Raw genomic sequence first — 72,089 nt, 5'->3', positions numbered from 1 at the left:
TGCAGTCCATGCATGAGAAATAAGTGCAGAATATGTGTGGAAAAATTATATGCAGATTTGATAAAGAATATATACAGATTTGTAAGGAAGGTATGTGATCAAGGCAGATTTGTGAGAAGATCATAATCCATTGAAGGAGTAAAATACAAGAAGGAAGTTGAAGAAATTGTACTGTCCATCATCCGTTGAAGAAGCAACAAGCAAGGTGGAATCTAGTTCTGATTTGGAGGTTGGTGCCTCATAGAAAAGAGATTAGTCTCTTGCTGAGTTGGTGCTCAGTTGTGGGAGTTGGTGCTTCCAGTGGGTTGGTGCTCACAAACAAACTTAGGGATTGGAGCCTCTAGTAGGTTGGTGCCTACAAACATTGTAAAAGAACTATATAAAAGCATTAATTTGACGTGGTTTTCTCCCATTTGGGTTTCCACGTAAAACATTGTGTCATTGTGTTGTTATGTGCATGAGTGTTGAAATTTAGTGAATAATGCTATTGTGATCAATAAAGTTAAATTGGTAAAATTTGTTGCTATATGGATTCACACCCCCCCCCCCCTCTCGGTATAACCGTGTGCTCTTCACTTATTTTTCTTTTAATGATTCTCCAAGTCACATGAAGATGCAAGAGAAGAGCATACTAGGTTTTTGAGGAAAAATATTATCTATCGACTAGTTTAAAGTCTCTCAAAAAATCAAAAAATACAATGAGTTGTATCAGACAACACAGATCTAATACCATGTTAGATTCTGCAAGAAGTGAGAACCGAGCCAAGATCTGATGTTGGTCGTAGATCACAAGCAACTCCACTCAACAAATGATTGGAGATCAAAATAGCAAAATGAATAGAAATCTAAAATTAGAGAAAAATAGAAACAAGGAAAGAGAAATCGCAAAATACTCTCAATACTCTCACGGAGCTTTTACTGAACTTGTGAAGGTGAAAGATGTTGATTTATAGCTAGGTCGGATCCCTTGCTTGGGCCGACCTAGTTCACTTAATTGCTAAGTGGCCTTTGGCCTTAGCAATTCGGCTTTATATTTATCTGGCCCTATTTGGGTGTACAACTTATGTGTCATGTAAGTGTTATGGGGCATGACCTATTTAATATGTAAATTGTAAATGCAATTTGGCGCCAAGGCCGACCTAGGTGGCAAAGGAGTTTGAGGCATATAAATAAGAAGTAACTTGAAGTCACAAATAGAACCTGCACATCAATCAATATATCTCTCTGCTACATGATCAACGAATATCTCCTTGAAGTGGCAAACTTGTCTACATGATCAACAAATGTCTTCTTGAGGTAGGCGAGCCTGTCTACAAGTGAAGCGAATGAATTCTGGGTGAGCGAATTCCCCCTGGGTTTTAGCTGAAGCGAATTACACTTCTTTCTTGAGGCAAATTACATCTTATTCTTGTCGAATCTGTTGTCACCTACCAGCGAACTTCACTCAGGGTCTACACAAAATATTTTGAAGGATTCGGTCATATTCAGATCTGATCAGGACATCAGATAAGTGTGCTTATTTGATATTCAGATTTGTGCCCTAGCTGGGCTAAGTTGTAACCAATTTTCTACCCTTGTTAATATTAAGATTTGAGATATTGTAGCTGGGTTTTTCACCTCCAAGAGGGAGGTTTTCCCAGGGTATCATCGTGTTATGTGTTTACTTTACTTTGCATTCTTATTTTCTGCTAATTACTGGTAATCTGATCAATAAAAAAACTAACAAAAGAGAGTGTTGAATATATAGCAAAATAAGGGCATATACATCCAAGAGGTGCATTAACTGCTACTTCCCATAGAAGGTGGGAGGTTTTACCTACTTGGTAAATGCCAAAACATGTGGCATAACCTCCTTAGGTGAAGTAAAAAAAGGAGTTATGAAGGTGGCACATAAAGTGAAAAGAGGATGAAAAACCCAACTACCCCATAACCTACTTAGGTAATGACAAAATAGTGGTTATTAGAGGTGGCACAACAAGCAAAAAGAGAGTGTGTAGCTCAACTACCCATATGTGGGAGAGAGTGACATGTGTAGCTGATGCATTTTGCCATGTGCCCTCATATAAACCACCCTAATAACCTAAGCAAGCTTAAATAATGTGTAGGAAAAATTAAAACCCCCTAACATAAGGAAAATAAAAAACCTACACTAACAAAGGACTCAATGCTTGAATTTTCACAATTATATGAAAATTCAAACTTTTAGGTCATTTATACTTGCAATATGAACAAAGTTTCAATTAAACAACTTGTAGGCTTAAATTTTTACAATCATAACTGTAAAAATTCAAGTCTCCAAGTCATTTAAACTTTAAGCTTGCAATATGAACAAAATTTCAAATTCAAGTCTCCAAGTCATTTAAACTTTAAGCTTGCAATATGAACAAAATTTCATTAATCGGCTTGCTAGACTAAGCGGACATAGCTCTACAATTCTATGGGGGTGGATTAATGAACTAATTAATTAAGTAAATTCATATAATTTCCAAATCTAGCATTCTATTGATCTCTAAATCAAAACTTTCTACATAGAAGTCCATATATATTTAGAGGTTGAACTTGTTTTTTGACCTACAATATGTATTAAACTCTAATTGTGAACTATATATGTGGAAATCAGTAATATGTTCTACAAATTCAGTAATGTGTGTTGTTGAGGAATATTTATAAAAAAATATATGTATTTTCAAATGTTTGATAAATTTGCTGAGTTATTGCCAAGATTTTCCCTTAGTTTTTGTTGAGTCCAATTTTTCAACTATGAATGTAAGTGTGGATTTCCATCTTGATTGCCATGAACACAAAGAGATAATGATTTAATTTATGTGGTTGTAAATAGATTTTCTAAGATGGCACATTTTATTCCATGCAAGAAATTAAATGATGCCACCACTCATGTTGCCAATTTGTTCTTTATGGGTATAATAAGGCTCCATATATTACCAAAAAGAACAGTCTTACATAGAAAGAAAAAATTTGTGGGCCAGTTTTGTCACAACCCATTTCTATTGGACTAAAAGTAAATATGTTTCGTTAAATATTTAAAATTGTGTATTTTAAGTAAATATGTTTCGTTAAATATTTACAATTGTGTATTTTATTATTTTAATATTATGGAGGTCCTTATAACTTTTGGCATACATTGTAGAAAAAAGTAGATTTTGAAGCAATGTATAAACTTAGATTTTTAAGGCATGTATAGTTAAACTTGTGTGTATAATTTATACCTAAGTTGCCAATCCTAGTATGGGTGCGATGGTACAGCAATGTTTTCCCTTGGGTACACGTTCAAGTACAACAATATATTAAACAAGTTAAAATTATAAAATACAAAAAGAGTGATACTCAATTGCCAATAAACAAGATATTCAAATTCCTCATGATTTGCAAAAAGGTAAAGACTCATATATTCAAAATTCAGTGACTTGTCAAATGTCAATACACAATGAAAGTTACATTCAATATTCAATAGTCTTCATATTGCTCTTCATCAAGAGCATCAAATTCAATTGGTTCAGTTTCATTTAAACCACAATGAGTTACAATGCCACTTTCACTAACTATTTCACATGTAGGAGAAGTTGTCTCATCTAAAGAGATTTATGGCAATTTGTGCAACAATAACATCTAAGTCAACATACTCAAGAGTTAGATCCCAATTCCTTGTCACCACCTCATTGTAACCAAGTTTCTTACCCGACAAGAGATATCAATAACTAGTAGAGGTTTGGGAGTGGAGACCCCAATCGAGTTGAGGGCAATCCCCTTCCACCAAGCCCAAATTAAGGCCTTTGATATTAAGTTTTACAAGATAAACCCACATTTTCCTTGTGTGATCAACAACAAAAAGTTGAAAACACTTGAAACCATTGTGACTAGGTGCCATGGGACCACATAGATCGGTATGCACTAGCTACAAAGATTGGCTTGCACGATGCTCACTTGGATAGAAGGGTGCTCGATGTTGTTTTCCAACAATACAACTAGAACATATAGCACTCGACTCCTCAAGGGAGGGAAGCTCTTTTACCATTCTTTTCTTACCAAGTGTTAGCAAGTAACTAGTGCTCAAATGACCAAATCTATGATGCCAAAGCATAGCTAGATCACTATCCTTGGCTACCAAGGCTTGATTATTAGCAATTGTATCCAACCTAAACATTTTACCAATCTTAGTAGCACTAGCAACAATCTTTGCATTTTAAGAATTCTCTTTGATAAGACATACCTTTTTATCCTAATTTGTATCAAATTCAATCCTAAGGTTATGATCATGAAATTGATTAATAGAAAGAATATTTTTGGTAAGTCCTGGCATGTACAAAACTTCAGTGAGCTTGCATCGATGTATGCCAAACTTCAAAGAGATGTCACCAATACCTTTGATGTCATAGTGTGATAACCCCTAAGGTATCACATAATGTAAAAGTATTTACATAATGTCAATATATTTATAGATTAATTAAATAAGTTCCAAATGAATAAATGATTAAATTAATAAAATATATTTAATATATAATAAATGTCAATCAAATATTTAATACATTTAAATGTGACAAAAGTGAATTATTTAATATTTAATAATTCTTTTACAAAAACTAAACCGAATAAGCAAAAGCAAATAAGACTAAATAAAATAAAGCAAGTTAATTAAACGAAAGTATTTAATGCCCCCCCCCCCCCCCGATTACCTCCGCACAAGAGGTGTGACGGTAATCACAGCCTAGGCTGTGATTACCGCCACACCCCTCCATGCGGAAGGGCACCGTGAAGGGGTACAACCCCTCACGGGATACAAATAATAAGGGGGAAGGGAGAAGGCAAGGAAGGGAGGACCAACGTTGGAAAGGAAGGGAGAGACATTGGCTACGTACAAACAAGTACGTGTTATATGTTTTTTCACGTAATGTTATTAATATGTTAATATATGTAAATGGAATATAGGGGTTAGTATGCTATTACAATTTGCTTTATTTAAATAAGGAATATAAGTAATGTGTTAATATCAAGGAACGTAGGTAATTAGCATGTTAATGTTATTTACTTTATTAATGAATATAATATACAAATTAACACATTAGGGAATGAACATGTTAATACAGATTTGATTAAGGAAATTAATAACAATATGATGATAGTTAGGCATATTTAAAATATATGTTAACAAATACGTATTAATGAATAGTTAAGAATATATGTTAATAATGTGAATTACGAAATGGAAATAATAATAAAATTGTCAAATGCAATATAAATATGATTAAATAATGAAGGCCATAGGGGGGAAACTCCCTTAAGCCTAATGGAGGGATACGCGAATCCCTGGTTGGCAGTATATATATATATACTGATGATCTATATGCATATATGAATGACTTGGTTGACAAGTTCATCCAAAAAGAGACGGATCCGGCCGGTCCCCTCTAATGGACTTGGGTGATAAGGTACATCACCCAAGGCAAGGAATTGACTTATGGTTTGCCTTGGATGGCTTGGGTGTAAGAAATTACACTCAAGACAGGGATCGAATTAACCTTCGATTTCCTGGATGGCTTGGGTGTAAGAAATTACACCCAAGACAGGAATCAAATTAAAACCTTGGTTCTTGGATGGCTTGGATGTAAGAAATTACATCCAAGACAGAAATCGAATTCACCTTCGTTTTCCTGGATGGCTTGGAACCAAGAGGGGTTCCAAGAAGGCGAGCCTCACAGTCGCCTAAGGACATACTTTGTATGGAATTCGTATCCTTTTTATAGATAAGAATTGTGATTAGTGTTAATTAAGTAATCTTAAATTAATTTGCAAGTTGATTTAGTAACAAATTGATGTATATGTTGTATTCTAACAATTTGTTTTGCAGGACAGTGATCCCTAACTAGTAGGGACATTACACATAGGTGGTATCGTCTCCAAGAGTGACTATATTGTGATGGGCTTTCAATGTGAGAAACCACTCCTTCTATCCAATAATGTGCTTTGTAGCACCGGAGTCCACATACCATATTGAGGTAGACTGTGAACTATCTTCTAAAGTGTGGGCTGAAAAAACGTATTCCTCGTTTGGAGAATCTTCTGCCTCAACAACATTGTTTTTTTGTTTTTGTTTGTTCTTATGCTCCCATTGCATATTGCCACTTTAAAATGGCTTCTTTGGATGTGATTTGTTGGATGATCCTTTAGCCAAGGAGTTGTACCAACAATTTTTCACATCATGTCCAACTCTTTGGCATATTATACACTTCTTTTGAAATTTGGATGAACTGCCCTATTCGGATTGTCCACCAAATTGTGTCATAGGCTTCTTGCCTTTATGATGTGTAGTCATTGCATGATCATCCTCACCATGTTCCTGGCTTATAGACTCTTCTTTTTGAAGTAGATTCACCAGCTTCTCAAAAGTGGGTGTCTTTTTTGTCACATTCAAAGTTGTCACAAATACTTTATATCTGGAAGGTAGTGCCCATAGAACAATATGCACCAGAATTGCATCATCAATTCTTTTCCCAATGCTTGTAGGGAAGCCCCCAACTCAGCAATGCTTTTAATAAAGGATTCCAACTGTTCTCCATTCTTCATCTTCAGGCCATGTAACTGACTTTGCAAATTTAGGATTTGATTCTGATTCTTCGCCTCATACACCATCTTAAGCTTGTCCCATGCATCTTTGGCTATGGACGAGTGACAAATAAAGGGTTGAAGTTCATCACACACTGAACATAATGATCAATTTTTCCTTTCTATCAGCTTGATCAAATTTGTTTTGTTCATTAGTATCTGTCTTATGGTGTGATGTGGTACCGTTCACCACATCCCAAACTTCTTCAAACTCGAGTTGAGTTTTATGCTTGGTCTTCCATGCGAAATAATTATTCCTCCGCAATAGCTGAGAGTCTAGAAGAAGAAATTTTGGAGAACTACCTGCCATTGTGTTAGCAATTTATTTTATCCTATTTCTTGTCACTCAAATCAGCAAATTGTTGTAGAGGAGAGGATACTTTAGGAATAAAATTAACATCCTAAAAATATAGCTGAGTTGAACCAAAAAAATCCCTAAACCTTACAATAGCTCATCATAAAGCTTTCTTGGACTAGGCTTTAAATGATATTGACGGCTTTTTGACATGATTTCATGAGAAAATAATAAGACTGAAATTGTACCCACTTATATCACAAAAGATATTTTTTCATGTAGACAGTGAGGTCCTTACATAACTTCTATCATGCTCAATTAGTGCTAAATTTACCTCGTTGCGAGCAATGTTGCGAGTCCTTGGACCTGAAGTTGAAGTGTCTAGAACTCCACCTAGCTTTGCATCATGAATGGTACTAGTATACCACTTTGGTAAAGGTTTTGTGACATTTGTGGGTGTTGATTGACTATCATCGTTACCATCATTTTTCCCATCCATGTTGAATATAGGAGCACTATCTAAGTAGACGATGATGTGGGAGGAGAACTTGACTGACTCTTCTCATCAAAAATTACATCTCTACTAATGTATATCTTCTAAATGTTAGGATCCATAAGGTGATATGCCTTAAACTCATTACTATAACCAAGAAGAATACATTTCATTGATTTTTCATCAAGCTTCTTTCTTTTTTGTTTAGGAATGTGCATTTGGCAATGCATCCACATACACGAAGATGAGAGATAGATGGATTTACCCCTAACTAGGCTTCTTTTGGTGTGATGCCATCAAGTGCTTTGGTTGGTGCACGATTCAGAAGTTAAACTATTGTATGTACAGCTTCAGCCCAATATGCATGTTCTAAGTGAGAATCCTTCAACATGCTTCAGACTATCACCATGATGATGGGATTTCTCCACTTAGCAACTCCATTTTGCTGAGGTGTGTATGATGTAGTCAGTTGCCCCTGAATTTTGTTTTCCTTTAGGTAGGTGAAGAATTTTGTGCTAGTGTATTACCCCCCTCGATCTAAGCGAAGGACACAAATACAGTGATTTGTATCTTTCTCCATAGGAGTGCAAAACTCTTTGAAATAGGAAAAAGTTTCATCTTAATGCCGCAAGCAATATACAAATGATGGTGATTATCTACATCTGATCCATCTCCTCAAGTGAATGAAACTCTCTATAGACAAACGATTGGAGGTTTGATTTACCTGACATACACTAGACCAAATATTAATTTTTCTGTCAGTTATGAATTATCTTTCACAATTCATGCAAGAACCAAAGATATGTACAGCTTCAGCCCAATATGCATGTCCTAAGTGAGAATCCTTTAACATGCTTCAAACTATCCCCATGATGTTGTGATTTCTCCGCTTAGCAAATCCATTTTGCTGAGGTGTGTATGATGCAATCAATTGCCCCTGAATTTTGTTTTCCTTTAGGTAGGTGGAGAGTTTTGTGCTGAGTGCAAAACTCTTTGAAATAGAAAAAAGCTTCATCTTTATGCTGCAAGCAATATACAAATGATTGTGATTATCTACATATGATCCATCTCCTTAGGTGAATGCAACTCTCTATAGACAAATGATTGGAGGTTTGGTTTATGTAACATACACTAGACCAGATATCGGTTTTTCTATCAATTATCTTTCACAATTCATGCAAGAACCAAAGATATGTCACTGGAAAGCAGTCAAAAGGATCTTAAGGTATATACATGGTACACTGGTTCATGGTTTGGAATATCAAAAGAATGATCAAATTCTTCTTGACAGGATACACAAATGCAGACTATGCAAGTTCAACAATGATAGGAAATCCATATCTGGATTTGTTTTCTTCCTAGGTTCAGGACCTATTTCTTGGGGAAGTAAGAAGCAAGTCACAATCGCTCGTTCCTCAATAGAGGCAAAATATCATGCAACAAGTGCAGCAATTTGTGAAGCAATTTGGCTACGTCACATACTAGAAGGATTGGGGGTACCACAAAACCAGCCTACAATCCTCTATTGTGACAATCAAAGTGTTCTCAAGCTTGTTTGTAATCCACTGTTTCATGAACGGACCAAGCATATTGAAGTTGACTCGCTTCATACGATGACTCGCTTCATACGAGAACATGTTCAAATTGATATCTCTTCTATTAGGAAACATATATTTATACATGCAAATAGAATGAATCCCATGTAACAACTTGTAACCACGAGTTCAACTAATTTATAACAAAATAACAAATATGCCAAGTTTGTAAAAAAACACAAACACATAAAACAAACCATATGAGAGAAAATGATGGAATGCCCAACATTTGAAACCACACAAACCGTCATGATGCACACCTTCTTCACAATTTTATCACTTAAGGGAAAAATTAAGTATTTGGCACTTTTTTATTTATAAAAATGTTTGTAAAACTGATTTTTTTTTTTTCCTTCATGCATCCCTTGGGTCCCACTAGGTTCCCCAAGTTTGCTTAGGGTCCCCCCAATTTTTCCTAGGGTCCCTCGCTCAAGCACCCTAGGTGAACCCAATAATGAACTAGTCCAAGACCAAACCCATATGGGCATGAAGGGGTTTTGAGAGACCCAGATAACATAGATTTATATTATCAATCCCTGCCAACCCAAAAAAAAGTTGCCCCCAAACTGCTATCCCCAATGCATCCCTTATTGTCCTACCATCCCCATCCCTGAAATGCCATGGAATATAGAAAATTTGTGAAAATGGGGCTTGAAAATATCATTGATGATGATCATGAAAGTAGCAAGTGTATATTGAGGCCAAATGGTATTACCAACCACTTGTTGAGCCCAACTTTGTCTTGATCACGAGGCTACATGAGGACTTGATAAAGTACTCAAAACTGTTTGAACATGGATTGGCTAGTTATCCTAGGTCTTGGTGTCAACCAGGATGTTATCAACATTAGGTAATAACAAATTTGGAACAATGGTACTCTGAGTGGGCAACAAAGATCTTGGGGCAAGCCCAATCAAGTGTCAAATGGACCTCAAGAAATTGTATGCCACTCAAAGTCATCTTTAAACATGTCAATAAAGAGATTCTATTATCAAGGTTGGAAGCTTATCAATGTATTTCTCTTAGCTTCCATAATGTTATTAAGAGTCCAGCATTTATTGTTAGCCTAGTTGATATAACAGTCAAAATGTAAGTCATATGTACAGTTGTACTTATATTTAAAAATTATTGACATAAGAAAATGCATAACATTAAAACATATCATTATTCTTCATAGAAGTGAACTATAGGAGAGTGTGCATTTAACTAACCATGTAATTTTAGTTAGTTGACAGTCAGTTAGTCGTCTCTCACTTGAATGAAGAATAGCATGACAACCTTTCTCTCTTCATTTAGTGATTTTGTACCCTATTTATTTATTGTTAGCCTAGTTGATATAACAGTCATAAAGTAAAAGAATTTGGACATAAAAAATAAATGCACAATATTAAACCATTAGTTACATAACATTGTTCTTCATAGAAGTGAATAATAGGAGAGGGTGCATTTAACTAACCATGTAATTAAAGGTTAGTTGACAATCAGTTAGTGATCTCTCACTTGAATGAAGAATAGCATGAGAAACTTTCTCTCTTCATTTTGTGAGATTGTACCCTATATTAAATATTTTCTTGGCAAGGGGGTTACTAAGAATAGTCTTTACCATAGTTGAAAAACCCTGTGATTACTCACAGGACTCATAAGTAATTTGCAAGTTGAACTGTTTGCCACGTAACTCGCAGGAAAACTGAGCCACAATTACTTGCCAAAACTCACCATGATTTCATTCAGGTTTTTAAAACATAATTTAAGGATGCACCATGTGGGTAGGGTCTGCAAAAACTTCTGTTTGCTAACAAGTCTACATAATTTATGGATACACCATGCAGATTTAAGGTCTGTGGAAACTTCTATCTGAACTGTGTTTTCAGGTCACCAACTTCCTCAGTGGTGACTTCTTGTCCACTTAAAATCCAACTTTGGCAGAAGGGCAAAGGCTGGGTAAGGATAAGGGCTGCACAAGTTTTAGAGTCTTTTTCCAACTCAAGGGAGGAAACCCAAAATAAAAACCTTCAAATATTCAAATTAGAATCCAATATTTTTTAATGTCAAGTCTCCAAATCTTACTATGGATAGTAAACAAAGGATGTATAATACAGGTCCAGTATGGATGTCTTTCAATTCGGAAAGGATCATTAAATTCAAACGCTTTCTTTCTTATCTGGTTATCATTCTAATATCCATTGAACTCTAATTCTGATCTATATATGAAAGAAATCAGTAATACATTCCATAACTTCAGTAATTTGTGTGTTTTTGAAGAATATTTTCAAAAATTCATGTCTACAATATGTATTGAACTCTAATTTCAATTTATATATGAAGGAAATCTGTAATATGTTCTACAAATTTAGTAATATGTGTGTTTTTTAAGAATATTTTTCATAATTTATGTATTTTAAAATATTCAATTAACTTGCCATGTTTGTCCAAGATTTCGCCAAGTTCTCAGTTTTAAAAAAATCAGGTCAGCCATGTAATTGTTGAGTCCAACATTTTTAACTACAGCCTTTACAACCTTGTTATACTAAAACATCACAGGGTTATGCTTTGGCAAGGAAATTTGCAATATTGTTTGTCTAATGCCTGTAGCACAAGAAGTTCTTTTGTCTGGATCCCTTATGCCTCCCCCCACAACAGCCCTCCAGTATTGTTTATTGAAACCACATGAAAGTTTAATTTATAGAATATCAGGGATGGTGGGGTGCAAGTGGGTAACAGAATTTATAAGAAAATGGGGAATGGAATATTCCAGGCTGAGGCCAGGCAACAGTCAAACATACCAGTAGAGTTGAGCATACTTGACATGTGACCATTGGAAAGGCCTTGTTTAAACTATATGCTTCAAAAAAAAAGGATATCCTTAGCTTTTCTACAAAGGATTTTTTATTCTTTCTTATAATGTCAAGGTAAATTGAATTTGCCACAAATCAACCTAAGCTGTGTACTGTAGAAATCATATCCAACGACCCAAAGACTTGATGGCTTCTGAATTCATATGAGTCTTCACAACAATGTCATAAACAAGTGGAAGGCATATTTCATGGACTAACAATTATAAAATGTGTATATTCTAGTTTAGTGCACATTTATAAACTATTCATTAAAAAAAATGGCTGGGACAATATAGGGAAAAGCTTAAAGTATATGCAGAAAAAGACCGAAAGTCAACCTCCTGAATCCCTTCCATAAAACTTCTAGAGTATTACAATTAAAAGAAATAAATTACAAGTTGCATTCCTCAAAATGTTGGAAAAGGCAAATAAAGGATTCGTGCAAACAACCTACAGTTTCTCAGGATGTATCTATACAAAATCCTTTGGCAACATACAGTGCTAACAATATTTCTTTCAAGGAAAATAAATCCTTTGAAAGTGGCCAAAGAGAATCCTGAGGATTTTTTCAGTACAAGTTCCAGATGTACATGCCTATAATTACAATCTAAGTTTTTTACATGTTACATTCTTCTGAACAGCAGTTGAGAAGGGCTAAACAAAATATCAAAACAAAGCCAAAAGTTTCTCGGGAAAGACAGGCGAAAGAATATTGGTGGAATCATCTTGTATTTGAAATTTCTCACAATAGAACTTCAAATTTTCATCATAAAGCACTATTTCCTTTTTGAGGAAAAGGTAGAGTTTCACCTCTCATCCTCATGAAGAACAACAGCAACTACCTTCTTGCTCCGCACCTAGAAGTAACAACCAAAGAATTTGTATGCTTATGGTTAAAACTTGATATTTAACTAAATTTTCCACTCCAGAACTTCTAGAATGCAGTTTATCATAGGCTGCACTGTAAACATTGACCGATGCACATGACCAAACAATATAAGGTAAAAATATCACAAGGGGGACCTTTCCAGTAAAGGAAACCAGACAATAATTAGACATGATCAATACATCAATCCCATAACACATGGCATGCAGCAGGGAAAAGAGTCAAGCGCTGGTACTAGATTGGTTTGAAGGAGAAACTTATTAACACTTTGAACAGATATCTGGGCAAGCAGTTGAGCACTAGTGTTAGATTGCACTGGGGAGATGCTCAATACTCTGTTGAACATTCCTTTTACATAAGTCTCATACATATAGCCACAGCACAAGGATTGGGAATCTGTTCTAACATCAGCAGTAATCTGTTCTAAAATCAGCAATAGCAGTCTCACTTCTTATGCCATGATGTTTATGAAAAAAACATGCTCTTGTAAATTATTAAGCACTCAGTGATGAACTAATCCTACCAAACCTATAATTTCACCCAAGAAACCTATTAAAAAACATATCTAAACCTTAGATTCCCCATGACAACTTCATTGATCTAATGTGATAGAAGAACCCCAGATATGAAGAAAAACCTCAACAAAAGAAAAATCAATTGAAATGATGAAATTTGAATTACCTCAGAATTCGGTCCATCAACTTCCACACAATCACTGTCATCATCATCTATCCTGTTTTTTGGTGCAGGGGATGAAACCCATGGCTGAAAAGATTTAGGCCAACTAGCATGCTGCAATAATTAAACAGTTAGAACATTCACATTTTAAAGTTCCATTCAAAAAATAGCAATGTGAAATAATCTAAAATTTATCCAAATCTGTGAATCCTAAGCTATTCTCAAAATTGAAACAAAACAAATAGTTTAATCGATTTCTTTGCATTTAGGAAAAAAGTTTTACACGCCATGCCTCTTCATAGACCCATTTTCTAGCCTAGCTTGAAGAATGTGAATAATTGAACTTTATTGAAAAAATTCACTTTGACATCTTGTGTGTACTTGACTTGCACTCAATCAGGATAATACAGCCACTTTCATTGTTGTGCATCTAACTATTGATTAGCCCATTGCCTTTAATCATTCTAGGGAGAAAAGATACCCTGAAGACAGAGAGTGCTCAAGAACTAATTATTTTAATAAACAGCACAGCTGCAAAAAAAAATTGAATGGAAGCAACAATGCAAGGTGTTTTATGGACTGAATTACATGGAGATAATATTCACCTTCCAGCTCTCCTTTAGTGGTTCTCTTCCAGCTTTCCTAATGTCGACTAATCTTGCATATTCAACCATTGTGGGAGTATATCCTGTTCATTAACAATTTGTAAGACCAATACCTAAGACTCAAGAGGTTCAGCCTTACATTTGTTGACAACGGTGCCTTTCTTGACAAAGATCCTAGAAACTCCTATCATTATGGCCACATTTATGTGATCAAGTGGGCAATGGCAGAAATGTGTTGCTAGACAACACAGCCAGAAGTCCTGCAGGTTGGTTTGTCAAAATATGGAATTATGGTTCAGTACTGACCCCAATTTACAAATGACAGTGTGCTTTCTGCATACATCAAATCATTAATCAATTGATGAATGAAATAGTCATACCTACTTATTCTCTTTCAAGTACTTATTATCTCAGCAGAAAAAGCTAATGGAAGGAAGCTACAAACAAAGCGTTAATGCACACTATTCATGTCTCATAAAACAGAATAAAAATTGGGAAGAAAAGACTTTCAGGCACTCTATGAAGCTAGTCTGAAAACTAATTTAACAACTCCATCACAGACACACATGGTTACTATTAGGCCTTTTTGTCAGCTCTGCTAATTATGCCAACTCTGCTAATTAGTCACCCTGAGTGTAGCATTCAATTGAGCGAGCTTTGAACTTTCAAGGGTTTTTACATTTAGTATAATGGAACAAAATTTCAATAAACATTTCGTTTTCTTCATGATGCAAAGAATGTGTTTAAATGATCTCAAAACTAGCATTCATCCTCCACCTAACCATTATTTATATGAAGTTATGAACAATTGGGTGATGGCAGAAACATGTTACCAGACAACAAAGCCAGAAGTATTGCTGGTTTCTCTGTAAAATATTCAATTATGGTTCAGTACTGACTCAGACTTACAAATAAAGATGTGATCTCTACATACGTCAATTCATTCGACAATTGATGAATGAACTAGTCACCACTATTTATTCTCTTTCCAGTAACTATTATCTCAGTAGCAAGAGTGCCCGCTATTCATGAGTAATAAGACAGAATAAAACTTGGGAAGAAAAAAAATTCAGGTACTCTGTGAGGCTAGCCTGAAACCTAATTGAACAACTCTAATGCAGTAGCTTTAAGATTTGCTTTAGGGTAAGCCATAAACTGCAGCACTAAGGTAGAAGAGAAACTTGACGTGAAACCACAAAAGGCCAAGGAGAAGAATTCAAACCTGACGAAGCAAATCAAAAAGTGTCTAACACCAGTCACTTTTCAAAATAAGATGAAATGGTCGAAGATCTTTGGTATGGAAAATCTTAATTCTATGTGGGAAAAGAAACCACTTCCCTTATCCACACAACTCCATTATGTATTATATTAAGGCCGAAGCCTATTCTATTTAAATGGCTTTTAAAGCAAGTAGAATAGGGCCTTGAGAATTAAATTTTTGTGTGCATTCCTTGTTTGCAGGTTAGAATAGAACCTTGAGAAAAAAAAAATTGTGTGCATTCTTTTATTTAATCAAGGTTATGTCTCATGTGCATTCTTTTAGCATCTTAATGCTTTGCTCCTTTTCATCCATTCAAAATAATATCTTGCGTGGAGTGTCCATCTTCAGCTAGCATCCATTTTCCTTTTTGGAGGAAAACTGGGTCTAGTGATTGTTCTTCTGAAATGATACTAAAAATCCTTGAAGTTTTTATTTGCAGGTTTATGGAGCTTCCTGGAAACAAATGACCTGAAATTCTAATTTGGATAAAGAGGAGATCCTTGGGAAGGAGTCATGGCCTCTCCTTGTAAAAGTTCCTAGGGGCCAATCAGAACAATGAACTTAATGGCCAAGAATTTAGAATTTGGAATTTTTTCATTTGGAGAAGAGATTATTACAACTATAAGGATGTCTGACAAAATCATCTGGAGGATGTTGAACAAGCCTTAATATGAATTAAGGATATTTTATATCATTCAAGGAATCTCTCCTTAATCAGAACAATGAACTTAATGACCCTGTCCCATACATCCAGCAATGCTTAGAGGACCATTATTAGTTGGAACAAAAAAAAAAAAAAGAATATGCACCAAGAAGGGAAATGATCTCAAGTGCAAATTCCTAGGCGACAAATGACCTGAAATTCTAATTTGGATAAAGAGGAGATCCTTGGGAAGGAGTCATGGCCTCTCCTTGTAAAAATTCCTAGGGGCCAATCAGAACAATGAACTTAATGAACAAGAATTTAGAAATTGGAATTGTTTCATTTGGAGAAGAGTTTATTATAACTATAAGGATGTTTGACAAAATCATCCGGAGGATGTTGGATAAGCCTTAATGTGAATCAAGGATATTTTATATCATTCAAAAAATCTCTCCTTAATCAGAAAATGAACTTAATGACCCTGTACCATACATCCAGCAATGCTTAGAGGAGAATTATTAGTTAGGAACAAAAAGAAGAAAAGAATATGTACCAAGAAGGGAAATGATCTCAGGTGCCAATTTTATGTAAGATAAAGAAGAAGGTATTTTTTTAGGGGTCACCCCCAAGCAAGACATCAATTAAGCATATGAGACATAACCTTCATTTAAGAGATGTCATGGCAACACTACTTACACTTGATAAGTGCATTCCCTATACTATGTTACTTTCCACGAAGAGAAAATTAGATTTCCTAGTTGACTTTCATAGAAAGGAGATTCATTGAACTTTTCCTTTCTGGCAAATGAAAAAAATTCCATGGAAGGTAAAGCACTCAATACAACCATGCAAGCGTCATGGAATTTAGTGAACATTATTTCACAGGTAAAAAACTAGTACCTTTTTAGTGAACTTCATTTGATCAGGTAAAGAACTAAAATCATACCTTCAGCCAAAAGAAGAATCCCCGCAGCAAAGTTAATTTATCTTCAGGAGAAGTAGCTGAAACCAGCCTGTCAGACAAATCTGTTTGACATTTTACAACATGCGACTTAATCAGAAAAGGTTTGAAAGTCTTATATCTTTCCCAAGACAAACAAACAAATTTTGACCACACTATCAATTCTCTAGTTCACTTCAACAAACAACTCTTGTTCAGTTCAGATAATTACTACTATTTCACTCATGTCATATGGTCTGTAAAAGAGAAAACAATGTCATGGTTTAGATGAAAAGTGAAAGATATTTAATGCATTGGAGAAATTTTGAAATTTTGACAGATATAAGGGCAGATACTCTGGTCCTCAGCCAATCAAGCAAGCATTTCTGAATAGGTTCCTTCCAGTAAAACAGAAAACTTATCTAGACGCCACAATAAAGCTACCAAACTACTTGTTAGGGGTATTTGTTCCTTGTAATTATGCCTGCCAATTTTGATTTTAATTACCAGCTACGTCAAAGAAATCAGCAAATCGTTTTTTCAATTTACAATGTGTGATTATAACTGGATACAGGAAACAAAGGCCACATTCCACCTAGTCACTTTCCACCAAAGCTAAAAAATCCTATCCAATCCAATTGGGCATTCCCTCTCCAATAAAGACTTCATAGAATTGCATTCCCACATGTGTAACAAAGTAGGATACAGTGATACACAGATTACATCTCTTGTCAAATTTATATAACAATATCATGAATGTTTCAGGGGCATATGGCTCACCTTCTGTAGCTTCCAAAAATAAATAATGGGTATGCTTAGTCAGCTAGAAAATTCTTAAATGTGATAAAAATATGTGTAGTTTGTCAAGGTTTCTCATGCATATATCCATGTACATTGATAGCATCCCAACAGAAAGAATCTCTACTAGGAAAAGGATGAAAATAAACTTTTTATTTAGAACATGTGCTCAATCAAAAATTGATCAGAATAATTCTTTTGATATAGCATAACTAAGGAAGAACAAGGATAGGCAGTATTGTCAAGTTGCTGTAGAATAGTGCTGAGGCATAAAATGACTGCAGCATTCAAATTATGCCCCAAATGTCATAATAATCCTAGAATGTCATTGCCATAGAGACAATAAAAATCAGACACGTGATCATTTTAAAAATAAGATGTACCTGGATGGTAATCCAGATATGAAAATCCTTCATCTTGTGTTTCAACAGAAATAGTCCGTTGGCGTGTATGTCGAAATCGTACAATAGGCTTTCGATTGTTTATAGAAGTCCACAAATCATGTAACTCTTGTGTATTGTAAGGTTTCTGGAGAGCAGCCTCAAGATTCTCCTTAAAGTCATCAGATTGAGTGAAGAAAGGGATTTCACTGCATTCAATATTTCCAACCGTGGTCACCTGCATGAAAACAAGGTAACTATTCCATATGAAGCAGGTTTTACATGTTATAGGCCACAAACTCTCTCCAAAGAGATAAATTTCCCATTGAAATAAGAAACAAATCAACACTTGGTGACCTGTTCAAACAGTGTGCATTATGAATCATTGTGAACATAAAATTGGAACAAGGGAAAAATACTATCCAAGTGAATGCAACTACATATTTCCTCACATCAGAAGGGCTACTTGATTCAGGTGAAGGTACTTCTGTTTTGACTTTTTGTTGACTGTAATCCTGTAAGTAAGATTGTCTTTTATCAACAGGGAGCTCGGATGACTGCAAATGAACAAGTGCATTATTTATTTCTTCACCGCAGAATAATCTTCTCCTTTTTCTGTTTTTATTTTCACTACCCATACATTTACAGTTTTCTTTCCCTTCCAAACTGCAGTTTTGCTTTTCATTGTTGACATAATTCCTGCAAATTGAACTAGGATCTTCATATTTGACTGAAGTTGTACAGCCATCTTGGACAACTTTCAGGTCAAGGACATATGATAGGCCATCTAATCTCACATTGTCTGTAAAGAATTTGTAGTCCTCATCCTCCAATTCATATTCAACTTTGATTCTAGTACCACATACTTTTGTTTGAATGTTTTCAGAATCAGTACGAAATATTAATGGAACCTCAAAGTCTTTACACTTGGCCCAAACCGAATCTTCGGCATCTCTGCTAAATGCATTATGTAAAGGTTGAGCCTCTACTTTCACCAAGTTTCCAGAGCCTAACATAGAAGAATCTGCATTCGCCATGTTTACAGAACCTAAAAGAGAAGAATCCATAAACATTGCAGACTCGGTTTCTACTTTCACTGTGTTTGCACAGCCTAACAAAGACGAATCTATATTAAGCTGAGCTTCTACTTTGGCCATGTTTCCTGAATCTATATTCACAGCAGGTGATGAGTGCAGAAGTGAGCCATTTCCTTCTTGCTTTGACAAATCTTTTGTTTCCAACTGATGCGGAATAGGGTCCTGATGTTGAAGCGCTATCTTAGAAGTAATGCCTGAAGTTTGAGTAAATAGTGGCGTTGAGACTACTGCCTCAGGTGCAGCATCCGAGAATATAGAATGAATTGGAGTATTGTTCTGGAAAGAATTAATCATAACAGAATCAGCAGTAATTGAATCCAAATTGTCCTTATGACAGGATGCTCTGCTATCATTTGGTAGCTTTATTGACTTCTGTTCTATGATGTAGCCTTCAGGTAAATAACTTTTAGGTAGCTGCTTCACTTGCTCTTCACTTAGAGAACCCCGCATACGCTACAAGAAGAGAAAAACAGAGCATCGTACTAAATTAGATGTCTCGAGGCCCACAACTTAAGCAATTGTAATTGAAACAATAGTGACAAAAGGAATAAATGCTCCTTGAAAGAGATCAGAATATTGGAGAAATACATCAATTGAAAAACAATATTGCAAATGTTTAAAAATACCTCATTAGTGGTTAACGTATGCTTATGAACAGTATATCTCAATGGTGACCTCTGGGAATGCAATTCAAAATCTTCAGGTTTTGTCCAAAAATATTCAGCACTTCTGCACCAACCACGCCCTAGTTTACGATGGGAGATTTCACGAGGAGATTCATGAGTTGTTTTAAAGATGAGAAAATCATGTACATTTGTGAATCCAGCATTCCTAGCCAGATGCAATATCGGTCCTATAACTTCAAGGCCTTGTTCCTTACGGCAATGACTACAGTTGCAGCTGTACAAGACAGAGAGGAAAAAGTCAAAGTCAGAGTCAAAGACTCCCAATCCCATTGATTCTACTATAGAAACAGATTTCATGGTAGAGGTACTTTGGCTATATCACAAGTATGTAGAATTGTCAAACTATCAACGATGATTTAAACAAACAAAACAATAAAACTGCAGTTCCTCAAACTACTGCTTTGTGTTCAGAAGAAATTATTTTAGAAATCCAGTTATCATTGGTCTTGTTAGTATCTGCAGGCCCCTGTATGCTACCGTGCTTCCCACCATCATTACAACAGTGTACAATAAATTCTGTACAGTGAAACATAAATAGAAGAGGAAAGGATTGACTGAATATGTATTATACGATGGGGGGACTGGGTAATACATTAAGTACAAACAATTGAAGAATATTGGAATATTAGAATAATTCCTGAAAATGTTTAGTAATGGACAAACCAAATGCAGCAATCATCTATCTTAAAACTAATGCTCAATTGTTAATGCATTTAATTGCTCCACGAACAAAACTCTAGAGGAATCATCCCTAAAATAGTGTCTCAATAAAAACAAGGCAAAACTATTGATATATAGAAAACTATCACCAAAAATAACTCATGTTACTTATCTCTTCAAAAATCATTGAAAAGAGTATCTCTGATATCCAATCAATTGTTGTCAATGCTAAAACATTTTATACATTGATTGAACGTAGATGGAAAAAATGAAAGGACGGAGTCATGCAGCTATCAGACTAATTTATTCTCCCCCTATCAAGTTGAACTATTGATGTCAATAAAACATTTTTTTGGCATGCAAAAAACATGGAGTTGGATGCATTTTGGGTACATCCATGCAAAAAAACATAAAAAAACTCATAAATATATACAATTTGCAGGAACAGGAATTAGGTTTAGAATACCACATGGCATGCATGTAATAAACAAAACCATCATAAAAATTTAAAATACTACTTCAATGTCAATTCGTCAACCAACCATGCAACAGCTTCTGCAGAAACGTTGAATTGCACAGCACCACAGACTTGCATAGCAACAGTGATTTGCATGGCAACTGCTTGTGCAATAACTGTGGCTTGCACGACGATAACAGCACAGCAACAACTTGTTTTTGTGTTCCAATGTGTTTAGAATTCAATTTTAGAGTTAGGGTAATTTTTTGATTGAATAGTCAAAATAGAAAAAAAAAATTGGGTTCGCCCTGGGTCCTAAAAATCAGAGTTGGATTCATTCAGGTATATTCAAATTAGAAAAAAATAAAATAAATTAAAGAAGGTATTGGGCATTGGGTTTTGCCTGGGTTTTGCAAAATGGATCCAAGTTTGCCTGGGTACACTCTTGTGCATTGCAATGGAATCTGAGGTTCCATGGGAGATGATGGCTCTTCTTTGCTAACTATGAGAATAAACAAATAGAAAAGAAGAGGAAAGCCAAGGCAGTTGTAATCATTTCAATTTTTATTAATTTCAATTTTATATTTTCAAACAATTTTGTTTTATTTAGTTGACAAGATCTTTCATTAGGGTTCAACACTTAATGGACACAGGAAAAAACCAGTAGATTATCTATACGAGACCATCCAACAAGAAAATCTAAACCCATTTGGCACATAATTGCTTGAAGATGGAACAACCAACTCTGCAACATATATATGCATCAGCCTATTACTTGAACTCCAATTTTTTCTTCACCTATTCCTTAAGGTTAAACGAGGAGGTTATACATGGCCCTAACACATACATAGAAGATGACACTTAATGAAAACCTTAGAGAGACAATTCTTGATGAGTTACTGATTTACAAGGGTGCTAAGTGGAGGTCATTTTCTTCCCACGGTTCAAACCATGCAGAAATGTAGGTTTCGTGTAGATCAGCCCCCAACCAAGGTGGTGCTAGCCTTTATTTTGAGCATGGTATCAAAGTTAGTTGTGTAAGTTTCTTTGGAGGAAAAGACCTCAACCAAATGTAGCATGAGGGGAAATATGTCCACAATGTCTAGAAGCAAAATATGTTAACAATGTCTTGTGAGGAAATATGTTAACAATGCCAATCTACTTCTAGAAACTGTTTGTATAATCCCTTTATATGGAGCATGGATGTGGCAAGCTGCCACTAGCTCATCCAATTTTCTATAATTGTACCCTTTTGACAATCATTCAAATTTTAAGGGCATTTTTTAAAACAAATCATGTGCCCTAGGTGTCATCTCTAGCGCAAAATATTTCACCTAAAGAACCTCCAAAGATTGATGGTATGAAAGGACAAAGGGAAGAGGTTACTACATGTATAAAAGTAATTGTAAGGAAAAGAAAATGCCTTCACATCAGATTAACTTTCATACACTCGATAAATTGGTTGAGGATCTAGTTGTAAAGAAATCAAAACAACAATCTAGAATAACAAAATTGCAAAAGGGAGTTTGATTATTGAAACAGCTATGCCACCAAATGATAAATCTATTTGGCTTTCAATGCCTGCCAATTACTAGTGAAATCTATTAAACGGATATTATAAAATATACATGATAGTGTTTACAAGTGAGTATCAACCCACTATGTTTGTACCCCTGTTCAGATGATAGTGTTTACTGCCCCATGTTCAAGCAGCCTTGCATTCCTTCTTGTGCCAACAAAGGTTTTATGTGTTGTTGACCACTTCAAAGGTAAAGGGTTTCACAAACTCTCCATCTCTCTATTTTTTCCTACTATGAGGCCTCATCAATTGACTATGCAAAGAAAACGCTCCCTTATATCTGATACAAAGAACATATCATTGGAAAAGCGAGAGAACCATCAAGTCCACTCATCCCCTGACCCCACTACCTTCATCAAGAGAAAGTGCACAATCCTCACTGCATATTGTCATAGCAGAAAATAACTCCTTGAAAGGGCTATTAGTTGAAATGGATACAAAAAAAGAGAAAGTAATTCTCTATAAATGAGTGCCTTTATTGTGGTCAACTACATTCAAAAGCAATAGAATAGCCAGCTCTTGTTGAAGATTATCTCTTTGAGTGCTTGGACCTGATGCAGCATAGTGAATAACAACTCATAACTTGCTTTGCTGCAAATGCCATGTGGATTCCTCGCTTTTTGGAAGATTGTGAATGTCCTATGCACTATCACCCTTGTAATCATAGCATCATGATCATACCATAATTGATAATAGCATCATATACATCAAGTTTAATATCAAAATGACAAAATATTCAAGTATCATTGTTTCAACTTTCAACAATATAAACTTAAAGTTTAATCATCAAATGGATCATCTAATTCTTCATCCTCCTCCTCCTCCTCATTGACATTGACATTACATGAGCCAATGCCACTTGCACTTGCACTATAAGTTGGCTCAATTTCCGAGTCATCAAGTGCCAATGCAAGAATCTGAGAAGCAGGAGCATCCAAATCAGTATGCTCTGGCTCTATATCCCACATCTTTGTTTCCCCTTGTGTGTAGTCATGTTGTTTGTGTGAAAGAAGACGTAGGTTGGAATGCACATATACTAAATTCTCCGCTCTTTTTGATAGCAGCCTATTGCGCTTTACTAAGTGGATGAAAGAGTATGTGCTCCAATTTCTTTCTGAAGCAGATGAACTAGCAACCTATGAAGACAAAGTAAACAATTAAAGTTATACATTAATAAAAATAAAATTGCTAGCAACCTATGAAGACAAAGTAAACTATAAATAAACTAAAACTTGTAAATTTAAAATTTTAATTAATTAAACTTACTTGTGATAAAACTTTTATAGCGAGGGGTTGTAGGTGTTGGAAGCATGTGCCATGGAAGTACCACCAGCCATGAGCATCTTTCTTGGATCTATGACGAAGTGCATCAACACTTAGACCATTCCCATTTGCGAATTCTATGAACTCATTTGTAACAATATCTCGCAAATCATCATCGAGATATAGTCTAAGGTACCCATCAGATACTTCTAGATCTCTCCATGGTGGAATCCTTCCTGGTTTATCAAGAAACTGATTGCTATAGTACTTAGGTGTCAAGGCATAGGCAAGAAGGTGCAAAGGAGTGGTCATCTTATTCCACCTCTCTACAATAATTACTTCCAGTTCTTTGAAGAATTTCTCCTGAGGATCATTCTCTTTTTCATTTATAGTGACCTTTATTTTTTCAAGCATTGAATCAATGCCATCATAAATCTCACCTATGCAAGGCCTATCCATGTCTGTATAGCGAATCATGCTCATGATGGGCTCAGTGATACTTAGGAGATATGTAACAAGATCCCACCATTTCTCATTCAATATTCTATCCCTAATTTTTTCTGCCCTCTCAGTGCTACTTTGCTTCCATACAGTCCAATTGGTGTTGATCACCATATTGCATAATGCCACTCTAACTTTCACAAGTCGTCTTAACACGATTGTGTTTGATGCAAAACGGGTCTCAGCAACCTATAACACAAATTAATGCCAAATGATTAAAAAATAAAGCCAAACTTTAAAGAAGAATACACAATATAGCTTACACAATGATATTATTAACATTGAAAATTCAAAAAAATCAAAAAATGTAAAATTAAATTACTATTTCACTTACCTTCAATAGCTCCAAATTCGAATAGGTTCTAAAAATCCCTTGAGACATGTGGTGGTTTGTGATGAACATCTGGATGTCCTCAGCCTCTGCATACACATCTCTGATCCATTTTATTTTTTGCCCAATCCTTTGTAGCATAAGATTGAGTGAATGTACCGCACAAGGTGTCCAAAAGATGTGATCATAGCGTTGCTCAACCAACAAACCAGCAGCTCTTCAATTTTTTGCATTGTCCGTTGTGACTTGGACAACATTGCGGGGTCCCACAGACTCAATGGCAGAGATGAGAATTTCTGCAATAAATTGGCCATCTTTTATTTGGCCCTCACAATCCACAACTCTCAAAAACATTGCCCCTTTAGAGGACACCGCTATTACATTGATCAAGGGACGGTTTTTAGCATCTTTCCACCCATCTGAAACAATTGTTACACCTGTCTCAACCCATGAATCCCTTATGGGTTTCAATGCATCTTCAACCCTCTTCACCTCTTTCTCCAATAATGTTCCACATACCTTCTCATAACCGGGGCCCTTATACCCTCCTCTTGGTGCCTCATTTAACACTTTTTATCATTTGCTTCCAATATGGGGAGCGAACAACATTGAATGACAACCCATTTGCATAAATGCACATTACTATATCTTGATCAGCATTGTCTCTACTCTCATTTTGGAATGCGGTTTCTAAAGGCCCCTTTGTTGTTTTACGTGTCAAGGGTGGTTCACTTTGAGGTTCATTTGTGGCAAAGAAGGGGTGGTCTTCTACTACAATACTGGGATTAGAAGGGTCTTGCATTCCCTTTGTTTTCTTTGATGTGGTTTGGTTCAATCTACGGGCTTCCCTCTCTTCTGCCGCCTCATGCTACCTAATATATTTCATCACTGTCTCATCTGGTATAGGTTTACCATTTTTTCCAGGGCATTTTTTGATGCCTCTTCCTTTTATTCCACACAAATGGCCTACCACCCGATAATATGAACTATTACGTTCAATATCACATCCATGGCATTTCCAACGGAATCCCCCACCTCCCGAAAGTTGTTTTATAATGTCCACATATTTCCATAAGGGAGAATTTGGATCATTTCTTTGTTTTGCAATTATTTGTCCATTGCCAATGGAGGAAGATGTAGATGCCATTCTAGTTCCTATGGCAAGAAATAAAATAAACATATTCAAAAACAAAAACTAAATAATGAAAAAAAATTCAAGTTTCATGTTTGACAATTTGTGAAACAAAAATAGTTGGAAAAAAATGTTTAAAAACCTACCTCTTGCAGCCAATGGAAGCTTGAAAATGTATAGAAATGATGCTGCAACACTTGTTGAAGCTTCTAAAATCAGTCTTCAACTCCTCCTCTTTGATCTTGGAAGCCAAATTTTGTTCAACCTTTCTTCAACCTGCTCTCATAAAAATTTTGTTTGCAACACAAATGAGGTGAAATGAGTCAATAAAATGTTTTAGAAGTGTTTTTTAGGTTATAATTTTCACTTTTTACAAGGCGGAATTGAAAAAGAAAAAAAATTGCTTTGTTTTTTGACTTTATGGGCCGCCCAGCCGCCCGGGTTCGACTGGGTCTACGCAAGTTCAACTGGGCTCGACCCCGGGTTCGACCAGGGTCGAACCCACCCTGGGTTTTTCAAACCCTGGTCGAACCCAGGTCGAACCGGACCCGTACCACAGACCCGGTCAGACCCGGACTCGTACCAGGGCGTCCCAGGGGCGAACTCGGTAACCTAGCAATATAACACAAAGTGAATAATGCCAAATGTCCTTCTAGGGTCAAATGTCATCATGCATCACCTTTAATAGCTGTCATTTTTGTTTTGTTGCCAAAGTCATTCCTATGATACTAAAGTCATGGTCGCTATGTAAGTGCCACTCACATATTCACATTACTCTCAAAAAGTTATGCAATTCCAAAAACTGGCATCGCTTTTCAAGTTCGTATGAGAAAGTTATTGCCTTGGAAAGTTTGTTGCTGAATTGCTGCCAAAGTGACAAGGATGCTATCTAACAACCACTCACACGATACATCAAACGAAAACCAAAAACAATGCTATATTCATTTCATTAAAATAAATGTTTCCCTGACAAGCTACAATAGGCTGATAAGAGGCCTAAATTTGATTATGCACACTGAGAGAAATTGGAAAATGGGTTGATCTATGACTAAGGTAGGGTTATCCCCTTTTCTCAGTTCATACACGTTCCTGACCCAATCTGCATGCCCAAGCAACCCTCTCAATGGGAAAATCCTAGGTTACCGGGTTCGCCCCTGGGACGCCCTAGTACGGGTCCGGGTTCGACCGAGTCCGTGGTACAGGTCCGGTTCGACCTGGGTTCGAAAAACCCAGGCGGTCGAACCCAGTCAAACCCGGGGTCGAACCCGGGCGGACCCAGTCAAAACCGGGCGGCCCATAAAGTCAAAAAACAAAGCAATTTTTTTTTTTTTCAATTCCACCTTGTAAAAAGTAAAAATTATAACTTAAAAAACATTTCTAAAACATTTTATTGACTCATTTCACCTCATTTGTGTTGCAAACAAAATTTTTATGAGAGCAGGTTGAAGAAAGGTTGAACAAAATTTGGCTTCCAAGATCAAAGAGGAGGAGTTGAAGACTGATTTTAGAAGCTTCAACAAGTGTTATAGCATCATTTCCATACATTTTCAAGCTTCCATTGGCTGCAAGAGGTAGGTTTTTAAACATTTTTTTTCCAACTATTTTTGTTTCACAAATTGTCAAACATGAAACTTGAATTTTTTTTCATTATTTAGTATTTGTTTTTGAATATGTTTATTTTATTTCTTGCCATAGGAACTAGAATGGCATCTACATCTTCCTCCATTGGCAATGAACAAATAATTGCAAAACAAAGAAATGATCCAAATTCTCCCTTATGGAAATATGTGGACATTATAAAACAACTTCCGGGAGGTGGGGGATTCCGTTGGAAATGCCATGGATGTGATATTGAACGTAATAGTTCATATTATCGGGTGGTAGGCCATTTGTGTGGAATAAAAGGAAGAGGCATCAAAAAATGCCCTGGAAAAAATGGTAAACCTATACCAGATGAGACAGTGATGAAATATATTAGGTAGCATGAGGCGGCAGAAGAGAGGGAAGCCCGTAGATTGAACCAAACCACATCAAAGAAAACAAAGGGCATGCAAGGCCCCTCTAATCCCAGTATTGTAGTAGAAGACCACCACTTCTTTGCCACAAATGAACCTCAAAGTGAACCACCCTTGACACGTAAAAGAACAAAGGGGCCTTTAGAAACCGCATTCCAAAATGAGAGTAGAGACAATGCTGATCAAGATATAGTAAGGTGCATTTATGCAAATGGGTTGTCATTCAATGTTGTTCGCTCCCCATATTGGAAGCAAATGATAAAAAGTGTTAATGAGGCACCAAGAGGGTATAAGGGCCCCGGTTATGAGAAGGTACGTGGAACATTATTGGAGAAAGAGGTGAAGAGGGTTGAAGATGCATTGAAACCCATAAGGGATTCATGGGTTGAGACAGGTGTAACAATTGTTTCAGATGGGTGGAAAGATGCTAAAAACCGTCCCTTGATCAATGTCATAGCGGTGTCCCCTAAAGGGGCAATGTTTTTGAGAGCTGTGGATGGTGAGGGCCAAATAAAAGATGGCCAATTTATTGCAGAGATTCTCATCTTTGCCATTGAGTCTGTGGGACCCCGCAATGTTGTCCAAGTCATAACGGACAATGCAAAAAATTGTAGAGCTACTGGTTTGTTGGTTGAGCAACGCTATGATCGCATCTTTTGGACACCTTGTGCGGTACATTCACTCAATCTTATGCTACAAAGGATTGGGCAAAAAATAAAATGGATCAAAGATGTGTATGCAGAGGCTGAGGACATCCAGATGTTCATCACAAACCACCACATGTCTCAAGGGATTTTTAGAACCTATTCGAATTTGGAGCTATTGAAGGTAAGTGAAATAGTAATTTAATTTTACATTTTTTGATTTTTTTGAATTTTCAATGTTAATAATATCATTGTGTAAGCTATATTGTGTATTCTTCTTTAAAGTTTGGCTTTATTTTTTAATCATTTGGCATTAATTTGTGTTATAAGTTGTTGAGACCCGTTTTGCATCAAACACAATCGTCTTAAGACGACTTGTGAAAGTTAGAGTGGCATTATGCAATATGGTGATCAACACCAATTGGACTGTATGGAAGCAAAGTAGCACTGAGAGGGCAGAAAAAATTAGGGATAGAATATTGAATGAGAAATGGTGGGATCTTGTTACATATCTCCTAAGTATCACTGAGCCCATCATGAGCATGATTTGCTATACAGACATGGATAGGCCTTGCATAGGTGAGATTTATGATGGCATTGATTCAATGCTTGAAAAAATAAAGGTCACTATAAATGAAAAAGAGAATGATCCTCAGGAGAAATTCTTCAAAGAACTGGAAGTAATTATTGTAGAGAGGTGGAATAAGATGACCACTCCTTTGCACCTTCTTGCCTATGCCTTGACACCTAAGTACTATAGCAATCAGTTTCTTGATAAACCAGGAAGGAATCCACCATGGAGAGATCTAGAAGTATCTGATGGGTACCTTAGACTATATCCCGATGATGATTTGCGAGATGTTGTTACAAATGAGTTCATAGAATTCGCAAATGGGAATGGTCTAAGTGTTGATGCACTTCGTCATAGATCCAAGAAAGATGCTCATAGCTGGTGGTACTTCCATGGCACATGCTTCCAACACCTACAACCCCTCACTATAAAAGTTTTATCACAAGTAAGTTTAATTAATTAAAATTTTAAATTTACAAGTTTTAGTTTATTTATAGTTTACTTTGTCTTCATAGGTTGCTAGTAATTTTATTTTTATTAATGTATAACTTTAATTGTTTACTTTGTCTTCATAGGTTGCTAGTTCATCTGCTTCAGAAAGAAATTGGAGCACATACTCTTTCATCCACTCAGTAAAGCGCAATAGGCTGCTATCAAAAAGAGCAGAGAATTTAGTATATGTGCATTCCAACCTACGTCTTCTTTCACTCAAACAACATGACTACACACAAGGGGAAACAAAGATGTGTGATATAGAGCCAGAGCATACTGATTTGGATGCTCCTGCTTCTCAGCTTCTTGCATTGACACTTGATGACTCGGAAATTGAGCCAACTTATAGTGCAAGTGCAAGTGGCATTGGCTCATGTAATGTCAATGTCAATGAGGAGGAGGAGGATGAAGAATTAGATGATCCATTTGATGATTAAACTTTAAGTTTATATTGTTGAAAGTTGAAACAATGATACTTGAATATTTTGTCATTTTGATATTAAACTTGATGTATATGATGCTATTATCAATTATGGTATGATCATGATGCTATGATTACAAGTTTATATTTGTTTTGTTGTTTATATGATGCTATGTGACATGCATATTTTAATTCATGCTTATAGGCTTCACAAATATCAAAATATATATATATATATATATATAAAAAAAAAATTTACATGTTTTTGTACTAATGAACCCAAATGAACCCAAACCCCTTTTCAAAATTTTGCCGTACCGGCATACCGGGTTCTTCGAACCCGAACCCGAACCGGCAACCTAGGGAAAATCAATCAAAAACTCGTTTTCCTTTTTCCCCTTGATTTCTGATCTTTCCTAATAGTTTTCCAATGCTATTCTTGATCCAGACAGCTTGCCATTTGTTCATATACACCTGCCCACGCTTTTGTGCATGGCTGACACTCAAGCAAAGGTCTGGGTTTGTTTTCTTGGTTCTAAACACCTCATGGATAGTGTGTGAAAGGAGCCCAATCATTGAAATCTGACCATTTACCTTCCAAATGGATTTGACTTTATGTTTGGTTGTTTAAAAATAAAATTCACGTTTTCCCAATTTCTCTTCAAAACATGCGCCCCTTTTTGATAGGATGGAAGCACAATATAACACAAATCGAAAAAATGCCAAATGTCCTCTTGGTCAATGTCATCATGCATCACCTTTAATAGTTGTCATTTTTGTTTTGTTGCAGAGTCATTCCTATGATGCTAAATTCATGGTTGCTATTGAAGTTAAAAGTGTTGCTATGTATGTGTCACTCACATATTCACATTACTCTCAAAAAGCTATGCAATTTCCAAAAACTGGCATCGCTTTTCAAGTTCGTATGAGAAGTTATTGCCTTGGGAAGTTTGTTGCTCAATTGCTGCCGAAGTAACAAGGATGATGTTAAAGTTCATTCAAATAAGCTATTGTTGAAGATGCTATTCTATATTGCTGTTTAAGTCAACAAAGCTTGATCTTTAAGGCAATTACTTGGTTCTCCTCACGTGGCCCATCCCACTGTCCAAGGCTGCTCCACAATTAAAGTTATTGCAGTGCTCCTACACTATTTTGCTAATATTCTTTTCTTAAAAATCCCAAAAAAATAATTGGGTGGAAATAGGGAAAATTCTTAATTGCAAAAAAAGGGCTAAAAGATGAAATAATGAAAAGCACAAAACAACACCCCCCTTCATGGTCTTTTATTTAATCTACCACCTGTTTGGCAAAATTTTGCTTCTAGCTCCCAAAATTTGATTTTCTTACAAACATCCCTAATCATCAATTACTCCCAAAATACAAAGAGTCATAATATATCTGTCAAAGGTTGAAAATATCAAAAATAGGGAGAAATTAGGGGAGAATTAATTGTGTAAAGACAGAGCCAAACAGTGGAAACATTTTAAGTAAAAAGGTACACATTTCATGTAAATTTCAAATATGCCAATGGCCATCACAAAATTTTGCCTCTAGCTCCCAAAATTAGGTTCACATGAAACATCCCTAATCCTCAATTACTCCCAAACAATGATGAATTAGATTCTATCATTCCGAACCCAGCCTTCTTACAACCTAAACCATCACTAGTATACCCATTTAAGGTAGGCTTTAAGTTAAGTAAGCACTAAGTTCAGGCTCAGGTATATTGGGCAAGCATGTACTCATGTATCATACATATGGATGCTAGAACCATACCATCAAGAATCTCCCAACCTTTTCCTAGTAAGTTAATATTACAAATTTACGAAAGGTATTTTTAACACCATCTTTCTTATTTTCCTCTCTTTTGGCAATTTACTAAATAGTCTTATTTGGACTTTGTTACAAAGTTGCCAAGAAAAAGGTTCAAACTTCAAATACAAAACTCTTATTTTTATTGGCACCCTAAGCACAGTCCATTGTAGAAATGTACATACATAATATATAAAGAAAATAACCAAAACAGCAATGGTATGTGCAGAATTGACATTAGAATAAATAAAAAGAAGCAAAACACTACACAATTAGAAATGTGATAGGATTATAAATTATGACTTATACCCCTTCTGTGGAGTTCATCTTGGAAACAACTCAAAAATGTCTGACCCTTCCCAAAACATCCCAGTAATGTGCTCAGAGTTTTCAAAACAGTTATGGGAAGAACTCAGCGATTCTAAAGAGCCTTTTACGTTCTGTGCAAGAAGCATAACTAGGATCACAATATCAGAATCACTTTGGTTTGAGTATGATGGGAGATTTTGGAGAATTCAATCACATAATTTATTGCCGGATTGTTTCATAATTTCTCACTCCTACTGGTTGCTTGACCTTGTTTAGATCATTATTTTTTATATTATGGCAATCGTAGTGAGCCTTTTCTACCAATGATGTTGTAAATATTTTATTCTTCTCTAATGAAATTTTTGGTTTTTAATTAAGGAAGATGCAATCACAATGGATTTCTAATGTTTTTGACATATTCACATCCACCAAGCAAAATAGTGAAGTGCAAACTATCTTTTAACATAAAGATGTCACTTTTTTCTCACAACAATTTGCTATTATGATGCTTTTTAATTGCAATATCAAAATGACTAGATTTAATACTTTTAATGTGATTTTAATTTTAATGCTCAAATTGGATATAATTATGTGCACCTTAAATTCAAACTAGAAATGATGCAAAGGTCTCTGGACCACATGAATAGACAAAGTTTGAAAACTCGGACTCGGCACAGACTTGGCAGCCCAAAATAGGACTTGGACTCAGGACTCAGCACAGACTCGGCAAAAAACTCGGCTAGGACTTGGCAAGAAAAAAAAACCGTAGTTTTACAAAAAAACAAAAAGAAATTAATGCATTTAGAGAACATAAAAACCTATTTTGACTATCAATTTGTCATAATTCAAACATGGCACATGTCATATGATCTTTAAACACTTAATATTTAAAATTTCATAATTCATACTCAATAACTAGAGGGGGTTTGGGAGTGGAGATCCTAATGGGTTTGAGGGGCAGCAATGATAAGCTGCACAAGGTATTAGATATGAGAAAAATCCAACGATAGGAATGATAGCAAACGCACTTGCGATACCCTGTGGGCTGGAAATGGGGGTTTGGGAGCTATGCCCCTGAAAAAAAAGTTTGGATGATTGAAAATGGACAAGTTTGAACCAAAATATGAAGAAATGGACACCTGCAGTCATAAATTGGGCACCAAATAGCAGAATGAAATGGAAAAAAACAACAAAAATGTCTTTTTTAGCCGTCTGGGCATTTCCAAGCAAGCACGAGAGTCCTAGGTCGGGACTCGCAAGTCCTTTGCAAAAACTGGGGCATTTTTTGGGGTGACTTGGCAGGATGCTCGCTCACAAGTCCATGACAAGTAGACTCGGTGAGCCAACGGACTCGTGAGTCCTAGCCAATTTTTCAAACTATGTGAATAGACATCAATTCCTCAGAAGTTTCATACTATTTTTCATCATGTTTCAATGCATACAAGTCCTGATATATTATCATACATTCAGATAGTTGATTAGACCAGATTAAAGCTAAACAATGATGTGATAGAATTGATTACGTACCCTTCAATTTTTACAGTAAACAGCAGTGTATCACCCCTGAAGAAAACAGTCTGAATCAAATCATTCACTGTATCTAATCAAATTAAGTAGCAAACAGAGTGAGACATTGCTGACCTTCATTTCCAACACCAAAATATTGTAACTGTTAAAAGGAAAACCAATGTCAAAGGGAAAGGGAGTAAGTAGCAAACAAAGTGAGACATTGTTGAGCTTCATTTCCAACACCAAAATATTGAACTGTTCAAATGAAAACCTATGTCAAAGAGAGCAAAATGACTAAGCTTCAATAAGTAAACAGGAATTAGATAAAGGAATCTTTAGTTAAGGTAAGAAATGTCACCAATATAAAAGAATCAAGAAGAATTACCCCTCTGAAATAAGTACACCATATATGATTAAGACACCTTTTTTTATCATTTGCAGTGGCAGTACTCTGTTTTCAACTGTTGCTCAACACTTATTAGTAGCTAGCTGTCTAAAAGGATCCTACATCTGACATTCAATGATAATAAAGAACCAAAATACTTCCAAGCAACCAGGAGTTTATTACAAAGAAAACTTGTCCCAAAAAAAAAGAATAAACTGTAGTAAATCCAATATATCTATCTACAAAACATACATTTGCTGCAGCCTAATAGATTTAGATATAATAATTTTCAAGTTAACAGGGTTAAATACATTTTGGAAAATAAGGTACTTCACCACCAAGCAAATTATCCCAACATACCAGTTCATGCAGCCAGGTCCACATCCCTTTCTACACCTGGGACACACCCAAGCATTGCCCACCTGCATTTCTAATGAAATGTCTTCACCATGTCTATTCATCAAGCAAAGGCCACAAAAACGGTAGGGACAGCGAGAACAATGAACGTGATCCTGCAGGCTCCTCTTACGGCACCGATGACAAGTTTTCTCGTTGCTTGTATCATTTGTTTGACATCCAACCACCCTAGCTTCTAAAGAAAGTTTTTCTTCCCAGGATGATTCATGACCTTCATTGATATTTAGTCTCTTGTTCAGATCCAGGATGTTTCTTTCATGAGTGTTACTTTCATGGTGTAGTCGACCCTCACTGGATGGAGACACAGTGCTTGTTCCAACATTCCCCTTTTTGTGGGATGCCTCATAATTTGTCCTCAACTGATCTGTTGAGATCATTGGTGTATTTAAAACTTGTGTCCCAAATTCTTCAGGTCTCACCAAAAAATGATCAGCACTTTTACACCAGCCACGCCCCTTCTTTCGACAGGCAATTTCATAAGGAGATTCATGAGTATTCTGGAATACAAGATAATCATGTGCATTAGAGAACCCGGCACCCCTAGCATGATGCACTATTATTCCTGTTTTTTCAAGACCTTGTGATTTTCGACATGGTCCACAGTTGCAGCTGTTCACAAAACAGCAATGGATAAGTCAAGCCAGACATTAGTGCTTCTATATAAATACAAACTGAAATTTCTATAAAATTCAGCTTCAGAATATATATTGTGCAAGCTAGTCCTTGTTTTACAGATAAATGTTGATTTTCTCATAAATTTACTCTGAGCTGGAGATACAACCTTTTGGGTATAATCTTTTCTTTGTGGTAGTGAACTTTTCCATTTGAGGTAATATGCAGCTGCTCAGAAAATAGAGGCAAAGAAGACAAACCAAATTGAACGAGGTTCTTCTAAAATGAGGAAGAAATTTTATAGTGCATCCAACTCTTGTTCCTATCGTACTCATTTCATTTTTTAAACATATCTCCAATCCTCCACCAAATGATAAAAGAACTAATTAGGCTATCTTTTAACATTTTTTCATTTTATTATTTCCTAGAGTACTCAATGTGGGTATTCTCCAGTCGAGACAAATAAAAGTAAAAGAAAACTAAACATAAGGGTCTCCCCGAAATACCCAATGTTGGTATTCTGGTAAACTACATGGGTCAAACCCCACTAAAATTGAAAATCTGGTTCTCCTATTGAGACAGAAAAAGAGAATTGCACAACCCGAAAAGTAGGAGAAAAGAAGTACTCAATCAAATGCCAAAATTTTCAATTAAAGTGCACAGCTATTGAGCCCAATAAAAAGAAAACAAAAAATCCTGTTGAACATTGACCGAAAAAATAAAAACTAAAAAGATAAGAGGCCTTAGACCCTATGCTAAAATCAATAATTGAAATGGTTAAATGCAGTGCATTTACTGCATTACTATTGGCCATATAAAGCAATCTGTCAAAAAACATCTTGACCTGAAAAGTAAAAGTAATAAGCTATGTTCCTCGGTGTTTCCAAGACAGGGACCACAGGACTGCAAGGGATGTGTTTCAGGGATGGCAGTCCAAGGGACATTTTAACAGCAGTAATATAACAGGACAATGTTAAAATGATGTTCGATGATGTCTGCAGAAACCTGCATGCCAACCACGCTCCAAAAAGAAACTGTTTGTTTGTGCTTCTCACAATATACCACACTGCACCAGACCATTGCAAATGCACCTTTAATCTCTTTTGCAACTGAGATAATATATTGACTCTAATACCATATCAAGAATTTTGAAGTTTGATGCTTTTTTGAACAATGAAATCAGAAATCCAAATTGTTGCTGTTAATATTAACTGTTATATAAATTGTATCATTAACTATGAATCTGAATCATGATGTATTTGTTGCTGTTATACTACAGTTGTTGCTGTCACTGTTGTCTTGATTGATTTAATTGCTGTTATAGTGCTGTCATGATGTATTTATTGCTGCTGTTATAATGCTGTCATGTTATATTGTTGTTATAATGCTGTCACGTTATATTGTTGTTATAATGCTGTCATGATATATTTCACAGTTTATTTTTATGTTATGAACAATATTTTTTAAACATTATTTAAAATTAGTTTTCAACAGGGAATGCTTCACCATCCCCAGGACTGTCAAGGGATGTCTGAGACATACCCAGCCACTTTTGGGATGACCATGCATCTCCTATGCATTTCGTGTCATCCCCAATTTTGATGCATTCAGGGATGTTTACACATTTTCTCAGTTGGGGGGACAGCCAAGGGACATCCCCTAAAGTCCCCTGTCCCTAAACGCCTTGGGGATGGGGATGGGGATGGGGGTTTGAGGAGTGGGGATGCGTCCCCATGTAACACAAGCTAAACTTCATTGTCAGAGTCTTCCATATTTCTATAAAGACTAGCCTACATAATTTGCCATAGGCTAAAAACTCCTTTGTAAAATCCTAGAAACGTGTTTTCATAGCAACAGACCTCTACTAATGATGCTTTTAATGATGCCTGTAATTTGCCATACCCTAAAAATTCCTTTGTAAAACTGTAGAAACATGCCTTCATAGCAATAGACCTCTAATAACCATCCTGGTCATGTGATTTGGATAATGTTGAAAGTGAAGGATAAGCATTCCATCCCTGATTCAAATGGTTTAGTTAAAAAGAGAATGAATCTAGTCCTATATCCTTCCAAAAAATGGGAATGAGAGACGATAATTTGGAAATGTACTACTAATTGCAAGCAAGAAACAGAAACTACACTGATGAAAAGAATGTAGCAAAAAAAGATAGATATGGCTTGCAGTTGATATATGGAGATGGCAGCCAAGACCTTTGTGGTTGGATAAGAGCTTTCTACCAGATTATGAAGTAAGTGTTGGATAATGCCTTGTTCATGATTCTGATTTGTTAAAAAAACTAAGTTGCCGGTTCGGGTTCAGGTTCGGCATCCAGTTCGCCAGTTCAGCTAAAAAATTTTTGAAGGTTTGGGTTAATTAGTATAAAAAACATGTAAAATTCACGTGTGTGTATATATATACATATCAATGAATTTACAAAAAAAACTTTAGAATTAATAAACCGAATGCTCAGTTTAATATATTATTAATAAACTTTAAAACATTGGGGTCTATTTGTAGTTTTGGGAGCATGCATATAACACAATCGCTATTGCAAAACTCCTCTAACCACTCACAGGACATATGACAGCCTCCTCTGACCACTCACAAGACACGCAACAAAATGTTGACTGCTGACTGGAACAGCAAACCCAGACCCAGACCCAACTATAAACTCGGACCCGCATCTGGGCTCCTGATGCCGAACTTGGTAACTGTTGGTGTATGTTTTATCATATACCGAACATTAGAATAAAGTACCCAAAGATAATTTATCCTCTCTTGAACAAAATCATATGGCGATTCCAAGGTTTCTTTTGTCAAGTCTTGACATGTGGATAAGCTCAATGGGCATTGTGATATGTTGGTAATACACAAAGGGACTTATGCTTGGCTCGTTCAATTCGCAATGAAGGTTTAGACAATGAAGCTCTATCATTTGGGACTTGGATCATGGAAAAATGAAAAGGAGACAAGGGTTTAAAAATTCTAACCTATTCCTAGGAATTCAAGAGATGGTATTGATTTGGTGAACTCAATAACCACACTTTGCTTCGCCTCACTTAGGACAACTACACAAAGCGGAAGCAATCTTCAAGGGATGTGCTTATGATCGGAAGTTAAGCATACACAAAGGAAAGCTCAGACTAACTTTACACAATGAACAAAAACCATTTGTTCATCAAAAGTATGAGCGTAGATTCACCACAAATCAATACTTATCAGATCTTGCATTCAATCTAACAACGTGAAATAAAATCTAAACTAAGATGTTGAGGAAATTGAAAACCTTGCTAATCATTCAGATAAAAGAGATTACAAGGCCTTAAGAGAAAGCACACAAGTAATGTATTATCCAAAAATGACCACCTTGCAACAATATTTCAAAAACCTCACACACTCCAAATGAGAGGAGGCAACCTTATATAGGAGTCCAGAAATTTTGAATGGCCGAGGTCAAACATCGATCAAGGGCCCAGATTGAAAGATCAAGACCCTAATTAGGGTTTGGTACAACTAACTATCCCTCAACCAATGAGAAAATTACACTTGGGGACACTTGTCCTTCTTGCTAAATATGAACCAACAATAAAAATAGAAGGTTGTTGCATTGTGAAGTGTGCCCTCTAGAAGCTTTTGTGGATAAGTCAGGTTCATTGAACTTGGACATGTTGACTTGGAACAATCTGATTGGTTGGAAGATGACGAGGCGCCACCTTAGCATGTTGGATGTCTTCCCTAAATTCTCCAATTCATGTGAAGAAATTTTCTAAGTATGGAAATTTGTTCCTTCTTGTCACCATCTGATTCTGATTGGGAGCTTGTCTTTAATTTTTCAGGAGATGAAATCTTTCAAGAAGTTGCCTTGATTGCTTCCATAGGTCTGGGATTGTAGATGACATCCCCCAAGAAGTCTGAAATTCTTTTCATATCTTCACCAAGTCTAAGGACTTTTCTTTCTTGATGCTTTAGGATTCTTTCAAGTGCCTCCAATTTGGGGAAGAATTCATTATTTGGAATTTTTCCTATGAAATAGTTTTTCCCATACTTAGCCAAATTTTGGCCTTCTTCATGCTTGGACGAACCTTGCTTGTGTACTTGTCTTCAATTCTGGATTTGACCTAAAACTCCATTTGTGTTTTTTGTGATGATCCTGCCTCCAGTTGCCATTTATGATCTGCAAAACCAAAAAGAAAATTAAGTTAAGATCCTCATTTTGAATGTGAATTTTGAAGGTTTGATGGTAAAGTGTGTTCTCCATTTTACTCTTTCTCCAACACTTAGCACTTTAAAGGGGATTTTTCAGCACTTGGATATTCTGAAAATCTCAAGAAAATCCCTTGAATATAACCAAACTCAAGAAGCTGCATGTCTGATTTCAATCGAAAATCAGAACTAAGTCTAAGACAACTTGATTGAGATCATACTGACTTGTTCACAAGGCAGAAAATGAGAAAGAAAAGAAGGAAAATCTGTTGAATTTGTTCTTTCTCCTTGAAAACTTTCGAGAAAAATCAGGTTAGAAACCCAATATTCTGCTCACAAGACCCATTTTCACCTTCGAAAGACTGAGAAAGAAAGGGAAAGATGCTTCTTAGGATGGAAAATCAGAGGTCTGTCTCAAAAAATCTGTGAATTTGCTCTTCAAACAGTCAAGAATCTTCTCCAATCTGTGTGTAAACTTGTTGAAAATCTCAGACCTGCACAAAATCTCTCTCAAAAACCCTTTCTACCTGCACAAAACCTCTTAGAAACTCCCTCCTCTTGCTATCCAAAACTCGAACTTCATGTGAGAAAATGAAAGAACGAAGTGTATTTGTATTGAAGTTCGAATTCTCAATTAGAAACTCAGAAATCTCTTTAAAATTTGTTTCTATTTAGCTCTCAGTCCTTTGAATCTGCAAAGAAAGTTTCCAATTTGATCTTTAGTTGACTTGTCATCTCTATCAAGTTTGAACTCTTCATCTTAGCTCAACAATGCAAGTTTCTAAATCCATTTCCAGTTGTGGCTCGAACTTGATCTTCAAATTTCCATGTTGAAAACAAAACCTTCCCATTTTGCGCTTAGTTTGATCTTGGATAAGATATCTTGCTGACATCGGGTGGGAATATTCTTTCATTCAAAATTAGCAAGTTGCATGTGAAGGCGGATTTGGAGAGACTTATTCCTTGAAGTCTAGGCAGACTTCGTTGAAGTGTTTCTTCTTATACTTAAGGGAGGGCGGACTTGTCTTAAGTTGGGCACCAGCTTCATCTTTGGGGCGGACTTCAATGGCTTTATTCCTTCCTTTCATGCTTCAAGGCGGACTTGATGGAACATGAGCACTTCATACCCTCTTCATTGGGCGGACTTGCTTGAAGTCATGTACCTTGCATACTTTCCTTAACACTCTCATGGTGGACTTGACTTGATTCATGACCCATCACCTTAGGCAGACTTCACTTATCTTGTGCACCATGAAGGCGGACTTCATCACATTTATGATTCTAAGGAGGGCAGACTTCATCAACTTCATGCCACATTGCTTGTTTGCTAGGCGGACTTGATCTGATTCTTGGCACCACTTCAAATACTTAGCCATATTTTCCTTATCTCAAGGCGGACTTGGATTGATCTTTGCACTTCACTTATTACCTTGGGCGGAGTTCAATTCACTTAGAAACCTTTCATCTGCAGCATAGGGCGGACTTTCCTCTCTTCATGACTCATGGCGGACTTTACCTTGCATTGGACCCTTCAACTTTCTTCCTAAGGCGGACCTCTTTTGATTCATGCACCCCTCATCTTGGGCGGACCTCATCTCTTGTAGGAACTTCTTTATCATGCATAGGGCAGACTTGGTGAAGAATGCGCACTACTTGCTGTCTCTCTAGGGCAGACTTCATTGAAGTTATGCACCTTGGTTTGAAGGAGGGTGGACTTCCATGAGTTTGTGCACCATCATGTTAACTTTGCCACCATTCCTAGGGTGGACTTTGTTGAGTTTAATAATTAATTCCCATGCACCAAGGAGGCGGATCTTGTTGAGTCTCAGGAACCAAGACAAAGGGCAGACTTCACCACTTGCTGTCTCTCTAGGGCAGACTTCATTGAAGTCAAGAACCATGGAATCAAAATCCAAAATCTTCATAACTTGTGCAATTCTTCTCATATTTGTTTGAAATTTGAAAACCACTCATCATTCATCCATTGAATTCCTTTGGATCCCTAAAATTTAGGAAATTGGCTTTTTTGAACAAAACTTGAATTTCGGAGGAATTTGTCGATCATTTTCAATGAATCTTAGAGCCAATAATGCAAACCCTAGACCTCCTTTCCAAAAATAGAAAAAGCAAGCATCCCTAAAAAATAGGAAAAACTTTCAAAAATAGCCACTTCAGGGATTGCGCTCAAAATGCCAAAAACAAAACTTCCTAAAAATAGAAAGTTGTCCAAATCCACTCAAATCAATTGCAATCTTCGTCCTTTGGCCTTTCTAGGCACTTTGACGGTGTCTAGAATCTGTTCTAACCATGGCTTACACAAACTGACCCATGACTTCCAAAACTCGGACCATTCAAAACTGACAAACTTGGCAATACTGATGTAGGGAGGTCACAAGGCTCTAACAAAAACCCTAGAAAGCAAGAAAAAGGGAGGGTCCCCATTCTCAATGGAGCGATGTGTGCAGAAGGTCACAACAATAACATAGCTTATTTTGAGTTTGGTCCCTATCTATCCCTACACTATGATCCAAAACTTGAATTTCTACACTTTTTTTCAGCCAACCAATCAATATTGATGTGGATTGTCATTGGTTTGCAAGCCAAACCTTTCTACAACTTCATCCAAAATCAAATTGTATTATGAACCAAAATCAACAAGGGCATTTACCTATTCCTTCTTGATTTGGACTGTGATTTGGAAGAGCTTGCTCAGCTCCTCTTTCCCTTGCTTGCCACATTAGTAGTGGTGCAATAAGGTGACCACGGATTTCTTGGAGTCCCCTTTGCTACAATTATTTGAGCCCAATTCAGGATGCAACTTTCAACGCTATAAATTAATCTAAGTTGTCGGTATGTGGGTACGGGCAATTTATTTTGCCCTTGGGTGCATGGGTTTGGGTACGTCCATACATGTATATATACATATGCATATACATATACAAAAAATTTAAAGAAATATATAGAATTGTAAAACTAAATACATTTGATAGCATGATACTTCATCATTGATCAATGCCAAATGCCAAAATAGTAGTGATAAAGATAAATATTAATTGCGAATTGATAATTAAATATTTAATATTTATGTTTATCAATTGGCATTTAATAGTGATAATTTTAGTTGTCTATATTTTTTACTCTGGTCTCCACTCCTAGACCCCCTCATTGTGATCAAATTTCTTATATGACAAGAGATCCCAATAACTAGTGGGGGTTTGGGAGTGGAGACCCTAATGGGTTTGAGGGGCAGCAATGATAAGCTGCACAAGGTGTTAGATGTGAGAGACACCCAATGATAGAAAATGAGAAAAGCGAGTGAAAAGAGCAAAATGACCTTTGTATTGGGTGAAATGATGCTTTTAGGGACAATTTAGAGTTTTGGATGCAAAAAAAAAAGTCAAAAGATGTTTGTTTTTGTTATTTTTTTGGTGCTTAGAGCCTTTAGGTAAGCCTGGGTACGCATGGGCACATACTTGGGAGTACCTAGACGCTCAAGCATGTACCCAGGCGAACCCATACCAAGATGAGCCAAGTACAGGTGCAGGACGCCTTAAGGGCGTACCCGGTAACATAATTTAAAAACATCAGCTACATTCCTTCTACTCCAATTTTTTGTACATGTGGGGTCCCTAAACTAAAATGCATAATTCCCAATGTGTTCATAGAATTGCTATTGTTTGAGTACTTAGATAAATTTAGGATTGCATAGTATGCTCATTAAATTCAAAATCGTCATTAGTTTTTGCATTTGGGTATTCAAAATTCTACAGCTGACCCAAAGAAGAGCATTACTCTTGACTTGGCAACATCTTAAAACACAAGGCACCGAATGAGTTGCTATTATATAGTGCATGGAGCTAGACTATTATTTACCTCTTAAAAGCACTAGACTATTATTATAAATCTTGACCAAAGAAAAAAAGAATGGTGAAGGAATTTTTTCCTTATCTTAAATCAAGCATTGAAATACTTAGAACTCAGTATATGCATTAGTTGCTACATTTGGGTATCCTCATATGGACCCCTTGAAAAGGGGACAATGTTGACCCAAAAAAATTTAAACCAAAATAATAGAGTTATTACTATACCCTAGAGTTATTACTATACCCTAGTGCTCAAATCAATCATTACAATAAAAAAGCAGTGCATTCACTATATTACCATAGATGCACTCCTCATAGAAAAGTCATGAGATTTAGAAACTCACGAGTTTTTGCTGGCGAGTAGTAATGCGAGTCCATGTTAAAAACTTGACTGCTCTAGTTCATAAGCAAAAACGTAAAAAAAGGGATTCATTCAATCATTTTGTGTTTGCTATTTTGCTGTTAAAGAGAAAAACTCCTCCCAACCATTTCCAATTTGATTTCCATCGATTCTTGCCAATTATAAGTGGATTTGAGTTGGTTTTTGAAGCAGAATCAGATTCCCAAGTAGGTTTTCTAAATTTTTTTCCTATTTTTTAATTTATTTTTTGTTGCATCTAGATGAATAGAAAACCATTCCTAAGTAGTCAAAAATGATTTAGAGTCATTAGAACGAGATTTAACACCATTTTTGACAATATTTATTGATTTTTTCACTGTTTTTTGAAGAATCTCTAGTTTTTCAAAAAAATTCAAACCCTAACAGTTTTTTTTATTTTTTTAACTTTCAATGATGTCTAAAATTATTTAAACTAATTTAGATTGTTTGCTAAATTTTTTAACTAAAATATTAACTTTGTCTTTTCACTTTGTATGTGTAGGTTAACAGTTGACCATTAATTTATAATGGCAAATATAGGTAGTTCAACTTCAGCTTTAGGGTCTAACTGGCCACTAGAACCATGCCCATCTAGATATGTAGGCACCCGTCCTAAAGGTGCTAGAGATAGGGCTTGGAGGTATGCCTATGAAGGACCGAGACCTAGGTCGGTGATATGCATTAAATGTGAAAGAGTATTTCATGGAGGCATAACCCGCCTCAAATACCCACCTTGCAGGCATCAAGAAGCATGATGCTAGGGAATGTCTTGGAGCCACAGAAGAAATAAAAAGAGACGTTAATGTCATACTTGCAGCTAGGGAAGAGAAAAAGTTGCAAAGGGAGAGGACAAAACTAGCCATGAGAGCAGCCATAACTGAATCTCAAGGTGCTTCAATTGACCTTGAAGAAGAAGAAGAAGCACTTCAGTGCTTAGTGGGCTCTCGTCGTATAGCCCACGTATCCATAAGCCCAACACCACCTCGGCCATCACTTCTGCTTCTTCTAGTAGAGCACCTACTGCACAGTCTATAGGTGATTATTTGTGCCCAGGAACACGCCTAGAGCACAACCATCATTAGAGGCAACTAGATGGAATAGGGAGGTGCATGATAAAATAGACATTGCATGTGCCGATTTTTGGTACTTCAACAACATCCTATTCAATGTGGCAGACAATCCTTATTGGCTTAATTTGGTGGGACTTAAGGAAAAGGATTCAAGGCCTCTTCTTGCAGGGACTTGGGTGGGAGGTTAGTAAATAGTCCACTTGATTTCATTTTTAAATGTTTTTCTTGTTTATTAAATCAAAATTGTGTACTAAGACCTAATTTCACTTTGTTCTTGTAGGTTGCTCACAAATGCAGTTGATAGGGCAAAAGAAGTGGTGGAGGACCAAAGAAAAGAATGGAGAAAATATGGCTGCACTATTCTTTCTGATGGGTGGATAGCTGGCAAAAACCGAACCATAATTAATTTTTTGGTTGCTTGCAAGAACAATGTGGTGTTCTTGAAATCGATGGATGCCTCCAACAAGGTGAAAAATAATATTGAAACATTGGCTCTAATGTTGGAGAAAATTGTCATGGAGGTGGGAGTTGAGAATGTGGTGCAAATAATCACAGATAATGCAACAACATATGTGGCAGCAGGTAGAATCTTCCAAGATAGGCACCCCTCTTTTTGGACACATTGTGCAACACATGTCCTTGAAGATGCAAGGAGGATCACAAAATATATTTACAATCACCCTTGGGTTCTTCACTTGATGAGAGAGCACACCCAAGAGAGAGATTTGGTAATAATGGGTGTCACAAGGGTTGCAACGATTTTCTTGACGCTACAAAGCATTCTTGGTGCATTGACTTCTTTGAAACAAATGTTTGTGAGTCAAGCATGGCTAGACTCACCTTATTCAAAAAAGCCCGAAGGAGAGGGTGTTGCATGCATTGTCTTCGACAAACTATTTGCACAAAAGGCTACACAAATTGTGAAGGTAACTTCAAAACTTGAATATTTATTTATTCTTGATTCAAGTCTCTCATTATTAATTTGTAACTTCAATAGTTAATCTTTTTGTGATTTGTATTTTTCAATTGTAGGTGTCGGAGCCCTTGGTTAGAGTTCTGCGCTTGGTAGATGGGGACCAAACCCCAATGGGGTATGTTTATGAGGCCATGGATAGGACCAAGGAGTCTATCAAAAATTACTACAAGGGGGATCCGTTTAAAACGGATATCCATTATGGAAAACAAAATGGATATCCATTTTGAAAATTTTAGAAAAACACATTTTAGTAAAATGGGCATATCTTTTACATTTAAAATAGGCATAATTACTACAAGGGGGATAGACTCAAATTTGATCCCATTTGGGAAATTATTGATAAGAGGTGGAACAATTAGCTCCACCAACCCATTCATGCAGCAGGGTACTACCTCAACCCTCGTTTTAAGTTCGAGGATTCTTACTCAAATCCTAATGGAGAGGTCATGGAGGGCCCCACTACATGCATTCAGAGGATGATACCAAAGGTTGAGGTGAGAGACCTTGTTGTGGCCAAACTCCAAAATTATGAGGAAGCAGGGGGTAAGCTATTCTCTTCAAAGCTGGCCAGGAGAGGAAGAACCACTCAAACCCCAGGTATAATATTTGCCATTTGGATTTTGGGGTGTAAAGTAAGTACTTTGCTTTCTAACTTTTCAATATTTTATTTTGCAGATGCTTGGTGGCAAAGTTGGGGTGGAAATATCTCAAATCTCAAAAAATCTATCCTCGAAATCTTATGTCAACCTTGTAGTTCATCCAGTCACGAGCGCAATTGGAGCTTGTTTGAGGCCATCCACCCAAAGAAGAGGAGCAATTTAGCTCAAAAACGCCTCAATGACCTTGTCTTTGTGCAATATAATCTTCAGTTGCTCATAAGGAAGGTAGAGGAAGCATCGGCTAGTCCAATTGATTTGGATGATATAGATCCTTACAGTGATTGGACATTACAAGAGCAGCCTCCATTGTTTACAGAGGATGACATCTATTATTTGGAGAGGTAGGCTATAGAGGAGGAGGGGGTGGATTTGCTTTCACACTGGATGACATTGAGGAGGATGAGGAGGATGGGGAGGATGAGTCATTGTCAGTGCCAAGAGCAACTAGAGGTAGAGCTACATCCAAGATGGAGGTCGAGCCACAGCCTGAGCCAATCATACCAAGCGAGGCACAGCCACACCCACGGCAGACTTCTAGGACTAGACCCTCTAGTTCTACCTCTCCCCTAGTTTTTAGTAGAGCTAGGAAGAGGAAGATTGAAGTGTATTGATGTATTTACTTTTAGTTTTACAAAAACTATTTACTATTTTGCTTCCAACCATTAGCATTCCTCATGAGGATGCGATTTTGTACCCACTTTGCATTTAAACTAATTAAATATATCTAGACTCGGCTTGTTTCTTTTGTGTTCTCATTTATTGACTCATTAGATGCATCTCCTCATTGAATTTTGCAAAAAAAATGCATATCTAATAAAATTTAAGCAATTTTTAAGTTGCCGAGTTTTTTTTTCAGGCCTTGGCGAGTTTTTGGTTTTGGCAAGTAGTTCAACTATGGATACATCTGAAAAAGTCCATTTTGATGCTCTTCTATTCAATGAAGTACTAAGAACCAAGTGCCATCATTGAATTATGTTGTTCATTGAAGTACTAAGAACCAAGTGCAATCATTGAATTGCCGTAAGTGACATTTGAAAATTTTCACTTGGGAGTTCTGCTATTGACTCCCAAAAAGATTTCTCTTGAGCCAAAGAGTGCAAATCACAGCACAAAAATGATTGTTCCCTTTCTAAAACATTTCATTTTTTTTGCCTTAAAACAGTATTTTAAATTCTAAAATAATAATTGCATTTAAATTTATAAATATAACTTGAATCAAATTATGAATTTTATTACAATATTCAAATAATTCTAAAAAATATCTTATCTTGATTTTCTGCTAGTTTCTTCTTCCAATTTGCAGCTATTTCATAAATGTTTGTCCCTGATATCTAGGCAAGTTATGGGTTTTCATCCAATAATTTGATAGGAGAAAATTAAGCATTTTCATCTTTAAATCTCTTGATTTTTCCTTGGAGGGTTTGCATCCTCTTCGGCTGTAATTATTTACTTGCAAAGTCACTTCATAATTTCTTCCAATTGATTGATGTCTTCTTCTCATGGAATGATCTCCCATAAATACCATATTTTTGAAAGAATCACAACCTTTCTCAACCACTACCACTACCCTTTGGTAAATTGTAGTTTAATTTGAATATGTTTATCTTAAATTGTTAGAATGAATCTAGGGCCACTTTTATTAGCATTATCTCATTGGTGATATTGGCACCACTTTTCATTGACTTCTTAGTGGATTGCATACTGCGATCTAGTTTTGAAGTCTTTCAGATACCATAAACCATATATTCAGTGAAATGGCAAACAGCGGTTATTGCTTAACGTGACAGAGGTTACACTGAAATATTCCATATGGATGTTCTCGTATTGACTTCAAAAATTAATTTCTATTGACCTAGAGTGTAAGTCAAATTATAGCAAAATTGTCAAATTACCTCTCCCTAGCTTTAATCCGTAATATCCCAGATGTACTATTTTTTATTATTTTATTTATATATAGAGATCAGCACAAAATCATTGATTATACAACTCTGTTGAGGTTGAGTGTATCTCTTTGAATTACTCGATTCTGTAACAAATCTAGCACAAAGTCACTGAAAAACTCTTTCGAAAGTTATGAGAAATTATTAGGTCCACTATGAAACCTTCAACTTGTTTAGATTCTTAAACAAATTATGAAATGCAGATTTGAATTATAAGTATCCCTCGTAACTCTTGCCCAAATTGGAAGCACAACTCTGGACCAATAATGGAATCACCATAATGATTAATGTCCTGGCTGTGACAGTGATTTTAAAGGCTAGAACATTTCTAATTTTTGCTCTAAAACATTATTTCCAACTTAGAATAATAATTTATATTTAAAATTTAAAAATATAACTTTATCTAAAATGATGAAATTTATTTAAAATATTCAATTTTATAATTCTACAAATAATTCTGAAAATATAACTTATCTTGGTTTTCTGCTATCATTCTCCTTCAAACTGTGATGATTTCCTCTTATATGTCTACTTTGGAAGTGCTTTCATCATGAAAGTTTATTATAATATTCAATTTTATAATTCTACAAATAATTCTGAAAATATAACTTATCTTGGTTTTCTGCTATTATTCTCCTTCAAACTGTGATGATTTCCTCTTATAAGTATCCCTCGTAACTCTTGCCCAAATTGGAAGCACAACTCTGGACCAATAATGGAATCACCATAATGATTAATGTCCTGGCTGTGACAGTGATTTTAAAGGGCTGCTAGAACATTTCTAATTTTTGCTCTAAAACATTATTTCCAACTTAGAATCATAATTTATATTTATAAATATAACTTTATCTAAAATGATGAAATTTTATTATAATATTCAATTTTATAATTCTACAAATAATTCTGAAAATATAACTTATCTTAGTTTTCTGCTATTATTCTCCTTCAAACTGTGATGATTTCCTCTCATATGTCTACTTTGGAAGTGCTTTCAGATCTGCTTGACTCAGGGGTTTCTATCTTGAACTCGGCAATGGCAAGATTAGGGGTTTTCATCCTTAACTTTCTAAGAGAATTTAAGGGGTTTTGTCCTTAAAACTCTTAATTTACCTTGGAAGGTTTTCATTTTCTTTGGCTGTAGTTTACTAGTGAACAGTCATAATATTTATTCCCCAAATCAATTATCTTCTCAATGAAATGAGTCACCACCCTTCACAAGAAATGAGTCAACCCCCTTCGTTGCTGCCTTTTGAGAATAATAATTTATTTTTGAATAAGCTAATGTGCCAACACTACTTCCTATCTTTGTGTGTAATTGTTTATTTACAAGTCACTTCATATTTTGCCAAGTTGATTCCTTTCTCCACAAAGAAAGGATCTATTATATTTGAGGGAGTCACAGCCCTTCCTATCCAATTGTTGGCTATGATGACTTTTAAATTAATTTCAATTAAATTCTTTTGTAGTCTAAATCGCTAGCATCTTCCTATTAACTTTGGCACCACCTTATTATTCTATTAGAAACCAACTCGATTGGACTATGGTTTAAAAGGGATTGCGATCTGATGTCGTTAGTGAGAACATGACAATCCACCCCTTCCCAAGATTGCTTGTCCTCGAGCAATTTTAAATGGGAGTAATCATGGAGAGAGTGTTCAAGATGACTTTCAAAGGCTCATACAAGAACTCCTTATAATATTCTTTACGAGATGCATGACATAAAAGTACATTCTTCCCAGCCTTATCAGGCAAGGCAACCACTACACCAAAATCCTAGACTAATGCACCCACTAGCATTGAATGGGATTTTTGTCCCACCAAGGTGCCAACACAAGCCAACCCCCTTGTGGACACATGGTTGTTGGCCCCACCACCTAATTCGGTACATGCTCACCAACACGACAAAGGAACAAACGTTTGCCAAGGTTTGGCCAACACATTGGATTTTCAATTTTTCATCCATCAAGGACATAACATACCCACCATGCTCCATAGGGCTCATCATTTGGAGAAGTTTAGTAATGGGATAGTCTATGTGAGCCTTTTAATGTCCACCATAATACTATGTACTTATGATCATAATCAAGTGTGCTAACCAAGACCAAGCCCAGCTAAATGAAATGGATTATAGTTTTCTAATATGTTGCAAGAGTAGGTTGTTTCATTCACCAATTCTTCATTCAACCTCTCTCATTTAATTCCAGTTATTCTTGATTGAATATTTGTAAAGGTACCAAGATCCCAAATCAATCTTGGAAATACAATGTATTTCATTAACTGTCTATTTGTTGCTGGGTCTTGTTTCAGTCACCAATTCTTCATTCAACCTCTCTCATTTAATTCCAATTATTCTTGATTGAATCTTTCTAGAGTTATCAAGACCCCAAATCAATCTTGGGAATATAATGTATTTTATTAACTGTCTATTTGTTGCTGGGTCTGGTTGATGCCATTCCTTAACAACTATGTCTTTCCTACTTTTAAAAGAATTTTGCTTGCTATCTATATTGCCTTGCAAAACTCCTTGAATCATACCTAACTCTACTAATGACTTTGTCTTTGCAATGACTTTCTTTGGAATTGTTTTTTATGAAGATTTATTTCACAATTCAACTTCCGTTGTGCTACTCTAATATTATCACAATTTGCAAAACTTGAACCAAGATATGTTTTTTTCCCTTAATCCAAAAAGTGAGTTATCCCAATAACTCTCAATAACGTAACCAAGAGTTGGAAATTTGCCAGGTCCGTAATTTAAGATAAGTTTGCTCTCGTCCTTAGAAAGAAGAAACAGAATGACATACTGCAATAGCATAGTTTGAAACCAAGTAAGGGAAGCATCAATCCAAAAATTACCCTTTTGCATCAACTACATCTATAAGGAACCGCTTTGGTTGGACCGACCCTACTGAATTTTCTAGATATTTCTTTGAGGCAAAGTAGGAAAATGAGCTTTTCATATATTAAGATGAGCTTTAGAAGCATGACACACATCTATGACCTTAAATGTGATGTTCTTTTTTAAATAATTTAATATCTTGTTGGTCCATTTTTAATATTCTCACACTTTGTAACTAGTCCAATCATAGAGTTTCCAAAAACATCCCTAAATTCTTCTCTCCTTTTTGTAATGTCCCCACCTTGAAATAGAATTTAATGGTAAATAATAATAATAAAATTCAAAAAAATAAAATTAAAATATAAAAGAATATAATTAGATATAATTAAAATTTAATTAAGTTAATGAATGGTCAAAAGACATGGAATGAAAAGTTGTGACTCTCATAAACATAAGATATAAAAGGGAGAAGAGAACCTCATTTGAGAGGGGATAGTTTGGGAATCAGAAGTGCAGATCTGATTTAAATAAGAAGTGCAGATCTGATCATGAATGTTTGTGTCCCTAAGGGCAGATATAATGAAAGAGTTGCGCTCTTTCAAAGGGTGCTAATGGTGGAAAGGGTGTGTCTCTTGCCAAAGGGCATACATGAGGAAGAGGTATGACCTCTCCCTCACATTGAGAGATATAAAGGAAAGGAATCAAAGCATCCACTGACATCACCATCGATCAGATCAGAACTGTTACTAAGTTACAGGCAGTAACATCTTTGTTCTTGGTGGCATGCATGGGGATGTGCTTAATATGTATGCTTAATATATGAAGCCTGATAATGTTCTTATGGAGAATTTAGTAGTACTATTAATATAGACTGCAATATGTATCATACTTAATACATGAGAAGTTAGTATACTCATAGCCCAATTACTTAATCATTTCTAATTCTTTCCCAAGGAGAGGCGTGGTGTTGTTAAGGAGATGTAATGTCTCTACTTTGAAATATAATTTAATAAATAATAATAATAATAAATTTAAAATACAAAAGAATAAATATAAAAATTAAATTATAATATAAAAGAGTATAATTAAAATTTGATTAAAGTTAAAGAATGGTCAAAAGACATGGAAGGAAAAGTTGTGAATCCCTCAACAATGAGATATAAAGGGGGGATGAGAACCTCATTTGAAAGGGGGGATAATTTGGAAATGAGTAGTGCACATCTGAATTAAATAAGTGCAGACCTGATTATGAAAGGTTATGTCCCTTTCAAAGGGCAGAAATAATGAAGAGTAGCACTTCTTCAAAGGGTGCTAATGGTGAAAGGGTGTGTCTCTTCCCAAAGGGCATGGATGATGAAGAGGTGTGACCTTTCCCTCACATTGAGAGATATAAAGGAAAGGAATCAAAGCATCCAACAACATCACCATGGATTGGATCAGATCAAAACTGTTATTAAGTTACAATCAATGGCATCTTTGTACTTGGTGGTATGCATGGGGGTGTGTTGAATATGTATGCTTAATATATGAAGCCGATAATGTTGTTATGCAGGATTTAGCAGTAATATTAATATAGACTGCAATATGTATAACAGTCATACTTAAATTTCATATATATTCATAATACATGAGAAGTTAGCATACTTATAATTTGAATCAAGTTATTATTGTCAGTATTTAAGAAGATGGTAATGAGATGTTCCAAAGAGGGGCAGTCTAAATCCAAGCAATAGGTTAAGTCCCAAGATAGGGTGGGGATCAGCGACCCATAAGCCTTGAGGGTATAGACCCAAGATAGGTAAGGGCTTGGATCTGTAAACTTTGAGGGAATCTATTGTATTTGGTCTCTAAGCGCTTTGGTAACATAACATACATAAACCCTTCTCCCTTAAAACTGAAGCAGTAGCAGGGTTTGATATCTATATTAACAAACTATGAATAATAAAATTAATCATCTAATGAGGAAAATAAATAAGCACTTGTTACTAACTAATTGAAGAATATCAATCAATTTTAATATTTTGAAATAGATCAGATAGGGGACATTACAGGAGAGGCAGAGTAAATCCATCCCAAAAATAGATGAGCCCCAAGGGTGAATGGACTGATGTTCCTGAAATCTGGGCTGCATTATGGAGGTAGTGTTATCGCACCCTAGACAAGTAAATCCCCATCTAGGGTTGAGAATTAGAAGGGATTAAGATTGGAGCTTAAATAAGGACAATATCAGTTGTACTATGAGCAACCATAGTTATTTAATATGTAATTAATGTAGCATAATAAACATTAATATATGTTGCTCTTTAAGAATTGGCAGCCTCTTAATAGGGGACATTACACTTTCATTCGGTAACTTAGGATCCATGCTTACAGGCCGTAGACATTGTTCTTGCAGTGAAAACAGAGCATCTAGGTTTAAGTTCGAAGAGGGGACATTATATAATCAAGCATTTAGGTACCTGAAGTTAAATGTACTATTGAGCTTTTATTGATTACTCCGTTTGGGCAAACAGTAATTTCTCTTGACCCAAAAGAATGCAAGACAATTTTCCTAATGTAACTGTGAAGTTACCATTCCCTAACTGGAATCAACTACTGTACAGAATTTTGAATATGGAGCTGCCGTTGATTTCTGCATTTAAGCATTCTGCCATGGTCTCAAAAAGAAGATTACACTTCACCCAACGAAAGCACATGTTAAAACATGGCGAGCTATGGTAGACCCGTAGATTATAGAGTATATACGCTAATCTCAAATCAACATTGAAGTGCTCAAAACTAACTATATTTATGGAGTTACTATTTGGTTACTTCATTTGTATATTCGGCTATGAACCCAAGAAACGGAGGTTTACACTTAACCGATGGACCATGGTGACTTGCTATACAACTATAATGTTAAATAAACACTGAAGTGCAGGAAACTGAATGTATTCATTGATTTGCATTGGTGACTGCATTTGAGTGTAGGCCATATCTGGAATTTTCTACTTGAGTTTAGGTTATATCCAGAATAGTCTATTTGAGTGTTCTGGTCTTAACTCTCAAAAAATGATTAAAAAATGATTTCTCTTGACACTTGGTACACAAAGTCCAAAGATAAAATAATGAAAAAAAATGCTTAGTTAATAACTTAATATAGCCCAGCTTAAAGCATTGATTGAACTTTAAAATTTTCAATGTATCGATTGAGTTGGTATCGGTTACTTCTTTTGGACATTCTGCTATGGATACATGAGAAAAAAGATCAAAGTTCATCCAAAAAGTATGTGAAAATAAAATGGTACAGCCTAACTAACTTAAATCACTGGAAAGCTGAAATTAAAATGTAGTTACTAAGTTGATATCCTCTACTCGTCATTCAAAAAGTACGTGAAAATAAAATTGGTGTTCCTAACTTAAATCAATCGCTGGAATACTAAAATTGCAATGTACTCATTTAAGTTGTCATTGCTTACAGCATTTGAGTATTCTACTGTGGACTAGAGATTATACTTACCTTAAAAAACATAAATCAAAAAGAATGGAGGTCTATGGCGAACTTACAGTGTTTCAAGATTAAATCAACAGTGTAGTGTTGAAACATGAAGTATTTACTGAGTTACTACAATTGCATCATTTAGGTGTAAATTCCAACTGGATCACTTAAGCTGGTTGTTTTGCTACTGACTTCAAAAAAACATATGGTTTCTCATGCCTCGAAGCAAATGAAGCCAAAGTAGTTAAAAAAATTATTTTGAACAGATTTACTTACAATACCCTAGATTAAATCACTGAAACTTCAATGCCTTCATTAAGGATTAGTTACTGCATTTGGGTTTTCTACACAGAAATCGTACCAGCGGAAATCGCTTTGCCCTCAAAAAGGCATAAATAAAAAATATAAAAAGTGGACAATGGCGTGCTTACTGTAATCAAAACTTCAATCAATCATTGAAATGCTCTTAAGTCAGAAGTAGAGTGAACTACTCCCATTGCTTAAAATTCAAAACTATTTCAATGTATTAAGTGAGCTGCTATAGATTACTGCATTTTGGGTACTCTGCTGCTACTGATTACTACATTTTGGGTATACTGCTATGGACCAAAATCATACCAAAATGGGATTGCACTTCACAGAAAACGTTATCATGTTGAGATAAAGTGGAGTATGATGGACTTAGCAGCGTTATATTTAAATCAATCGTTGAAATGCTCAAAACTCAATGTAATTAACAAACCATTACCATTGATTACAGCCTGGTCCACATCCATTTCTGCATTTGGGGCACACCCAAGAATTACCCTCCTGCATTTCCAGCACAATGTCTTCCCCATTCCTATTCTTCAAGCATGGTCCGCAAAACCTAATAGGACATTTACAACATTGAACATGATTTTCCACTGTTTTCTGTCTGCACCAGTGACAGGTTTTTCCATTGACAGAATCATAGAGACGACCCCCTTGACGCCTAACTCCAGGATTTGAGTTCCTCTTCGTTGCAGACTTTGGGGTTGTTCTGCTGATGTTGTCCTCTTCTTCTGTGGACATTTTTTTCCTCCGGCAGAGTAGGATGATCTATTTTTGGGCTACAGGAGGATTTGGACCAATTTGATCAGGCTTAAATGTGACCGTTAAAGCGAATCCGAGGAGCTGGAGATGGGCATTGTCCTACGAAAAAACAGAGGTACTTTCAAGAATCAGACCAATAAGTGTGCTTTGCTGACTACATTGTCAACTCGTCAAAATAGGGAATTTGTGCTAAAAGTTTAGCGACATCTTCTGTTTTCTCTTTATTTCCCTTTGGGGACACATAGGGTACAGATCGGAGTACCGGGATTAAAGAGTCAATTTCAGAGGGATAGAGATTGGCCACACGATTATTGGTATGAATAGCGCATGATGAGTGGAGACCAGTCACATCACCTCACACTTTCACACTTGCTTTGTTTTGGTGTGGATTTACATTAACAACGAATAGTGAGGAATTGATTTTTTTTAGAATTAACAAAAGTACACTGAGTGATGTGGGGAAGATGAGTCCCATGTTCCGGTCACCTTTAGTTATGGCATTGGGGTTGTTGAAACATTGTGTTGCACAATGCATGAAAAGAAACTACTTGATTAAAAGGCAATTTGCTAATATTGAGGCATGAAAAGCAACACGTGGATTAGAGGGCACTTTACTCAAATAGTATCAACCACTCAACATTACTAATTAGAGACTTTAATCCTATAAACCACTCAGCATTACTAATTAGAGACTTTAATCCTATAAAGTTGCATAGCATTAGATTTGGCGAACATGAAGTTGTACCATAGCATGTCCCTTAGTGTCGAAAATGGCTATTCAACACTAGAATGCACCAATGCATATGTATGCATAAGTTACCCTTATACACCATAACTTATACATTGGTGCATCTAGGGGATGGATGGTTGGATAGTAGTTTTCAATTGAGATGGAGGTTGGGTAGCTGAAATATTGAAGCTGGATGTCGGAATGATGCACAATTGGTGGGACGCGGCTATTATGGCTCCAAAATGTTATATTCGTATGTCGTGTTATATGGCATTCGTGAAAATCACAGTCGTTAATCGCTCCAAAATGTTATATTCATATGTCGTGTTATATGGCATTCATGTTATATTCGTATGTCGTGTTATATGGCATTCATGAAAATCACAGTTGTTAATCGCGTTATCGACGGTCAATAACACGCGAATGTCATATAACATAACGTACGAATATAACATTTTGGAGCTAGAATAGTTATAGCCCAATTGGTGAGGGTAATGATATATTTCTTGATTACATCATCCGCCAAGGTTTAAATCCTTTGGGTTTATAATGAGATTAGAATCATGTCCTAAGCAAATTTAATGGAATTGATACTTCTTAATCTTTAGCTATAACTTAAACGAATTGAGTATTCATGTAGCTTAGTCATGTGCTCTCAATATCAATAGGTTGCACAAGCATCCTAATGTTGTAGAACTTTTCTACAAACAAACAAGTGAAAAAGTCTTGGTGATGATTGAACTTATTTAGAACCAGGCAAACTCGGGAAACTATAAATGATACATGTTGGAAATAATTAACCCTTTATACGGTATCCCAAGTATGTTTGGGAATCAGTATCTAAGTTATGAACAAGAATATGCTTGCAAACAAAGCCTTTGATGCAAGTGGTTTTCTATACCACATTCACTAAGGATCTAAAAAAAATGCATTGTATAAAATGGTGAAGCTTTACTTTAAGAATATATGACATAATCAGCAGTGTTCCATATGATGTACTTTTGCTTTATGTTGTACCTAGGTCTACCTCAAGTTGTTGAATGATAATGGTAGGTAAGTATGGAAGATAATGGGTTGGAAATTAAACTTTTTTATTTGATAAAAAAAGATTTTTTTAAATATTGGGATTGATCTTGTTTGAAGCACATCATGGAAGTTAAAAATGTATAATTATAAAATAGGAATTAATGAATAATAGAAATTTAATGAATGACATTTGACACTTTTTAAAAAAATTTGGATAAAAAAAAATTTAATCTTCTCACCTTAGAAGGATCTTTACATGTTGTTCACACCAGTGTTTAAAGGTAAGATATTCTATGATGTAATGTTTATTTATTGACATTACTTTGTACTTTTGCACATATCCTTTATTCTCACTAGGTATATTCAATCCACCATTCTCCTCTTCTGTTTATGTGAGTTATTTTTTATTCCAATTTGATAATATTTTTCTTCCCTTTGATTTTTGCCCCTACATAGTAAGTTAGTCATTATGTCACAAAAATGACTAAAATCATTGAGGTGTTGTTGGAATTTATTCATATTTATTTTTCTTCAAAATCATTGAAGTATTGTTGAAATTTATTCATATTTATTTTTCTTTAAAATCATTGAGGTATTGTTGGAATTTATCTATATTTATATTTCTTCACTTTAATAATGTTTTTTCCCATTTGTGTATAGTGTTTGATCCCTATTACTATTTGGAGATTCATTTGATCTAATATTCCTATTATTCATCTAGTCGTTATGATGTTTTATCTATGTAGGCCCACTTTTAAGCTAGACAAGTCAAATCTAAGTAAAGTCTACCTCAAGTTGAACATGTTGTGGGGATGTTGGGAGAAGGTACCGCATTGTGATATTATTGGCCCATTTATTTGTTGTTGAAACTTTTTCTTCACATCCTTGATTTTTTTTTTCATTTATATAATATGTGGTTCCTAAAGTTATTTAGATAGTCTTTTGAGTTAATATTCCACTTGTTCATCTAATTCTTATAATATTTAATACATGTAGGCCCACCTTTAAGCTAGGCATGTCAAATCTAACTAAAGTCTTCCTCCTTTTGAGGATGTTGTGGCAAGGTTGGGAGAAAGTACCTTTGGTACGTTGGTTTTATTTGTATGGAATAGGGAAAAAAAATTAAGTGGATATGTAACCTTTCATAAGTTGAAGACTAAGAATTGATAATTATTGAACTATTGTGTAGGAAAATTTCATGAAAAATATTTTGAGAATGAGCATGTTGCAAGAGGTATCCAAGACCATCAATAGTTAACACATAAAGGGAGGGAGGAGGGAGTTGGTGGATAGCCTTAGTGAATGCAACTCTAGAGTGAGAAGGGGATTGACAAGGACCCATTTATGGCTATTTGACTATTGGCCTCTTGAAAAAATAGTTGAATATGGGCAATGAGCAAAGGACCAAATCCAAGCTATTTTAACATCTTATAAATTAAATACCACCTTATATATGATAAAAGATGTGATATTTTACACAATCCACATTATTGAGCAAGAATACTTTTGGATACCAACTTATACCCTTTATTAGAGTTCAATTTTCAAGAAGGGCATTTTTTCTTGTTTGTTTTTTCCCATTCTATTACTTCCCAATCCCAAGAAAAAAATAAAATTATCCAATATAAATCTATGGCTATTTGACTATTGGCCTCTTGAAAAAGTAGTTGAATATGGAAATGAGCAAAGGACCAAATCCAAGCCATTTTAACATCTTATAAATTAAATACCACCTTATATATAATACAAGATGTGATATTTTACACAATCCACATTAGTGAACAAGAATACTTTTGGATGCCACCTTATGCCCTTTATTAGAGTTCAATTTTCAAGAAGGGAATTTTATCTTGTTTGTTATGCCCATTCTACTACTTCCCAAGAAAAATAAAATTTATCCAAATATAAATCTACCCCCCAAGTGATTTGAGCACAAAGTTTCCAATACACGAGTTGTTTGGATCTATATTGTTTTGCTACATGTTTTATTTATCCATGCATAAAATCAAAATATTAATCATCTTCTTAGATTTTCCTCTATATTACATACTCCCTAAGTGGTGTCGCCTATAGAAAATTGTCATTTCAAGATATTTGAGCACTCTATTTGGCATGGGTGTCTCCATTATTTACATATAGAAATGATACTTGAATAAGCTAAATTTTAAATGTTATCTTAAACCCATAAATTACTATTTATGGTTGGTTGAATCTAAATTGTTAAATTTTCCTTTTTAACAATGTGTCTATTTCCTATTGATGATTACCCTCTAAATATTTAACTTACTCAAATCATTCAAAGTTTTTGATGAGCCAAAACAAAAAAGGCTTGTTGGCTACCTCATGGGAACACTACATGCAACTAAAAGACCAAGCGGGAGATAGGTATTATAAATCCCATCACACAAGGAACTTGCCTCATTGTCAAATGGATAGTGCAGGCTCTGTGAGGGTCTACTTCTTGGATCATTATATGCCATAGAATCTTATCTACTATTACTTCAAGATCAAGGTGTGCAAATTAATTGGAAAGACAAAATTCTCATGGCTTTCTTCATCAAACCACAAGCCTCTTTTTTTTTGAGTATTTTTAAAGCATGGAAAATAGTATCTCCTTGGCTAATTTGGTAGTACCATTCTCTAAAAATATTCTTAGTTCCCAACTTCATCCATTTGGTGCAATAGATTAGTGAAACCTAATGCGCTCCCTGTAGTCTAGTTTGTAACCACATGCAACCCAAATCATTGTGTAGAAAGTGGATTCAAAGACAATTGGTATTTGAATTCTACTAGTTCCTAACATAGATTTGTGTGACTCGTTTTATCCAATATTTTGTCTCTCTTGATCTTAAAATAAAAATTTCTACCACGGAGGAGTGCTGCAATTTTTGTTTTGTTGTGTTTCTAATTCTTTTTATTGTAATTTCAATCAGTTTAAGACTCACATTTTATGTACGGATTTTGGCAATGTCTAATGGGAATCATGTCATAGGTTCAATCTAACAATTTTTATTTTTTTGTGTTTACATTCCCAAGTTGTGGTCATGTCGAGTTCTTACGTAGCAGTGAATTTTCATATGTAGTAGCAGATTCGCTTATAAGTTCTTCAATTTAGCATGTTTTACAACTAAACAAATTTACATTATGCAGGGGCAAAATTGCAAGTTTTCAATGTGGATACACCAAAACATCATCCATTCCTAGATTAGTGGAATCATTTATCTTTGAGGGAATTCAACCTTTCTTAAGTGGATTTTTAGTTGATCATCTCAAAGTGGATTTAGAGAACTTGAGGCATATATACATATTTATTAGTGAATTCACTAATCAACTAACAAAAGAAAATATGTAGTTGATCATCTCGAAGTCGATTCATAGAACTTGAGTCATATTTGTGTATTTATCAATGTATTCACTAATCAGCTCACATAGGTAGATTTGTGGCACACAAGGGTGGATTTGCATCCCTAGAAGTAGATTTGCAGTAGGACACACAAAAGCGTATTTTAAAATAAAGAGGTAGATCTATGTTATATAGAGGTAGATTTGCTAGGTAAACTACAAGTGTTTCTATCCTTTTGTGTCATTTGATTTCTCTATCAATTTTAATCTACTAACTCATCTTTGCATTTGATCAAACTAATCGATTTGTGTAGCTTTCCTTCGATTGTCCAAGACCAAGTTTAGAAACTACTAACATAATCTCTTACAAGTTCACATCAAAGGCAATATCTTTCTTCACTAATTTAGGCACACCTTAATTTTTCTTTAAAGGGTAAATTTATAGTGTTTTCCATATTTGAGATTAGTGTTTTGATGTATGTATGTTCTACCCTTGCATTCCCATATGAGCTTGGGTATCAAAAATCACGCATTAATCCAAGTCTTGTTGTGTTAAATCCTAAGAGTGCTAACTTGCGTGTATGCTCTATCCTTACATTCTCGTTTGAGCCTAGATATTGAAAACGCCTAGCATTTCCCTCCCTTTTGGAGGCCTTCTTGGGGATTTGATCATCCCAAGGGACAACCTCAACCATGTGAACCAACAAGGTATATATGATGGTATGATGAAAGAATAAGTATCTGGTAGAATACTAAGAGGGGGGGGTGAATCAATATATTGAAAAACTGATACAAAGTTCCCAAGTTCAAACTCAGTCAAACAAAGTAAACATATCTCAGTCAAGATCAATATTCTTAGGAATACTTGACATTAACCAGTTTAACTGTTATGACAACTTTTAACAGTAAACACCTTCAATCTTGTAAACATCAACAATGCTTAATCTTAACTCAACCTATTCATCTCGCAATGCTTCTACTTAACATGCCTTATTAGAAGTTAACCAAATCAACAAATAAGATCACAACCACAAAAGCATTCACCACGTGACACAAATGTTTATATGTGGAAAACCCAAATAGTTAAAAATCACGGTGAGATGGGACTCACAAGGATAGCTATCTGAACTCTTTCGAAGTTTGCCCCATTAGAAGCCAAAGCCTGTTAGAGCTTTACAATAAGTCATGTTAAGAACTAATTCCGGTTAGGAATCATCCGGTTAAGGGATTTACAAATATGCCTTGTTAGAAGCACAATACCCTGTTAGGAGTAACCTCGCTGGAGGATTTAAGAATCCAAGCTAATGGACCACCTTGTTAGAGGATTACTGCGGTTAAGGGATTTTACTTCTGTTGTAATTGTTAGAAAACAACAAGTTTTCTTGATCTATCTGAGTAGCACTACATTTGCTTGATCAGATCCTTCTAAGCTTCAATTTGTCTTCACTCAAAGTGCAGATCCATTCACTGGTTGGGCAACCACACACTCAACGGGTTTTCTACCAATCTTGCCAACAACTTTTACAAACAACTTCATCGACCTTAAATACAAATCAATTAGGTTGGTAACACATCAAAAACCTAATTCTCATCATTGAGATTACAAACAAGTCGGTTCAATCTTGACCGTTAGAAATCATGACAATCTCTTCACATTCTTCAAGACAATTCCAACCGCTCCATGATCATCGCTCCATTGGACTTTGTAACTCATCACACGATGTGCATTAAATGCAATCCACTTTGCTCCTTCCCTAGACAATAAGCAAACGCGCCAAACCAATTTTAATTTAACCTCATACAATGATCACACATGTCTCCATCATTACTGCTCATCGGATAATAAACCAACAAACTTGATTGGTTAGGGTTTAACAGCTGATAGGGTTTACCGATTACATTACATAGAAAGGTTTGACCCTTTACACCGGTTCACCAGTTCAACTCACAAACTTTACATACCGGTTACAATATCATCTACAACTCTCTTCTTACTGGTTACTAGCCAATATCAAAAACAACAATATCAGCAATAACATGAATACCATTTACTGGTTCATTTGACATCAATGACAACATATCATTAATGCAATCTCTATGTAAAATGCCAATAAACTCAAAATGCCAGCAATCTCCCCCTTTGGCATTGATGGCAATACAAATATCAACGCCTATGATTGCTGCTGAGATTGGTGAATAGGAATCTTGGTTTACATTACCAAGTATTCACCTTTCTTTGTGTGTCTTCAGCCTGCTGGTGGTGAATAGGAATCCCAATTTACATCACCAAGTATTCACCATATTAGACACATAATACTTCTCCTTAATCACATAATTCTTCTCCTTAATCACATAATTCTTCTCCCCCTTTGACAGCAATGCCAAAGTGAAAGTAAAATGTGTAATTCTGCTCTCACTGTGCATCAGCATCATTCTGCAACTTGATGCTCCCCCTGTGGAATACATCCACTTCTTCATCAATCCATATAAGATTCTACAAGTAATTCAGGGACTGATGCAATCAGCATCATGTTCAACTAACTTCATGAAGAGGAACAACCCCCAATTGACTTCTAAGATACTCAAAAGTGGTCTTAGGCAGAGGTTTGGTAAAGATATCTACAAGCTGCTCCTTGGTAGAAACATGATCCAAGATAACATCTTTACTTTGAAATTTTTCCCTCAATAAGTGATATTTCAATTCAATGTGCTTAGTCCTTGCATGCAAAACAAGATTTTTAGAAATGTTTATTGCACTTGTATTATCACACAAAATCTTTATAGGTTCTAAGATTTTCATCTTCAAACCTTCCAAAATGTGCCTCATCCACATAGCTTGTGTGCAATTCATATAAGCTACTACATATTCAGCTTCAGCAGTAGATTGTGAAGTGCAACTTTGCTTTTTACTACTCCATGAGACTAGCCTTCCTCCTAGAAAGAATGCTCCACCGGTAGTACTCTTCCGGTCATCAATATTTCCTGCCCAATCAGCATCTGTGTATGCCTGCAAGTCAAAGTCTCCACCATATGGATACCATAATCCATAGTCAACAATACCTTTCAGATATCTAAAGATTCTCTTAGTTGCCATCAGATGTGCCTCCTTTGGATTCTTCTGAAATCTAGCCACAATACCAACTACATGGGCAATATCCAGTCGACTGTGAACAACATAGTGTAGTTTTCCAATCATTGACCTATATTCCTTTTCATCTACAGACTTAGATGCATCTTTCTTGGATAATTTACAACCTGTAACCATTGGGGTTCCAACTGGTTCACAGTCACTCATACCAAAAGTCTTCAAAACCTCCTTCACACACTTGGATTGAGTAATGAAAATACCATTCTTCATCTATTGTATCTGTAAGCCTATGAAATTTTTTATTTCCCCTACTAATGACATCTCAAATTCATTCTTCATTTCATCTGCAAAACAATTACTCATGTCATCATTTCCTCCAAATTGTCACAACCCTCCTTTATCACTTTTTGATTTAAATGCAATTCTATTATGTTTTTGGTTAAACTACTTAAATTGATTGAATAAATGTTATAAAAGAATAAAATGAACACACACACACACACTTGGAGAATATAATTCAAAAGGCATTATTTTTATTTATTTATTTTCCACTCTCAATTATGGCACATGTTGTAGGAAGAATAAGAAGCTTCTAGAGGAATCTCCACCACCTTGCATGTAACTCCCCCGCTAACTTTTTAATCAATTTGCATGAGTCCAATATTGGAAAAGAATCTCTTTTTTAATTAAATTCTCTAGATAGTGGAATTGAGGGATTTTTTCTTATAAAATTGTATGCAAGTTTCAAAGAAGGGAGTTGATTATGTTTTGAAGAAAATTTCCCAAGTTTTAGTAGTAGTATCTTCTTTGGTAGTCTCATTTTTTGTTGCAGGATTTTTAAGTGGTTGTTTGAAATATTTCTCTCAAGTTGCAAAGGAGGATCAAAAGGATAGCTAGAGGATTCAACATCAAGTTTCGATAAGCTAGGTTCTCTTCTTGTTATTTCACATTCACATATGAGAATTGGTATTATCCAAAGATAGTTTCTAGATTCTCCCTTATTGTAAATCTTTTCTTCTTGTTTTGGAATAAATATTGATAAAATACTTTCACATAATACATGTAAAGGATAGCTTTATTATTTATCTTATTTTTTTAAGAAAATATGCACATAATCTTGCTTTTTATTTTTCCAAAGATTTTAGATCTGTGCAAAAATCATATTTCCTTTATTTTTAAATCTCTTTTTCTGAGATAAAACTCTTCCCTGTGTGATTTGAATCTTAATCTTTATTGCTTCCCTCTAATCCATTTCTCTAGTTCTTCGAATGGAAATCTGAATCTCATTCTTTAAATAAATCTCTCTGGGAATATTAGTTGAATCTCTATGAATATTAGTTGAATAAAATCTCTCTGTGAATATTAGTTGAATCTCTGTGAATATTAGTTGAATAAAATCTCTCTCCCTATGAATGCTGGAAAAAAACTCTCTCCCTGTGAATACTGGAAATAAACTCTCTCCCTGTGAATGCTGGAATAAACTCTCTCTCTGTGTAAATATTAATCTCCTGTTTACTGTAAAATCAATCTAAAGCAATTACCTACCTCTGTTATCTATTTTATTCATGTTCTTATTTCATAAATAAATACTCTTTTTGTTTATATATATCATTAAATAATTGGGAATGTAAACCATATATATATATATATATATATATATATTTCAAATGTTAAAATATATTAATGTTGCAAAGTGATTATAATTTAGCAATGACACGGTCTTTGAAAATTATTTCGAATGAATAACGGATGGCGTGCAGGGGAGGCGGTTACAATCGGTTATTGTAACCGCCGGGGGCAGTGGCACCCTCCACTACCCCTGCAGTCACTGTCACGGCAGTGGCCGCAGGGGAGTGGAGGGGTCCACGGTGTCCCCTCAACCTTGCGGGCTTGCGCATGCAGGACCGCAAGGGTGATGGGACCTATGGTCCCCACCCCCCCCTATTTACTATTAAAACAAACAATTCGCTTATTTTATTTTTGTAGTTAGTTTTTTTTTATATATTCTTTTTAAATTGCAATTTGGAATTTTTAGTAATTACTTTGGGTTAAATTTTAAGTTAATTGCTAATAATTGTTTTAGTTAAATTTTAAGTTAATAAATTAGGATTATTTTGAAAAAGGTTTTTATTATTGTCTCAATCCCTTTGAGGATTTATTGGATTACTTGATTGGTGATTTTAGGCTCACTTAAAAATAAATAAGTCTTATTATTATGATTTGATCCAAAATTTCCAAAAGTACAAACTAATTGCTCATTTGGAACTAGTAAGTCTATAATTAAATATTCTCACGATCGAAGTAAACATTGCTTAATTTTGTATGTAAATGTCACTATTTTTTCATCATGCACATTGCTTATATATTAAATTGCATTCATTGATGAGCAAGTTACATTTCCATTAGCTTCATGTAAGTTACATGTTTTAATATGTGAGTTCATAATTGTCATTATCATACCATTATATATTAATTAGTTTAGTTGTAGAAGAATGGTATTTCTTTTTATCAAATGGTACTTGGTTGCCATCGAAGTAGTTATTCAAATAATTAAACTTTGAAATGTCTAATTATGTACATTCGTTTCGTGATTATTTTCAAGCATGATGTTTTCATAGCTTCTTAGTTAGTAAACTAAATAAAGGAAGCCGGAAGAACCAAAACCTAGCAGCGTTCGGTATATACAGTGCCTCTGGGTCATGCTTACGGGTAATGTCGTCGTGTTGAAGTACTACACTTAACGCCTAATAAAGCTGCATCAACGACGTCTATGGCATCATCCCTATAAATCGTCGAGGAGTAATAAGGGACACTTGGAAGTTAAAATCCAAGGGGCGGGTAATTCCCCTTGGATCGATAATCTAATAAGATAATCCTTAAATAATTTACATCCGCTAAGTTAAACCATAGTAAACCCCTAATAGGGTTGATTAAGTAAAATGCTTTTATGAAATTGATTTAATCTTGAAGAGATATTGGTGATTGACAATTTGGTCAAGGGTGACGCTTATGATAGGTGTTAGGATGTAGTTGTTTTAGGCCACAAACAATAGGCCATCTTGAGCCTTTGTTTAAGTGCTACCACCATGTGTAGAAACCGCAGAGAAACTGTCTGGGACATTGACCCTAGAAAGGGTTGCATACCCACTAATCAGTTTACATCAAACCATAGAGTAGAAAATAGAACTACATACTTTACGCCTTGATCCCGTGCCGAAGCGGGTATGTAGGCAGTCTTGGGACGGAGTCGTCCCTCGTACTCAGGCGTTTGTGGGTGGGGTCTAGTCTTGGTAAGGAAGGATTGTGTAGAACCCTAATTTGAAAGATAATTAAAATGGAAAAAGTAATTCAATGCATACTCGAAAGGAATCTCATATGGATTCGCTTGATTTCTCGAGGCTTTAAGCCAAATTTCAAGGCGGAATTCAAGCTTGTATTATGTTATTCAATTACTCCTAAGGACGGCAACCTCGGTGCACTTCTATTAGAAGAGTGTAGTACTTAGTGAGTGGCTCAGGACCCAAATGGTCCCGATGAGTCTAAGTCTCTGGCCAAAGCACCTCCTATCCCGATTGGATAGATGCCTACCCCATATGGGTAGATGCCTATCCCGTATTGGATAGATGAAATCTTATGTCCCGTATGGACAGATGCCTAACCCGTATGGTTAGATGCTCATCCCGGATGGATGAATGCCTAATCCAAATGGATGGATGCCCAAAGTATGCAATTAAATCAAACACAATGATTAAATTAAAAAAAAAAAAAAAAAAAAGAAAGGTCAAATTTTGTTGGGTTAAACATTGTGGGTTATTACACAAATATAATGTCATCTACAAGTACTTCACTGACCAGTATATCATCTCCTTCAGACTTGAGATAAATGTTGTTCTCATCACTGGTTCTAGCAAAGCCTATCTTCATTAGATGAGTATGAAGTCGTTCATACCATGCTCTGGGTGCCTGCTTTAATCCATACAAAGCTTTATGTAGTTTGCATACCATGTCTTCCTTATCTGTCAATGGATAACCATCAGGCTACTCTATATAAACCTCTTCTTCCAGTATCCTATTCAAGAATGTAGACTTGACATCCATCTGGTATACTTTGAACTTCTTATGAGCTGTAAATGCAAGTAGTGTTCTGACACCTTTCAGTCTTGCTACTAGTGCAAAAGTTTCTCCATAGTCTTCTCCTTCTTCTTATGCATAACCTTTGCATACTAATCTTGCCTTATTGCGAACTACAAAACCATCTTCATTTAACTTATTTTTGAATACCCATTTAGTACCTATAACATTCTTGTTTACCGGTCGAGGTACCAGGGTCCAAGTGTTGTTCTTCTCAATTTGTTCCAACTCCTCCATAGCTTTCACCCAATGATCGTCACCAAATGCCTCCTATCATTTCTAGGTTCAAAGGTGGATATCATGCAAGATTTCTCTCTTATTCTCCTTCTATTTAGTACTCCAACATCCTTATCCCCAATTATCTATTCAGGACTGTGATTTAGTCTCACATACCTAGGAATAACATGATCATTCTCTTCAGGTTTAGCTTCTTCATTGTCATCTTCCTATGAATTTATTTGTTCCAATTGAACAAGTATATCAGGATTTGCTTTACCGGTTTCAGATTTAACAGTTTCAAGTTCTAAAAGCAAAATTCAAGGATCTTCATCCTTCTTCTCAGAACTGGTTCCTTTTGAAATTTCAGGACATTCATCTACATGTACATTAGCACTCTCAACAATTTTTTGTGTCTGGTTGTTGAAGCATTTATAGGCCTTACTCTTGGTGGAATAGCCAAGAAATATGCCTTCATCACTCTTAGCTTCAAACTTTCTTATGTAGTCACCTCTTTTAATAAAACATTTGCTACCAAATATTTTAAAATAGCTAACATCAGGGGATCTCCCATACCAGTACTCATATGGGGTCTTGTCCTTACTTCTTTTTACCAGAACTTGGTTCATTGTGTAGACAGTTGTACTTACAGCTTCTTTCCAAAAAAAAATTGATACACCTTCTTGTATCAACATAGTTCTAGCAGCTTCAACCACTGATCGATTGTTTCTCTTTGCTATACCATTCTGTTGTGGTGTCCTTGGTGCAGAAAGTTGTTGCTTGATACCATTATCATCACAATATTTAGTGAACTCTGCAGAAGTGAATTCACCGCCTTGATTTGTTCTTAGACATTTTATCTTTTTGCCACTCTCTTTCTCAGCTAAGGCTCTGAATGCCTTGAATTTTCCAAAAGCTTCATTCTTATCCTTCAAGAATGTGACCCACATCATCCTTGAACAATCATCAGTGAATATTATGAAGTATCTGTCACCTTGAATGCTTCTTGTTTTTATTGGTCCACATAGGTTTGTATGAACCAAATCTAACAAGTGCTCTGCTGAGAATGACTTGCTCTTGAAAGTTGAAGAAGCCATCTTTCCTAGTTGACATTCTTTACAAAGAGCATTAACCGATTTGTCTAGCTGAGGCAGACCTCTTATTGTCTTAGACTTTCTTACTTTAATAATATTGTCAAAATTTATATGACAAAATCTCCTATGCCAAAGCCAGCTATCATCTATTTTTGCAATCAAACAGTTGCTAACTTTAGGACTGAGATGAAATAGATTACCTCTGGTCGGTTTCTTGGTTGCAATTAATTCACCTTTGTTGTCAAAGATTTTGCATATACCATTTCTAAACTCCAGTAGGTAACCTTTGTCATTAAGTTGTACCACACTTAACAGATTGTGCTTTAGGCCTTCAACCCAATAGACATCACTAGCACTGCTCTTCCCATTAAGAGAAATAACTCCCTTACCTTTTACCATACAGGGTGAGTCATTGCCAAATCTGACAACATTGCCATCAAATTCCTTCAGGGAAAGAAATTTGCTTCGATCACTGGTCATGTGATGTGAACAACCACTATCAATGATCCAATCATCAGAGTTATCCATTATGGATACTAGTGCCTTCTAATCTGATACTTCTTCCTTAATTGCTACAAACACAATATAATCACTAACATCACCATCAAATTCATCATCAGTAATACCACTATCAATAGCTACAAGACAATCTCTCTTGCCTTTACCCTTGTACTTCTTAAATTTGTCTCTCTTTTAATCATTTTCACCATCAGGGCAGTTTGCTGCTATATGACCAATCTTGTTGCATGCAAAACATTTTAAAGGTAGCTTACCTTTGTATTTACTAGTGCCTCTAGGCAGTCATTTTGCCAACAATGCTTCAAGTTCCACTAAGTTGTCTTCACCATTAGCATCTCTGCTAGATCTAGATTCATAGCTATTGTCAGTATCTCTACTTCTTCTCACAAATGGGTTAGAGACAGAAGCTCTGAATGCAGATTCTGATTTTTGTACACTACCATCATAGCCATTTAGTTCAAAAGCAGTAAGTTTGCCAATAATAGAGTCAAGAGTTACCTTTGTCTTGTCAATGGATTTTAGCTCCTAAATAGCTGCAACTCGGATAGCATAGATGATAACTCAATGATGAACAGTGAGTACCAAACCGGTACTGAGAGGGGGGGTGAATCAGTACAGACACAAAAACTTTTCCTGAACCGGTTTGACTGCAAACAGTGAACTTGACTAGCAATCACTAACACCGGTCAGAACCAGATTACTACGGGTTAAGCACAATGAGATTGTGAAATATATAAACCAAAAACACTTATCTTTCCACACAACCTACACCCTCATTTCCACATTATCCTTGTGCATAAACAGGTAATCTGTCATCAAAAATATAATAACTTGCTAGATCAACATGATTCACCGCTTGACAGAAAACAAAAAAACATCACATGAAAAGGACATCACATATGACACACATATTTTTCATGTGGAAACCCAACTGGGAAAAACCATGGTGGGGATGAATACCCACAAGCTATTTTTGAACTCTTTAGAAGTCTGCTTTGTTAGGATCCTAGTCCGGTTAAAGACTGTTACAACAAGTTCTGTTAGGAACCGATCCTGTTAGGGATCACCCAGTTAAGGGATGGCTAGAATACCTGGTTAAGGGTTAAACCCTATTAAAGGTTACCTTGTTAGAGGATTTTATGAACTCAATAGCTTTGAGTCACCCTGTTAAAGGATTTACAACAAGCTGGTTAAAGCTACCCTGTTAAGGGATTTTCCAACTGTTGAAGTGATTAGAGATCAATAGGTATTACAATGATCTGGTAATAGCACTCAATGCCAATGCAGATCTGCTTTAGTTCCTTCCTTTTGCACACACACTTTGCAGGTATCAATTCTCTTATTTGGTCTGGCAAGAATCACGTATCTCTGCACTTAGATACACACACAACATTTGCCAACAACTTCAACATGAAACACAACATCGACCTTATAGGAAATAGATAGGTCGGTAGAATAAACCCTAAACCCTAAACATTTAGGTTAAGCAATTCAGTTGGTTCAATCCTCACCATTGAACACTTTGCATTTGAATACAATGGTCTTGAATAGATCTCAAGACATTCTCCATCGTTCGTTCTTCACCGCTTCTTGAAGGCAATAACCCATCACGCGTTCTTCACCATTTGCAGGGACTTCACACATTCCTGAGGTAGATAGGATCAATCCCCTTCATGCAAGATCCTTCACGTGCATGAGGCTGACATGGAAACACGATCTTATCTCTATTACAATGCTAACTCATCACACAATGCCATCGGTTGAATCACACAGGCTTGAAACACTTCAACCGGAAACCCTAAGGCTAGGACTACCAATTGGTAGTCATACCATATTAAACCTTGATAGAGAACATTCCATATACTAGTTCACTTGGACAAACGTACCGCTTCAGCTTTTGCACATATACCAGTTCACAACATTATACCGGTTCACTTTGCTAGTTGCTTAACTTCAATAAACCGGTTCACTCTTCAACATATTACCAGTTCACTCTTCAACATATTATAGGTTCACTCTTCAACATATTGACATCAATGACAACACAATATCATCATGTCAACATACTTTGCACATATGCGAACAATCTCCCCCTTTGGCATTGATGGCAATATACAAATATATCTCTCTTTCTGCATCACATCTTCTCCTTAATACTACAGATATCTTCTCCGCTTCACATCTTCTCCCCCTTTGACAACAATGCCAAAGTGGAGGCACAAGCTTCCGTGTTCCACTCTGTTGCTCCCCCTAAGGAGTAGCATCCTTCAACACATCAATCTTGAAAAGATATAGCAAAGTAAGATCCGACTGATGTGGAGCACAAACCTTTAGTTTACCTCTTGAAGGGGCAACACCCCTAATTCACCTCTCAGATAGGTAAAAGTAGCCTTCGGTAGAGGCTTGGTGAATATGTCTGCTAACTGCTCCTTACTGGAAACATGTTCCAATACCACTTCTTTGTTCTGAACCTTTTCCCTCAAGAAATTATACTTGAGTTCAAAGTGCTTGGTTCTAGCATGTAGAATCAGATTCTTGGAGA

The 72,089-nt window shown here is 35.7% G+C and overlaps 1 protein-coding gene across 1 annotated transcript; it reads right to left on the bottom strand.

Annotated features, from left to right (window-relative positions):
• Positions 1-12,164: 12,164 nt before the first annotated feature.
• On the bottom strand, positions 12,165-55,684 carry LOC131039643 (uncharacterized). Its single transcript, XM_057972431.2, has 8 exons — positions 55,076-55,684; positions 34,251-34,916; positions 19,750-20,023; positions 18,479-19,576; positions 18,030-18,264; positions 16,855-16,934; positions 13,403-13,513; positions 12,165-12,692 (listed from the first exon to the last, which is right to left on the bottom strand). Exons 1-8 carry the CDS (start codon positions 55,378-55,380, stop codon positions 12,642-12,644), a joined length of 2,820 nt encoding a protein of 939 aa, XP_057828414.2. The 5' UTR covers positions 55,381-55,684; the 3' UTR covers positions 12,165-12,641.
• Between the last annotated feature and the right edge of the window lie 16,405 nt (positions 55,685-72,089).

This window comes from Cryptomeria japonica, chromosome 5 (genome assembly GCF_030272615.1).
Source record: "Cryptomeria japonica chromosome 5, Sugi_1.0, whole genome shotgun sequence".
Taxonomy (NCBI): Eukaryota; Viridiplantae; Streptophyta; class Pinopsida; order Cupressales; family Cupressaceae; genus Cryptomeria; species Cryptomeria japonica.
Note: the sequence above shows the minus strand (reverse complement) of the source record. Positions and strands in the feature narration are given on the sequence as shown.

Bases quoted from the DNA above. Each gene is read 5' to 3' on its own strand.
- LOC131039643 (XM_057972431.2), bottom strand. From the start codon at position 55,380: ATGTCCACAGAAGAAGAGGACAACATCAGCAGAACAACCCCAAAGTCT. The intron at 16,935-18,029 runs GTACATCTTATT...AATGTCAAACAG, and splicing joins ATATCTGGATTACCATCCAG to ATTTGTCTGACAGGCTGGTT. The intron at 12,693-13,402 runs GTAATTCAAATT...TGTTACTTCTAG, and splicing joins TTGATGGACCGAATTCTGAG to GTGCGGAGCAAGAAGGTAGT.